At 34.9% G+C, this 61,367-nt stretch overlaps 1 protein-coding gene across 1 annotated transcript; it reads left to right on the forward strand.

The window, feature by feature from the left end:
• The first annotated feature begins 3,344 nt into the window (after positions 1–3,344).
• Positions 3,345–32,859, forward strand: LOC149845728 (polygalacturonase At1g48100-like). Its single transcript, XM_089989159.1, has 7 exons — positions 3,345–3,601; positions 30,605–31,100; positions 31,187–31,354; positions 31,530–31,574; positions 31,666–31,873; positions 31,944–32,025; positions 32,358–32,859. The coding sequence occupies exons 1-7, from the start codon at positions 3,345–3,347 to the stop codon at positions 32,857–32,859; spliced, it is 1,758 nt and encodes a 585-aa protein (XP_089845285.1).
• Positions 32,860–61,367: the final 28,508 nt, after the last annotated feature.

Below are 61,367 nucleotides of genomic sequence, written 5' to 3' on the forward strand. Positions count from 1 at the left end.
CACATTTGCATTTCAGCTTTGATTTTGCGAATACACCAACAAGAACTGGATATAATTAAGCTACAGTTTCTTGCCACTCTACCAAAAAAACTAGTAGAAAACCTTTTGATGGTTCCTCGTACTTTTGAAGGATATCTTCACTCTACAATGGTTCGCCCATTTTACACACTGGAGATGTTTTCTTTTCTTTTCTTTTTTAAAGGAAAGTTGGGGTTAAGCATACCCCCACCAGTTATTATTCAATCCTATAGTTATTATTCAATCGTACCACTGGGGTTTTGAACCTTCAACATCCCACCACATGGAGATGTGCACTGACAGCTCCTACCGACCACCTAGAGCCCCCATTAATGGTACACAATGGAGATGTTTCTTTTCGCTGCAGTACCACATTCCATTTCTTTAACTTTTTTGTTTTTAGCGGTTCGGCTATGCCAAGTTTAAAATCCCTCAATTAGTTATTGGCAATCCTCTGTTTGATAAAATCCTTGAGGCCTACCCCAGTCCATGTTGGATCCAGCCCTATCTCTCATTAATGGTGTGGGGAAGTGGAATAGCCACCCACTTCTCATTAATGCAGAAGAAGTTGAAGGGTCAGCCCTATCCCCTCATTAATGATGTGGGGAAGTGGAATAGCCACCTAACTCCCATTAATGCAGGAAGTTGAAGAGTTAAAACCCCTTCGGTTTCTGAAATGAGTCTAGAAGGCTCACTTCTAGAAGGTTCATATCTAGAAGACTCTATGTCATCTATAAATAGGGGTGCAAAGGCTGTGTGCTGGAGAGAGAAGGGTAGAGTGGTTGTGTGCAGTGTGCAGAGAGAGAGAGAGTAGAAAGAAGAAAAGGAAAGAAGAAGGTTCGTCACCACGCATTGATCCTCAGAGAGAGGTGTTGGTTGTGGTATGGGCTTTGACTCTGGTTGTGCAGCCGAGAGGTAATCTTGTATTCATTTCTTCCTGTGATTTCTTTGTTGTTAGTATCTTTAGCTTTGGGCAAGCTATTGGACGTTGTACTCTCTACATTGTACTCTCTACTCTCATTATAGTGAATTATTCTCTTCGTGCCCCGTGGATGTAGGTCGTGTTGACCGAACCACGTAAACCCTTGTGTTGTGATTTGATTGTGCCTTTGTTAGATCCTATATTGCTTCCGCATATTTTTTGTTATCTTAATTTCTCTACAAGTGGTATCAAAGCAGGTTCGTGGAAAATCATGTCTTTTAAGTCAGTTAGCTCTAAGTTTGAGGTGGAGAGGTTTGATGGCAAAAGAAACTTTTCCTTATGGCAAAGAAGGGTGAAAGCTCTACTTGCACAGCAAGGGTTGCACAAGTCTCTTGTCGGGAAGGTGAATAAGCCAGAAAGCATGACCGATGATTTATGGGATGATTTTGACTTGAGGGTTGCTGGTGTGATTGAGTTGTGTCTATCCGATGAAGTCATGTGTAACATGATGGAAGAGAGGACAACAGCGGTATTGTGGTTGCGGCTAGAGAGCCTTTATATGACCAAGAATTTGTCCAACAAGTTACACCTCAAGAAACAACTTTATAGTCTTTGTATGAAGGAAAATACTCCCATTCTTGACCATCTTAGTGTGTTAAATAAGATTATTACTGGTTTGTTTAGTCTGGATGTTAAACTTGAAGATGAGGATAAAACTTTGTTGTTACTAACCTCATTGTCACCATCTTATGAGCATCTTGTGACAACCATAATTTATGGAAAAGAAACATTGGATATGGAAGAGGTCACAAGTACGCTCATTTTCAATGAAATTAGGAGAAGACCATCACCGAATGAGGATTCTGGTGAAGGATTGATGGTGAGTTCATCCAAAGGCAGGGGTCGATCAAAGGACAGGAAAAATGACCGCAGATATAGGAGCAAGTCCAGGTCAAGGAAAGACATCACTTGCTACAATTGTGGAAAGAAAGGGCACTTCTAGAATCAATGCAAAGAGCCAAAGAAAAATCAGAAAAAATGGAAAGAGACAGAATCATCAGAAACCAAAGAAGATACCACAACCACAGTTGAAGGTGAGTTTGTGATTTTGTCTACTACTAATGATCCATGTATCTGTGTATGTCAGGATACAGATTGGGTCATAGACACAGGAGCCTCGTACCATGCCACACCACGAAGAGAATATTTTAGTACATACAGGACCGGTAATTTTGGTGTTGTCCGAATGAGAAACAGTGGAACATCAGAAATTATAGGTATTGGAGATATTCATCTTCAGACCAGTCTTGGGTACATGTTGGTGCTCAAGGATGTCAGACATGTTCCAGACTTGAGGTTGAATTTGCTTTCAGTAGGAAAGCTTGATAAAGAGGGCAAAAGCAGTGTTTTTAGCCAAGGACAATGGAAACTCAACAACGGGTCATTGGTTCAGGCTAGAGGAAAGAGATGTTGTACTCTTTACAAGATACAAAGCAAGGTATGCAAGAGACAATTGAATACAACTGAGGACTTTTCTATTGATTTGTGGCACAGTCGATTAGGCCACATGAGTGAGAAGGGCTTGCAGATTCTTGCTAAGAGGGAGCAACTCCCAGAGTTAAAAGGTACACGTCTAAACCCGTGTGTTCATTGCTTAGCTGGTAAGCAACATAGAGTATCCTTTGTTAGAAATGGCTTTCATAGAAAATCTCACATTCTGGAGCGAGTTTATACTGATGTTTGTGGTCCTCTGAGAACAAAAACTATTAATGGTTTTACTGATGTAAAAACTTTCAGTGGTGCACTTTATTTTGTTATTTTTATAGATGACTTCTCCAGGAAGGTTTGGGCATACCCTCTGAAAACCAAGGATCGGGTTCTTGATGTATTCAAGCAATTCCATGCTATGGTTGAGAGAGAAACATGAAAACAACTGAAATGTATCAGGTCAGATAGTGGTGGCGAGTACACAGGTCCATTTCATGAATATTGTAAAATTCATGGAATTCGCCATGAGTTGACAGTTCCAGGTACCCCACAACACAATGCAATTGTAGAAAGGATGAATCGTACAATTGCAGAAAGAATCAGGTGTATGCTTACACAGTCCAAGCTGCCAAAGAAATTCTAGGGCGAGGCCTTAAGGACAACAGTTGATGTGATCAACTTGTCTCCTACTCATGCCTTAGCAAATGATGTTGCATATAGGGTATGATCAGGAAATGATGTGTCTTACAAGCACCTGAGGGTATTTGGATGCAGGGCATTTGCACATATCTCCAAGGAGGAGAGGTCCAAGCTTGATGATAAGACGAGACAATGCATTTTTCTGGGATATGGTGATGCAAAATTCGACTACAGGCTATGAGATCCAGAGAAGCGGAAGGTATTCAGATCTAAAGACATGGTATTCTTTGAAGACCAGACACTTGAAGATATCAAGAAAGATGTGTCAATTCAGACTTCTGCAGGTGGATCTATCCACTTAGATCCAGTTACTCCTCTAGTGGTACAAGTTGAAGGAAAAACAATGCAGGAAGATGATGCGGAGGCGGATGTTGATTTACCTGCAGACCATGTTGAGCAGGAAGAAGTTAGAGAACAACCTCTTCCAGAACCCCAACTGAGAAGATCTTCCAGAGAGTCACAACCTTCCAGAAGGTATTCTCCACATTAGTATGCGATGCTTACTGATGCAAGTGAACGAGAGAGTTACCAGAAAGCACACGAGTGTGAGCAGAAAGAGCAATGGCTAATAGTTATGCACGATGAGATGGATGCATTGCAGAAAAACCACACTTATGATTTGGTGGAACTACCAGAAGGCAGAAAGGCCTTGAAGAACAAGTGGGTTTTCAAGTTGAAGACTCAAGAACAATGTTCTCAACCAAAGTACAAAGCTAGATTGGTTGTGAAAGGCTTTGGTCAAAAGCAAGGTATTGACTTTGAAGAGATTTTCTCTCATGTTGTTAAAATGTCTTCTATTCGTGTTGCTCTAGGTATTGCTGCTATCCTGGACTTAAAGATTGAGCAGCTAGATGTGAAGACTGCTTTCCTCCATGGTGATTTGGAGGAGAAGATATACATGGAGCAACCAGAAGGCTTTAAAGTCAAAGGTAAAGAAAATCTTGTATGCAGGTTGAAAAAGAGCTTGTATGGGTTGAAGCAAGCTCCAAGACAGTGGTACAAGAAACTTGATTCATTTATGACTGAAAATAGATGCAATAGATCGGCTGCAGATCATTGTGTCTACATAAAATGGTTCGGTGAGAATTTTATTATTATTTTGTTATATGCTGATGATATGCTTATCCTTGGAAAATATATGTCTATAATTGACAGGCTTAAGAAGGAATTGAGTAAGACCTTTGCAATGAAGGACATGGGGCCAACAAAGGAAATATTGGGCATGCAGATCTCTCGTGATAGAAAAACCAAGAAGATATGGTTATCACATGAGAAATACATTGAAAAGGTGTTGGACAGGTTCAGTATGAACAATGCAAAACCAGTTGGTTCTTCTTTTGCAGGTCACTTTAAGCTGAACTCAGAGCAGAGTCCATCAAGTGACGAGGAGAAGGAGAAAATGAAGAAAGTTCCTTATGCTTCAGCAGTCGGAAGCTTGATGTACGCGATGGTATATACGAGACCAGACATCGCATATGTAGTAGGTGTTGCTAGTAGATTCCTTGCAAATCCAGGAAAAGAGCATTGGGCAGCAGTAAAGTGGATCTTTAGATATCTCAGAGGGAGCTCCAAAGTTTGTTTAAGCTTTGGTGGTGGATCACCTGTCTTGACAGATTACACAGATGCAGATATGACTGGAGATATTGATACGAGGAAGTCCACATATGGTTTTATACTCACTTTTGCAGGGGGAGCTGTGTCATGGCAGTCAAAATTGCAAAGGTGTATTGCTTTGTCTACTACTGAGGCAGAGTACATTGCTCTTACAGAAGCTTGCAAAGAGATGTTGTGGATGAAAAGATTCTTGATAGAGTTGGGTTTTGAGCAAGACAAGTACTTGGTGTACTGCGACAGTCACAGTGCCATTCATCTCGCCAAGAATCTGAGTTTTCACTCAAAGTCAAAGCATATAGATATCAGGTACCATTGGATCCGAGATGTGTTTGAGAAAAAATTGCTTCATCTTGCAAAGATCTCCACAAATGATAATGGTGCAGATATGCTGACAAAGGCCTTACCGATGAAGAAACAAAATACATGTCGGCAACTGGCCGGCATGAACTTCAGTTGATTAGTTGAATTGAAGTATCCCCTTGGGCTGGAGGGGGAGATTGTTGGGTCCAGCCCTATCCCTCATTAATGGTGTGGGGAAGTGGAATAGCCACCCACTTCTCATTAATACAGAAGAAGTTGAAGGGTCAGCCCTATCCCCTTATTAATGATGTAGGAAAGTGTAATAGCCACCTAACTCTCATTAATACAGGAAGTTGAAGGGTTAAAACTCTTTCGGTTTCTGGAATGAGTCTAGAAGGCTCACTTCTAGAAGGTTCATATCTAGAAGACTCTATGCCATCTATAAATAGGGGTGCAGAGGTTGTGTGCTGGAGAGAGAAGGGTAGAGTGGTTGTGTGCAGTGTGCAGAGAGAGAAGAAGTAAGAGAGAAAGAGTAGAAAGAAGAAAAGGAAGAAAGAAGGTTTGTCACCACGCATTGATCCTCAGAGAGAGGTGTTGGTTGTGGTGTGAGCTTTGACTCGGGTTGTGCACCCGAGAGGTAATCTTGTATTCATTTCTTTCTGTGATTTCTTTGTTGTTATTATCTTTAGCTTTGGGCAAGCTATAGGACGTTGTACTCTCTACATTGTACTCTCTACTTTCATTATAGTGGATTATTCTCTCCGTGCCTCGTGGATGTAGGTCGTGTTGACCGAACCACGTAAACCCTTGTGTTGTGATTTGATTGTGCCTTTGTTAGATCCTATATTGCTTCCGCATATTTTTTGTTATCTTAATTTCTCTACAGTCCACTCCATTGGGGAGTGTGGAGTCTGATTTCTACCTTAATATAATTTTTAATTTTTACAAAAATATTTTAAATAGTTTTGTAATTTTACCTTAAATAGGTTGCCCTAAACTCCTTGTATTTAAAGAAAGACAATTCTTCTTTTGTGAGTATGTATATTTTCTCAATCTCAGTGCTACCGTGGACGTAAGCAACCCGGTAAAATCTTTGTTCTTTGTGTGATTGATTTTTCTCTTTTTTTTGTGTTTTGTTTGGCATCCACTGTGGGTCTTGAACCATGATCATCCCATCCCATGATGTCACCAGTCACCCCCAAGCCAAGAAATTGCCAATCCAAAACTCTAATCACAAGGTTTGTAATTCAATCATGCGGTGAGTGTCTCAACCAAGAGATCTTGTGCGTGAAGGAAAATATGACGCTTTATGGGAGAATCTTCTTTCGTAGGGCTGAAGCGATATCTTTGAAAATATCAAACCAAAAGGCAAGATCTGATGTGAGAGATTGGTGCTTCTTGTCCCTTTGGAAGCACTCTTCAATAGCCACCCTCCACCAGCAACGATAACAACTCTTGGTTCTTCACTTTGCCTTGAAGCTCTGAAGTTGAGTAGTGCTCTTCTAAAAATGTCTTTTAAGCAATGGGGGAAACGGTCTCACTATTTGCAATGTGTTATAGGATGCAATTTCAAAGACTAACCCGTCATAATTATTTTGATGTGGGAGCTTTCAGGTCCCACGTTTGGTTGGCACTGTGAGGAAAGAAGTGCAAGATCAAGCAATTGTAATGACTCAATGACAACTAAATAGACTCAATAACTAGGGATGGCTTACAGTGTCAAGATCTCAAATTAAGGAATTTATTTGTGATTTAGGCCCGTTTAAACTTGGATACGGTGGACACTAGGTTAAGAAGCATATGTTTGGATGAAAAGGAATTTGCTCTTTTCACAATTCCTCTCTTTTCTACTTTCCCATTTGGGTGGATTCAACTCTAAAGGAACTTAAGGCACTTACAGGGTTAAGGCAGAGAGTGAGCCTCAAGTTATAATTAATAAAGATAAAAGGAAAAGTAAGACATCTCACTTGGTCTTCTGCTCCGCTCCTGCATCACTCCTTGTTATAAAAAATATGAGCTCTCACAAAAGGCACTATGGCCTTAGTCTTGAGACAAAAGAGACTCCAAGGCGACCCTTGTATCATTTCTTGGTGCTAGACCTATTCGCAAAAGAGGACACATTCATTAGAATGTGGTCTAACAACAGTTCCTTTTTTTTAAAGGACAGCACTGAACACAAAGGCTAACTAGTATTGGACCCACCTCACTTTTGTGGTATAGAAAAGATGTTGGGGATCCTTCGCTTCATGTTTTTCCTACTAAGAATTCCAATTCTCTTCGAGTGGCTCCCTACCATAACCTAGTTTTAGAAGGGACTAGCTTATAAGCCAATACTAATATTGCATGACTGTGTAGTGGCCCATCCATCTTGGACGCATGCAGTCTGTCTTATCGGTGGAGATCCTGCTACCTTTTAAACTGTGACCCATGATATACAATGTTCTTTTTTCAAAATAACAGAAAGATTGGTCATGGTTTTGGGCCCCACCCTCAAGTAAGATAAGATGGGACAATGTTTGATGAGGTTGGCCATGATGGTGATGATGAATTTGTTTTTTCCTACTTCCTTCGGTGCACGGGTATACATACAAATATCCATGTATGATTAGTGATTAGCCCCCACCACTATTCTTATATTCAACCACCAAACTCTGCACTTTGCGGCGCATTGGAGAAGAAATGACCTTCTCTCTTATCCATTAAGCTTCTAGATCTTCAGCATCACTACTAGTCACAGTGACAGTGCTCTCTTTTAACATACCCTTGTCATTTCTGTTTCTTGTGGCTTATCATGAGATTTCACAAATCACATGGAACACAATAAACATGCCGGGAGTTCAAGTTATTCATATTAGGTCAAATTTAAAAGTTTAGTGCAGTAGTAATCTTCTAAATACTTGTGCACATTGCAAAGCCAGTGGTTGGACTGAGTACTTTACAAAGTACTTAGGGCAGGTTTGTTTGTCATGAAAATGGTTGTTTTCTGCGAAAATGCGTTGACTGGTGCGCGTTTCTGCAGGGTTCACCTTGACAACACAAACAGCAGAAATGACCATTTCGGCGGAAAACCCTCAACGTGCATGCCAAAATTAGGGATGGCAGCGGGGAGGGGCAGGGGACAAGGTCTCCACCCCTGCCCCGCCTCAAGATTAGAACCTCCATTCCTGCCTCCATCCCTGCACAGGGATGGATTTTAACCTCCACCCCGCCTTCATCCCCGTTTCATGTCCTCCATCCCCGGTTCAAACGGGGATGAGGCGGGGCAGGGCAGGGCGGGGCTATTGCAGGGAAAAGTAGCGGGGACGGGGCGGGGATGAGGTGGGGATCATGGCGGGGCGGGGAAAAGTGTACGTCCATCCCCGAATGGGGATGGATTTTAACTTTCATCCCCGCCTCCATCCCTGTTTCATACCCTTCATCCCCGGTCCAAACGGGGCGAGGATGAAGGGTCGGGCCCCGCTTTCCCCCGGTCCACTACTATCCCTAGCCAAAATACAAGCTCGAGGTGGGTTTTCTGCGGAAACGGTTCCCTGGGGGGGGGGGGGGGCGATTCTGTTTCTGCGGCAAGGGTTTCCACAGAAGCCCCCTTCCGTGACATGCAAACGCCTCCTTAGGCCACACAAAACACAAAAAATCACTGTGCATGCAGCGATTTCCCATGCCTCGATTTTCTCTATGGCACACAGCGATTTTCTGTGTTTTGTGTGGCCGAATATTTTGTAAAGCACTCGGCCCCGATCACTGGATCATGCCTCTTGCAACAATGGGACCCTAGTCTGCGATGAAGTACTTGCCCTTCTTAGAGAAGTTATGCATCCATGGAGTATAAATGTTGCTATATATTTCCTGTGACTTCAAATCATATCGAGTCCCAGTACCGTAGTCCTTGTGACAGCAATTATGCTAAAACAGTTCCGTGTATATGATGCCCAGCCCATATCGATCGGTTGACTTAGCTGACAACATGATGAAGGGTGAGGGATTTCAAAAGCTTCTCGTTAAGCGATCCTCCAAAGATGGATATCAAGCATGTTGATGGATAGTGTTTTTCTTTTTGGCTTTTCGTTTTATGATGAGGAACCTACCTAGGATTAATAATAAAGCTCTTTGTGGCAGAGGCAAGTCAAGGGTATAATCCCAACTGGAATAACAGGACATTGGAATGAGTGACATAATATTCAACACCTCCTAATTAAGGAAGTTGCATAAAATGATCATTAATAATACATGACTAACTGACCCATTTGGTACATTTCCTATTATCATAAACCTAAGGGTACATTCGGGAAGCAAGAAAACATCTCGTAAGAGAAGAAAATTTTGCCAATGAAAAGTTTTGATATGAAAACTTTCTCAAATAAAAAACTTTTGTTTGTTTGTGTGGCATGAAAAAAAATCTGAAATGGAAAAATATGAGAAGCCACTCGGCTGCTGTGTGGTTGAACATGTGAGCCTCTTCTGAGTGGAAGATAAGGAGAAGGGGGGTTAGATCAAACGCCTTGAGAGAGAGAGAGAGAGCTGTTTTGGCCAATTCTTTTTTTTTAGAAGAAAAATACTCTCATTTTTATATATACTTTTCGATTTATACTTTCAGTGTTTATAATGTATTGTTTGAGACAGCTAAATCCAAATGACGAGTTGTCATTGAAAGTCATTAAAACTGTCAAAACATGAGCAAGCTAAACAAACACATCCGAAATCATAACCCTGCCTCTGTTGATTCTCCACTTCAGCATCTTCCATCCTCGCCACCATCGAGTGATTCTGACTTGTAATAGTGTCTTGCTTGAAGCTACGTCATAAAAAGCAATTTCATTCCTGTGTAACCATATAGGTCTCCATGAGATCAAAACTCAGGACTTTCACTCGTAGTCCCCTTTTGTAAAACCCACAAATTTTTGATATTTTATGAGAAATAACATTGAATTAAGGCTAAAAATATTATTTGAAATTAAGATGAGAATTTATTTATAATTTAAACATTTATTAGGATTTAGAATAAAATTTTAGTGGAGAATTTATTCTGAATCAGGGTTTCAATTTTTTAATCGGGTTTGGATTTGAATTTGGATTTAATAAATATGTCTCAAATATTATAATTAAATTTAAGTTTAATTCAAATCTAAATTAAGACTTAATCGAATGTTAATTCAAGTTTAAAAATACAATAAATTATATTTTTTTTGAAATTGAATCTATGATTTTAAATTTAGTTCAAAAGTAATACATGTGATTCTTTAGAGTATTTCTAATAAATAAATAATAATTTTTTTGAGAAAGAAGTGTAAAAATATAAATTAGCCTAAGAGGAATTATAAGAAATATCATATTAAAACTTAAAATTGATTCGAGTTTATTTTTATGAAATTCTCATTCAGAATCAAATTTATGAAAAAGATCATAACTAGTAAATTTAACTGAAATAAAGTTGAATATGATTTCAGACAAATTTTAGATAACTTGATATGTATGTAATGTAAATTCAATAAATTTGAAATTAGTTTCATGAGTTTAAAATCTAATCTATAAAAAATAAAATAAAACACTCAAAAGGACACTGGGTCCTGTCGACCCTAGTAGAGATAACTTTTGAGGTTCGTTTATAAGAAAACATCATTTTTAGAAAATAAATTAAACAATCTAGATAATTTGCATTGAGTATAGAGTATGTAGGACTTAGACAAAATTTTCTAAGTGTAAGAAACACCTTACACACCCAAGGGTCTCATCGACCTTATTGATTTTCAATTTTTCAGAAATAATTTTTGAAAATTTTTAATTAACCTCTTAAGGAATATTTAAAATAAATAATTTAAATAGATGAAAAATCAAAATTTTATAGATGAAATCTATTTACATTTAATCCTAATTCAAAGTTATTTATTGTTATTTCATCTAATTTCGTATTTGAATTTATAAAGAATTGAATTTTAATTTAATTAGGCATAAAATTAGAATTTAATCATAAATAAAAAAAATTATATGGATTTGGACCTTAAATTAGGTAGTGGATTTAACCAATGATATTTAGATCAAACCTAATTAAGTTTGATATAATCCATAGTATTTAGATCAATTTAAGGATATATTAAATTGAATATAAATCAAGATATTTTGAATCATATATCATTGGATTGGACCCATAGGGTCAGGCGCTCTTAAAAAATTTTATTATTGTTTTGACAAAAATTTTGACTGATAAGTGGCTTATCTATTAAATGTGAGTTGACTTTGATGTTTTTCATTTTGAGGGCATCAAAATAAACTATTTGTACACCCAAATTGGTGTTGATTTGAGCATTTTATCATCGATTGAAGTTCATGCCTAATTGTAGGTCAAAAATTAACGTTCTTCAATGTCGACTAAATTTTTTTACTGATCCGTGTGCGTATGATTAAATCTAAGATCACCACGACAATCTACATTTTAAGGGCTATCGAATCGACTATTTAAACATCAAATTTTGATAAGTCTTTGGGTTTATAAGTCTCCCGAAAGGTTACCATGTTACTAGAGCCTAACCAGGGTAAGAAGTCCCTACTTTTATTCTCTAGCTTAGTTAATTTTAAAATTTAATGATTTAAGACTTATAATTTATTTAGTTATTTTATTAATAAAATATATTAATATATATTAACTTCTTATATTGGAGATGAGACTCTTGTCTAAGTCCATCTATAAATAGAGGCTTTTATAAGAAGGATTAACAATGTTAGTTCTCTCTTTCTCTCCTATTCTCATTAGAATTCTCTTTCTCCTTCCTCTTTCTCTTCTTTCTTGAAACTTTTTTAGACAAGAGACGAAGGTCGGTCTATGTTTGAGAACCTGATTAAGGTAAGGGGTTCTATACTCTACACATAAAATGAAATTTGTGGGTATGAATTTCTTTGATTTTTCATAAGTACAAACCCTAAATCATGCCTCTCACATGTGGGTTTGGCTTAGGGTTGTCTATGCATGTGATAGAAAAGGGGTTTTCGAAAGAAAACCCCTATAAAAATCATTTTCTCTCAAAATCGATTTCTTAGAAAATAAAAATGTAAAAACTGTAAAATATGCATGTTACTCAGTTATTTTTCTGTATATTTTGATTTGGATTAGTAGATTGTACTGTAAAAATTGGAATGATTTTTATGATCATTTTCATAGGAAATACATGTTTTATATTACTGGGTTTTAAAAAAAAAAACAATAATTATATAATTTTGTCTTGGCACTGAACCTGTAAATCTCTTGTATCTCCCTCGTTCAGAGGATTTTTAATGAGCGATTTATTGTGTTGGAAAGCTAACAAAAATTTGCATCTAATGTAATAATTTTGAGCTATGTTCATGGACTGAGCACATATCTGTGATAGTCGATACAAAAAAGTATAGGTCTACACCAAAACATTCGTAACTCTCTCATACAAATAATTTTTTATGAACGGCTAAAAAAAATTCTACAAACTATGAAAAATTAAGCTCTGACCACCAATTGAAAAAAATTCTACAACTTCTGTAACAATTGGATAGAGTTAGATTTTTTGCAAATTTGGGGAAAGGTTTTTTCTTGTTATTTGTTAGATTTTATTTATTCCAGCATGTTTAATAGGTTACTATTAGGTTTTATTGATGAAATATAGGTTTTATAACTTCTAAAAATTCATTATATATATGAATCCATATTCTTGTATGCAAAAAATCATTTTAAAGAAGGTTTTGGTAAAAATGTTTTTAGGGTTTTGATGTTTTTTATAAAGAAAGTTGATCTGAGCATGTAGGATAGATTATTTCATATTGAGAATGATTAAACAATGTGTTATTGTATAAAGAATATATATTTTCATGATTGTTTAGGGTTTTGTGTGATTCTTGCATAGATGTAATTTGAAATATTTCTTAAAAGTTTTGTGATTCTTGGATGATATACATTATTTAGCAAGATTAGCATAAATCTGATAAAATATGCATTATGTGATGATGTAATAATGTTTAGAGTATAAAAAATCATGATTATATGAATTTTTACCTTGAATCTTGTTCTTGCTTAATGGATCTTGCACGAGTTTGAATCTTGGTTTTTCTGTCCTCATTTTTTATCTTGACCTATTTTAGAAACAAATCGATATCTTCATAAAAATGAAGCCAATAAATTAAAATAAAAGTATTAAAGTGTTTTACACATCTAGGGCTTGAATTTATGATCTTTCTTTGCTTCGTTTGGATCAGTATTGATGTTGAAACATCTATTGCAACACAGCACATGTTTTTTGCCCTGTCTGCAGGACTGTTCCAACCCATATTTTTTTATGGTAGACCCAACCAAGACTGATCAAAATAAATTGGAAAAAATATGGGTGAAAGCTAACATGTATACGATGATACTTTTATGAAAAGATTTCTTTGTAGGCCTATAAAAAATTCTCAAACTGGGATAAATTTCTGCAGATGACAGAATATGTCTTATATTTTTTCTTAATAAGGTTTAGTCCTATAATTTTTTTGATTTTATTATAATGATTTTTTGAGTTCTGTTTCTTGGATTGTTTTACTGAGACATAGGGTAATTTAAAGTAAACTTGAGCGAGTGCAATTTGGTTTTTGTAATTTTTGATGTCTTTTTAAAAAATGGGTTAATAGAGATCCGAGTTTGCACAACATGACATGTGTGGATGCTTAATTGGATTTGGTACTATGCATGCAAAATTATGAAAGTTTATCATATTGTTTTTGTGTATGCACACATGTTTGCAAAGACAGAAATATGAGTATGTTATTGAATGCAATTTCTTACATGTGACTGCTATGTACATGATTTGAATGATGTAAATGAATGGATGCATCTATTGTTTAAAGAAATTTCAATTTCTTATTTATATACTCATGCACAATTTTGAAAAGAATGAAGCATATGCTATGATCTTGAACTGAAAGTGTCGAAAATACATCCTTACACCCTAAAGTGGTTGAATTCATTGACTGAGACTATTAAATGAGTGTTGCATATAAAACAAGTAATCAAAAGCTAAACATGTAATACTAAATGATTGATACTCACTGAGAGAAGGTGAGTGGTATTAATCTGGCTTCGTGGGAATATTCTTTGAGCATGAAAGTTTGTTCTTCCCCAACCACAAAGATAGAAAAACCCTCCACATTAGACTACAACGTAGAGAATGTATAATCTCATGAGCAAAGTTTGATGCATCGATATGGTAGTGTAGAAACTTCTCTCGCTCTTTACGTCCTTCACCCAGCACTGGCGAATGGTGCCCGGCCAGGATAAAGCAACATTTTGATTCAAAATACCTCCTGCTTCATGTCCCTGACCCATGACTTCTGCCTGTGGTTGTATCCACAGGGTTCTGAAAACTGTAACTTAAATTATTATGCATTAGAAAGGCATGACATGCATCATATAAGAAAGAAAAGATAATTAAAGATAAGAATCAGTCATGCATTGGTAAGTACATGTATTTTTAACTGTTCATGCATTTATACTTGTTCAAGTTTAAATGAATGATGGATAAATGTTAACTTTTATAATTGCTTACTTACTTGAGATATTTATAATACTTGTTGAACTTTGTCGTAATTGATTTGTCAAATGCATGAAAATCTGAAGCAATTCCTGCTTATGAATTTTAGATTACATGTTTAGTATAGCTCTACCCTACTAAGATAAGTTTTGTTTGACCCTATAAATTTTTAATGTTTTTCAGAAAGTGAGTGAACTCGCGTTCGATAGCGAGATGTTGCGACGAGAACCGAGTCATACCTTTCTTAAACCTTCAAAGTTCTGGAGTAAGAGCATTTTAGTTGCTTAAAAACTCTAATACATGATTTGATTTATTTATTAGATTTTTATTATTAATGGTGGAAATGTATGAACATTTATTTCATACATGAATGTCTAATTCTTAAGTTCAAATACATGTATGAATATGAATGTAAATGAAAAGTAACATGCCAAGTTTTAGTCTCATTTGATTATTCTGTTGTAATTTTATAAAAGTATTTAAAAGTATAAAAAAAATCTATGATTTTTGAGACATAAAAATTGGGGTGTTACAAACTTGGTATCAAAGCAGAGGAAAAGTGTAACTCAAAGCTTGTCCAACTAACCGACATCGATGTCAGTATGCTCCACTTTTTATATTTTTTATGAAAATCATGTTCTTAATTACTTACATTTTATTAATTGTTGTAATTTTAGATCATAGATGCCTACTAGAAATATCAGTAGATAAATAAGGTTATAAAAACATAGAAATACTCATGTATGTTTATGAGCTTTAGATGTTTCATATTACAAAATATATGTGTTTTAAATTTTGTGACATAATTGATTTAATGAATCTAATATGTATAATGACTTCTATTATGAATTTATCACATTCGATAATTTGATATCAAATTTTGAGGATGAAATTCTCTTTTTTGGGGGGTATAATATAATATCCATAAATTTTTTATAGTTATTAAATAAATAAATGATAACCCAAGGCATTCAGAACTGTGGCGGTATATAACCTTAGTTAAATTTTGAGGACAAAATTTCATTAAGGAAAGAAGGATGTAAAACGCAAAAAAAAAATTTAATATTTTATGAGAAATAACATTGAATTAAGGCTAAAATATTATTTGAGATTAAGATGAAAACTAATTTATAATTCAAATATTTATTAGGATTTCAAATAAATTTTTAGTGGAGAATTTATTCTGAATTAGGGTTTTATTTTTTAACAGGGTTTGGATTTGAATTCAGATTTAATAAATATGTCTCAAATATTATAATTAGATTTGAGTTTGATTCAAATCTAAATTAAGACTTAATTGGATGTTAATTCAAGTTTGAAAAATATAATAAATTGTATTTTTATAGAAATTGAATCTACGATTTTAAATTTTGTTCAGAAGTCATACATGTGATTCTTTAGGGTATTTCTAATAAATAAATAATAATTTTTATAAGAAAGAAGTATAAAAATATAAATTAGCCTAAGAAAAATTATAAGAAATATCGTATGAAAACTTAAAGTTGATTCGAGTTGATTTTTATGAAATTTGCATTCAGAATTGAATTTATGAAAAAGATCAAAATTTAATAAAATAACTGGTAAATTTCACCAGAATAAAATTGAATATGATTTTAAATGAATTTAGGATAACTCGATATGTATATAATGTAAATTTAATAAATTTGAATTTAGTTTCATGAGTTTGAAATCTAATCTACAAAAAATAAAAAATAAAATAAAACACTAAAAATGACATTGGGTCCTGCCAACCCTAGTAGAGATCACTTTCAAAGTTCATTTCTAAGAAAACATCATTTTTAGAAAATAAATTAAATAGCCTAGATAATGATAATTTGCATTGAGTATAGAGTATGTAGGACTTGAACAAAATTTTTTAAGTGTAAGAAACACCCCTACACACCCAAGGGTCGCATTGACCCTATTAAGTTTTAATTTTTTAGAAATTATTTCTGAAAAAATTGAACTAGCATCTTAAGGATTATTTAAAATAAATAATTTAAATACATGAAAATTCAAAATTTTATAGATGAAATCTATTTACATTTAAGCTTAATCCAGAGTTATTTAATGTCATTTCATCTAATTTCATATTTGAATTTATAAAGAATTGAATTTTAATTTAATTAGGCATAAAATTAGAATTTAGTCATAAATGAGAAATTTTAAATGGATTTAGACCTTAAATTAGGTAGTGGATTTAACTAATGATATTTGGATCAAACTTAATTAAGTTGGATATAATTCATAGTATTTAGATCAATTTAGGGATAGATTAGATTGGATATAACTGCGGATATTTTGAATCATATATCATTGGATTAGACCTATAGGGTTGGATGCTCTGAAAAAATGTTATTATTGTTTCAACAAAAAATTTGGCTAATAAGTGGGCTATCTATTAAATTGAAGTCAACCAAGATGTTTCCCATTTTGAGGGCATCAAAATTGACTATTTACATGCCCAAATTGTTATTGATTTGAGCATTTTATCATCGATTGAAGTTCTTTCCTAATTATAGGTCAAAAATTAACGTTCTTCAACATTGACTAAATTTTGACTAAATTTTCTTACCAATTTGTGCACGTATGATTAAATCTAAAACCACCACGATAATATACATTTTGAGGGCTATCGAATCGACTGTTTAAACATCGAATTCAGATAAGTTTTTGGGTCTTTGGGACTATTTAAACATATGAATGACTTTTGCATTGGTAAGTACATATATTTTTAAATGTTCATGCATTTTTACTTGTTTAAGTTTGAATGAATGATGGATAAATGTTAACTTTTGCAATTGCTTGCTTACTTGAGATATTTGCAATACTTGTTAAACTTTGTTGTAATTGATTGGTTAAAATGCATGCAAATTTGAAGCAATTCCTGGTTATTGATTGTAGATTACATGTTTAGTATATTTTTACCCTACTGAGACAAGTTTTGTCTGACCCTATGAATTTTTAATGTTTTTCAGGAAGTGAGTGAACTCACGTGCGATGGCGGAAGGTTGTGACGGAGACCGAGTCATACCTTTCCTAAACCTCCAAAGTTTTGAAATAAGAGCATTTTAGTTGCTCAAAAACTCTGATATTTGATTTGATTTGTTTATTGGATTTTTATTATTAATGGTGGATATGTATGAACATTTCTTTCATATATGAATGTCTAATTCTGAAGTTCAAATGCATGTGTGAATGTAAACAAAAAGTAATGCCCCAAGTTTAGTCCCATTTGATTATTCTGTTGCAATTTTATAAAAGTATTTAAAATTATAAAAAAAAAAATCATGATTTTTGAAACTTAAAAATTGTGGTGTTACACCTTTACTCAGCCCTCTTTGTTGTCGATGAAAAAGGATTACATCTCACGGGCTGCATAAGCTTGCAGTCGGAACATGGTTCCTAAAAAAATTCCTGCAGCTCTTTAAACCATATGCACCTAACAAAGAGGTGCTTTATGGATTCTGCACCACACTTACAAAATTGACACCGACTAGCCAGCAAAATCCCCATCCTTTGAAGGTTGTCATCTGTTATTTTCTTGTCATGGAGCATGAGCCATCCAAACAACCTCACTCTTAGAGGTAGGTCGGCTCCTCAAAGGTAGCGATCAGGCAACCAAGGGACAGAAAGGGTGCCCTTCACTCTATAACAGGAGGTCACATTGTAGTCTCCATCCTCATGTTCCCACCTTATTATGTCTTTATTGTTCCTAAGCCTCACCCTTGCCATTGATCCCAATAAGTCTTCCAGTTGTTGTGTGGTAACAAAACTATGTTGATAAGCTACCTTGATCTCTCATTAGCTCTTATTCGATCTGTTATCCTTGACCCTCCCTCCTGTTTCTCCATTGATACTAAAAAGGTCTAGATATCTAAGTCATAACGATTCTTCAACTACTCATACATCTCTTCAAAATGACATATTTTTCCTTTTACCTACCGCCACCTTAACACTCGATACAAAAATGTCAAACACCTTCAAGATCCACTTCGAAAAGTTGAAACCATTCTTCCACTTTGTGTTCTCAACCTAACTCTATGGCCATTCTTCAAGCGCATACTTTTATCTGAGTACTCCCTACCCTCTTTGTTGACTATCAACTACCATCACTTGACCAATAGTGCATTATTGAAATGTTATAGGTCCTTAATCCTCAAGCCCCCTTATGAGAGAGTCCTGGTAACAACCTCCCAACTAATAGGTGCAATAACCTCCTTATCCTCTTCACCACCACAAAAAAAGTTGCTTAAAATCCTGTTTATTTTCTTTAAGATTGACTTCGGAATAGAGAAGAGCCCCATAAAATGTTGTGTAACCATGATGAGGGAATATTTGACCAAAGTGTATTGTCTTACTTTTGAAAGCACTTTGGCCTTCATGAATCTACCTTGCTTTGAATTCTAATCTCTACTGATGCCCAAAGATTGACTCTTGTGACCCCTTTGTGCAACGAGATCTGTTACGACAATGAAGCCATACACGATACTTCAAGTACAACGTTTTGATGATGAGCAAGTGAATCAACTGCATTTCAGTTAAGGCAATGAAGAAAGATGACAATAATTGAAGAATTCGATGAAAAATCTATGAAGACTAGTGTGCAAATGTAAAATTCATTAAAAGTCTTAGATTCTTGTAAGAGCCTTACTTAGAGTGCATATTTCGATTGCATTTCACCTAAAAAGTCTTTAAAAAAACTTTTCTAAAAGAATCCTTCATGAAAATCATTTTAAAAAACTATTTACTTATTTTTTCATGTTTGTTAGTCGACCAATAGACTCACCAGTCGACCAACACTTTTGCGCTAATTTTCCAAAGCAAAAAGGTCAAATTTCTAAATTAGTCGACTGAAGGTTTTATCAGTCGACCGAACAGAATGTCTGTTTTTCTAGAAAATTTAGCAGCAGTCGACTGAAGGTTTTATCAGTCGACCGGACAAAACATGTATTTTCTGGAAAATTTAGCAGCAGTCAACTGAAAGATTTTTCAGTCTATTGATGATATTATCAGTCGACTAACCTTTTCTTTAGTCGACTAAGTTTCAAAACTTCAGACTTTCAAACGGCTATGATAAACAGATTAGTCGACCGACGATAACTGTCAGTCTGCTAATATTTGATTCCAGTCGACTAAATACTGTTCCAGTAGACTAATTTTGTCGTTTTTCTGAAACTTCTAAAAGGCGTGTCTTTTCATTTTTCAAACGTTTTGATCGTTCAAAATGGACTGTTTTGACACCCTTTTATACCCTCAATGTATGAAATCTTTCAACTATAAATATGAGTGCATTCCACATTCAAAAATATCAAATCCAATCGAATTACATTGAATTATTCTTTGCTTTTCACTCATATTTGTTTTCTCACTCACTTGATTTTTTCACTTCAGTTTTCCACTCAAATTCCTTTGAGAGACTGTGAATTCGTGAGTTGAGTATTTCAACAACCTCAAAAGCCAATTGCATTCATGAGAAAAGCTCGTAGGTTGGTTGTAAGTTGATTACTTATATTTTTCTGTAAAAGGAAAGGACTCCTTAGTTTAAAGGAGTTGTTTGCTTTCAGTAGGATTGTTACTGAAAGTGGGACCGGATTTGGTCTGTATGTTCTTGTGTTTACATAAGGTTGATAGTGGAAATCTCAAGCGGGTTTTGCTTGGGGACTGGATGTAGGTCTAGAAGACCGAACCAGGATAAATTCTTGTGTTCTTTGTATGTTTGCTTTGTGAATTTCAAAATCCGTTATAATTCCAAAGACGATATTTAAAAGCACTATTCACCCCCCCTCTAGTGCTCGTTGCCTCGATCCTATAGCACTTTCAAGATCTTTAAGTATTTCATGGGCATATCCTTTTTGCATTGAAAAAACCTTCTAGTTGTAGGCTCTAAGTTCCCATTGTCATCATTAAACAATACAAAACTACTTTTGGCATGATTCACTTACAAGCTAGAGATTTAAAAAAATATCTTGAGAATGAGCTTTAAGTATTTCATATTATCCTTACAAGCTTCACCAAAAATTAGGACAACATTTGCAAAGAGAATATGAGAAAAATGAGTCATACTTGGTAGGTTCACCCCCTTGTACATTTCCCTCATGTTGGCTTGCTTCAAGAGATAACTAAGTATTTTCATTGCCAATATAAAAATGAGGGAATACATTGGATCACCCCGTCTAAGCCCATTCTTTGGTTTGAAAATGACCCTTGTTGGTCATTAATGCAAACAAAGATAGAGAAAGAATCCAATATCCCTCTAATTCATCTCATCTACTTCTCCTCCACCCCACCCCTAACAAGACTTTTAATAGAAAATCTCAACTTAAAGAGTCCAAAGACTTATAAAGGTTTAGCTTATGCAAAAAATATATCTTCTTTGAGTTATGCATTGTATGGACTGCTTCATGTGCAAGAAGACACCCTTCATGAATTCTTATCTTTTGTACGAATGCACACTACAAGGGACACACCACTTGGTGTACCACCTATTTAAGGTGCATTGCCAAACATGAGTAATTATTTTTAGTGGGGTTCCCAATAAGAAGACATGCTCTTTAGATACTAACACCAACCAAGATTCCCCATACCTTTCAGGCAAATGTGTATTTGTGTGAAACTCATTAAAAAATAACCATAAATTTGTCCTAGCATACCGAACATGTAGCTTTAAAGAATTCAATCTGAAAGCCATTCACCCTTGGGGCCTTATTGTTGGAGAGCTTCTATATTGATTGCTTCACCTCATCCACCAAGAATAGTCTAGTCAAAGAAGCCCTAGCCCAATCATCGAAAGAACTCATGCATATGGTGCTTATTTTAAAGGATCCTTTGACCAAATCTGATATAAAAAAAATCCAAAAGAAGTTTGTGGATGCTCGTGTAATATCCTCTTTTTCAAACACACACACCCAATAGATAAAGTATGATAAAAATTTTCTACGATAAGAGGATGCATACGTGCGAAAGAATTTTATATTCTTGTCATTATGTTTCATCCAATGAACTTTTGACATTTGCTTCCATCATATTTCTCCATATCCCCAAGCGTTGTCCCTACTAATGGCTATGTTTTCTTATAGCAATTTAAAAATTTTCTTCCATGCCTTAATCTACTAAAACCCGATTGTCCCTCCCCCTTTGACCATTGAATTAACTATTTTCTCACATAATCCAACCACTTGACCATCCTAAGAGATTCCCATAAAGATTCTTGTAGTTGAATCCACCACTGTCTCATTTTTTCTACAAGGACCTGTTCACGAAACCACCATACCTCTAACCTGAATTTTTGCCTATTTTTCTAGTGAACCCCCTCATTCAAGGGTAATGGGCACATGATTCGATATTGTAATAGACCCTATAATATTCCTGTCATCATATATCCTCTCCCAATGCCCTCTCTTGATAATGAATTTGTCTAACTTTTGCTAGCATGAGTTGGTCCTTTTGTTGGACCATGTTAATAGTTCACCTAAAATATACATGTCTACCAGGTCTCAGTCTTATAGGAAGTCTACAAATCGCCTCAAATTGTTTGTATAATGTCGTTCCCTATTATATTCATAAGTATGAAACAAACAATTGAAATCTTCTGCAATACACCAATTGGCCATGTTCATGCACTCGAACTCCTCTAGTTCCTCCCAATAAAACTCTCTTAAGGGATGAGGTATTTGGGTTATAAATCGTAGTTGGCGTGAAAGTTTATTGGGACATTAGGTTATTAAAGCATAAAGATAATGAAAACCTTTCACGATGAACAACACTTCCATTTAAGCCAAACTTTTAAGCCACCAAAATTCATCCTATCCTCTCACGATAAGGGATGAAGTTGAAAGAGCACCCCTAACATAAATGGTTTATAAACCCATCACCATTGACTTCCATCTTTGTCTGTGAGACATAAATTATATTTGATTTTTACTGTCTAATCAAGTTTGCCAAAAATAATTGCATGTTGTGTCAACCAAGTCTCCTAATGTTCCATGCCAATGTATGCATTTTTAAAAGAAAGTATTGAGGTCATACCTTCTAATGACCATGCACATCAATTGGTTGGCCCCATACCCTCTTTCCATTTGGACAAACCCTACATCCACCTTAGCTTTGTCAAAATCGTCTGCTTGGGTGCTTCCCGCAAGCAAATTTCAGCTTTCCCAGCACTTTTGCGAGTATGGCTTTGTCATCAAAATGGGACCTGCATGACTCTGTATACTCGATGTGATCCATGGTAGGGGTTTCATTGCATTCGACCTAGATTAGACCCAAATTAACCCAGAGGTCCAATATAATCACAAGATATGGCCTTTCAGATTAGGTTTTGGACTGCATATTAGGGTCCTCTTGTGGTCCAAAGCCCAATCTAATTCTTGTGTGGGGGCTACACATGGCATCTTCTTCCCCCTGCCAATGTGGAGACCGTAACAAATTTTTTTATATGGCTTTCACAAAAGTGTTTCAGACTGGCATATACGGACAAGAATTCAAATTTATGGGTCCCACTATCCAAAGAAATCCTAGGCCCCTTAACTTGGATGCATCTTTTCAAGGACAAAAATCATAGTGCCACACCAACAGATTGGGACATGCACATGAAACTTACAGAGTTTTCATACAACAACAGTTATAATGCCAGTATTGGTATGACTTTGTATAAAACTCTATATGGTAGACCATGTAAATCTTTAGTGTGCTAGGATGAGGTTAGAGTGAGAGTAGTGGAATCTCTAGAGGCGATCTAGCACTACTCAGATTAAGTGCGGATGATTCTCAGTGATTAGTTGCAGCGTAGAGCAGACAAAAGAGCTACACCGACCAGTGGCGTAAGGAGCTTAGCTTTGCAGTGGGTGATCACATTTTTATTTGGATATCGCCAACGAAGAGTGTTTTCAGGTTTGAAAAGAAGGTGAAGCTTAGTCCTCGGTACGTTGGACCATTTGAGATCCTCGAGCGAGTTGGCGAGTCACCTTACTGAGTGGCACTTCCGCCTTAGTTTTCTAAAATCTATAATATTTTATATGTCTTGATGTTGAGGAAGTATATACCTGACCTCTCACATGTTATTCAATATGAGGCGGTCGAAGTATAGCCAAATATGATGATGGAGGAGAGACCGATATAGATTGTGGATCATCAAGAGAGGATACGTCAGAGTAAGATGATTATGTTCATGAAAGTGTGTTGGCAACATCACAGACTGGACGAGTATACCTAGGAGCCTGAGATTGATATGCATGAACACTATCCATATTTATTCGGTACGTTATAATTTTGTAGACCAAATTCTTTTAAGGGAGTAGGGATATAATATCTTATAATTTTTTCATAATTTTTAAGCCCAAAAATATAATTTTTAAATTAAATATTTATATTTAATATGTCAAAATTATGGAAAATATTAAATATGGGGAAGATGTCAACCTGGGTCTAGACTTGGTTTAGAGCCCACTGACAAGATCCAAAAATGTAAATAAAAATCTGTGAATTTATTTTTTTTTAACCTTTAAATTCGAGCAAAATTCAGGTTAAATTGAGGTTAAAATCAAGCAAAATTTGAAAGAAAAATTGATCTGAGACTATAGTTAGATCCGTTTACGCGATCTTTTTTATCGAAATCAGATATCGATGGGTTCAAAAAATACATTTTTCCAAATTGACCAACCTCTAGTTTTGGGTATTTTTTGGTTTGGATCAGACTTGACCTGCTCTATTGGACCAATGTTAATATGGATCTGGACCTAGTCCAGGATCCCTATTGACTAGGACCCAGTCTGAGTTGAGATCCAATTTAGATTGAATATGGATTTTGATCATGAATCCAACCTGGACCCATAATCCATCCATGCTATTTTAAAACTAAAATGAATTTACAACTTTAAAAATAAATATTTGAATTTAAAGACTAAAAATGAGGTAGGGTCCTATCTGAGGTAGAACTCTACCCCCATTTGGTTGTCTAGAAGGTGGCATCCCCCGTTAGAATATTCTATGGGATAAAATATATATAGAACTCTACCCCTAAGGGCTTGGAAGAGGGCTTCACCCCCTATTAGAGACTTTATTAAGATTATAAAAAAGGTTAGGAACCCCTCTCTCTTTAGAAATCATTTTCTAGAGAGAGAGAGATGAGAAAGAAAGAAAGAAAGAAAGAGAAAAAAATCATGAGAGAGAAGAAAAGAGAGAAAATGAGAGAAGAGGGAAGAAAAAGAGCTTCATCATCATATTTTCTCCTTCCTCTAGTTTTTTTTTTTATTTTTAAATCATGGTACATGTTTTTCTCTAAATCTAAATGAAAAGAAAGTTAGTGTAAGTTGGTTCAAGCATGGGTTTAGAGAAAAAAAAAGAAATCTAGTCATAAACATATACATATTTTTACTATTTGCTAATTTTGTGCATGAATCAAATCATATATATATATTTTTAGTTTGTCAATTTTGTGCATGAATCTGATCATATATCATTGCTGATTCATGTGCATGAATATGATCATATATTGATTGCCAATTTGTGTTCATGAGTCTGATTAGATATATGTTTATTTTTCAGTTTGCCAATTTCATGAGCATGAATCATATATATGTATTTTTTTTTATTCTACCGATTTCATATGCAAGAGTCTGACACACACACACACACACACACACAGAGAGAGAGAGAGAGACATATATATATATATATATATATATATATATATATATATATATGTTGATCAAGTGTTTGAACCTAATTTCATATATGTATTTTTGCATCTAGTCACTTATGCACATGAATCTGATTCATAAAATATGTATTTTGTTGTTTATTGATCATGTACATGAACCTAATGCACATATATAGGTAATTTTCAGTAGTTGATCATGTACATGAACCTGGTCTTAAATAGATTTTTACTATCAGCAAGCCAGGTACATGAATCATATCGTAGAAGCTTATTTTCTGTCAGTTGATCAGATACATGAATATGATCTTAAGAGGCTGATTTTCTGTCAGTCGATCATGTACATGAAGTTGATCATATGTTTGTTTGTGGTCAATTGATAATGTATGAATCTGATCATAATCTCTCTCTCTCTCTCTCTCTCTCTCTCTCTCTCTATATATATATATATATATATATATATATATATATTTGTCATCAAATCATGTACATGAATCTGATGAGAATATATAGATATTGTTGTCAGCTGATGGCGTGCATAAGTATTGTATATCATGTCAACCAATCAGATCTAGTCATAAACATATGTGTTTACAATCTGCCGATCAGATCTGATTATAAGTAGATAATTTGCAGTCTACTGATCATATACATAAATTTGATCATGAATAGATAGGTCTGCAAGCTTTCTATATGCATGTGTATGTGTTTAGTCAAATACACATTCTTTTTGTATTGTGAATGTACATTGTGAACATAAATTGTGAAACTGTATGTGTTTTATGTTCACTGAATTTTCAATAACATGAATCATGCTGGAAATTATGTTAGTAGTTACGCGTGAATCACTATGGGTCTTATATAGGCTAGGAGCATGTGTTGCTCATATGCTATTAAAAATGTTTATGCATTACAAAATAATTTTTGAAAATTATTGGGTTTTCAAATTTAATTACACTGTTGAATTTTTAGGGAAAGGGTATGAAATTGTTATTGCATGTGGATTTTCATAATTGTTCTTGTGTAAAAAATTTAAAATTGATTTAAATGGTAAAAGAGACGAAAATAGTGTAATAATATCATTCCTTGATATCCTTCTATAGTGTGACAATCTTGGATGACGGTCGTGGGGGGACCATGAGAATACTAAAACTCTGTGTGCAATTTTGTCCCCAAGAACCTAATGCAAGGTTCATGTTCTCGGCCACTGTTTTGGGGAGCTTTCAGCTACTATGCTTGAGGATGGTGTTGTTGATTTAACTATAGTTATTAGTATACCAAGAAAGTGACGTTAATGGTTGAGAATTTTTATTGATGTCCCAATATTAGGTAAGGATTCCTAATGTTTTGATGAAAGGTGGAGATTTCTGATATCGATCAAGGAACAAGTATGTAACCAAGTAATTAAAATACAAATTTGTGTGTTAAGCTATAACTGAGAACTACTTTGAACCTTGAAAATTCTATCCGTTTTGAGTATTCACGGGTTTTTAAAAAAAATAAAATTAAAATTAAAATTTTATGCATTTAATAGGGACATGCATGCAAAAGCAAGTCTGATAAATAACTTAATAAGTTATTCATGAATGTGCATTGAATCATGCACCCTTTACTGTTCAGTATTAGTTCCATGCATTTTTTAATATTTGACTTATCATGATTTTGTTGAATACTTGAATGGTAAGTTAGATCTAGTAAATGATTGCTTGTGACTTTCTCTTAAATTTATGCATAATTTAATTTATGATATTCTATTTACTATTGAATTTTTAGAGGAATTCGTATGAGGACTTCGGGTCTTACCCGTTTCAAAAAAACCTATTTTTCAGGCACAGAGACTTAGTGTTGTGTAGGCCTGACTGGCTGAAGGACTCGAGGCTTTATAACTTGGTAGCTCGAGTTCTGACCTATGTGCAAGATTTAGATTGAGTCATTTTTTATATTTTAAACTTTTGACTTATTGGTTAATTAAATGAAGTTCAATTATTATTTTTAATTGACCCTATACATGGAATGGTTTATGGGGTGAATATATTAAATCTGTGATATATCTCAAGTCCTTGAGAGGTTTTCTGCAATTGTTAAAAAAAAATTACTATTTTTCGAGAATCAATTTGGGTCGTTACAATTAGATTTTACAAGGGTTAAAAAATCAATAGCATATAATGTACTAAATTTTCAAAAACTATGATCCAAGCATTGTTTCCTACTATTTTGACCATGTTGAACACATCCATGTAGTCAAATTTGGTCAAAACAACATCCTCCTATGATAGGGGTTCCTTACTCATGAGCGTATCAAATGATATCCTATATATATATATATATATAGATAGATAGATAGATTGATAGATAGATATGGGTACATAACTAACGAGTAGAAATCACTTTTTTCTTCAAAAAAATTTATTTTTGTTTAGATCATGTGATCTACATGGTTTGTTTAGTGATAAACTTATTTTCAATCATGTGATTAAGACAAGTAATTAGGTTTTTAAAGGAGTCCAAAAATCAACGGTTCATATTGTGCCAAAATTTAATAACTCAAAAGATTACATTTTTACATTAGAAAAGCATGATCCTGAACAAACAAACCATGCTAAACTCATCTATGTGGTTAGATTGAGTCAATACCTCTTGCGCCTATTTTTTTAGCTCATTAGTATTGTACCTTCATTAGTAGCCAATATTAACCATAAATAATATATATATATATATAGAGAGAGAGAGAGAGAGAGAGTTGCCTTCATCCTACTGGGCAAACGGCCTATGGACGTGTGCGAGTTCTTGTGGTAAAAAAGTGCTTCAAGTGGTGGGTGAAGTCATTGCTAAAGACTAGTCTTTAATGGCAATTTCACCTGCCACTAATTTTGTTTTCCACAACAAAAAAGATGGCATGCACAGAAACCACATGGTGCAGTCGTGTGCATCCACTGGACATTCGCACAACTAGGGGCAGGTATCTACCTAAGGTGATATATATATATATATATATATATATATATATATATATATATATATATATATATATATATATAGGGAAATTGGTTCCTCCCAACCATCCATATGTTATGGATAGTGTTAGATTTCCTATGTTTCAAGCAATGTTTAGTAAATTTGACCCCACAGATATGTTCAGCATGTTTCATTTGCTAAGGATTGACTATTGGATCATGTTTTTTCAATGGAAAATAAAATTTTATGAGTCTTTAAATATATAAAAATCTGATCCATTGATTTTTGGAAAACTTATAAAAACCTACTCACATGTTATAATCAAATGTTTCAAAAGCATATTTCTACTAAAACAGACCATGTAGATCACGTCTATAAGGTTAGATTCCAAAAATGAATTAAAATCTTGAAAATTTTGGTTGTCTGCACCCTCCTACAATTAGGAAGAACCAATCTACAATTAGGAAGAACCAAAATTTAAACATTTTTTTCTTACTTAGATCCAGTTTGAGACCCATATTTGAGGTTAAAATCCATAATTTTTTGATAAACTTTCATAATTAGATCCAATATGACACCGAGGAGAAGCCATCAAACATACCTTGAAGGAACCTGTATACACGTAGGATTAACATATCCAAGGGCCGTTCCCTATTGGCCCATGTAGGTCACATCTGCAGGTTCTGATTTATGGAAAAATAAAAAAGTTGGAATTTTTAATTCATGGGTTTGAAGCCGTGAGTGTAGCCAACATTTGCAATATTTTCAATGGTTTCGTGTTTTCTAATAGAAGGCCATGGTTAGTTTTTGAATCTCTTTAATTTTTTTTTGACTCAGAAGACCATGGTTAGTTAACTAGACCATCTGGTCATTTCTGCCATGATTCCTTTGCTAAGAATCATTCTTTAAATCTAATTATTTTGATTGAAAATTAATTCTGTTTTGTGGTAAGTTTTCACACGTTGGAAGCCATTGGATTTAAATTCCTTTAGGGGCTGTTTGTTTCCCTCTGAATGGCAAGAAAGAGGCTTCGCTCTTGGAGTGAAACGAATGTCAAGTGGGAAAGAAGCAGTGGGGCCCGCAATTTAAACGGTGGAAACTTTCATGGCAAAAGGCGTTCCTAGCTCCTTAGGGAGGTTTGTTACATGCCCACCCCTGGGAATCCACTCTCCCTCAACGGACACCGAGGGAAACATGTTTTTTTGGGTGAACCCAATTTGATATGAAAGAAGCTTTTTTGCATTTATTTACGTGGGTCTCATTACATATTTCTCATAGACATGTTTATTTCACCCTCCATGAAAAAAGATGCCTTCTTTCATAGCAAAGAAGGCTTTTTTTCATAGGAAAGGGCATGAAAAAAACGCTTTCTTTAACATAGTATATACATCAAAACCAGTTAATCTAATGTGTTCTTTACTTGAGAGACTGTGGAGATCACATTTGTATGTTCAGATCTATAAAACATTAAATGGAAACGTTCCCAAAACAATAGAACTACTGGAACTCCAAAATACCAAAGATGTGTGAGAGAGAGTCAATTTTAACACATGCCAATTTCTGCTTTATCTATACGAAGAAAATTTTAATGGTTTTTTTTGGATAATAACAAATTTAATATGTTAATATGGGGGGCTGTGGAGTTACAAGTGATCTCATCCACATGATAAGATAATTGACAACTAAAGGTTACCCCTTCATATTAATAATAGCTACTGCCGAAAGCACACAGGTGCATGCTTTCTAAAGCCCGTTCATTGTAGTGTCGATTTAGCACGGCCTTCAGTTTTATCCTGAACCGCCCATGTCCATTACCATTTAGTCTACCTGACCATGATCAACATCATCAATTGTTTGTAGCTGTATTATTAAGTAACTAAGAGAGAGAGAGAGAGAGAGAGAGAGAGAGAGAGAGAGAGAGAGAGAGAGAGAGTTACTGCCATGAACCTTTCTTTTTTTCCTTAAAATTCAGAATTGTACACACACCAAAAGTCATACTTGAATGGAATTGGTCGGTTTCTTCACTTAAAAAAGTGGGGATTGCAGATACTGTAGCAAAAAGCAACTGGCACAAAGATGGATGTACTATAAATGGCCTTCTGCCACCCATGCATTCAACTCACCTGACCTCGAGCAACTCCTGGAAACAAAACAATCACAAACAACAATCCCTGCCTTTGAAGGTGTCAGTTTGTCCTGGTATACATGATACCCCTGAACCTTCTCATTATGTAGTCCAGAAGACTCAAAAACTATACCTCCCTGAAGTTGGTCCTTTCATTTTCAAGTATTTCACCCTTTAGGCTCATTGCAGCAACTATATTACTGTATTAGTACTGCATTCTACAAATTTGCAACCATAAAAACTACTCCAATGGTCTCACTTGTTTTTTTCATTTCCTTCCTTCTCTTTCCATGTCCTGAAGGTAGAACTCATCATCGAAGCAAGCACTGGCATTTTCATGGTGGACCCCATTCTTATTCTCCATCCCAACCCCCTAGTTCTGAACCTCCATACTCTCCATATCAGCCCCCTAGCGGTGCACCTTACTACCCTCCACCCCAGCACCGTAGAGGTGCATCTTATTACCGTCCAACCCAGCCCCCTAGAGGTGCACCTTATTACCGTCTACCCCAGCCCCCTAAAGGTGCACCTTATTACCCACCACCGCAGCCCCCTAGTGTTGCACCAGAGCCTACTGTCGCGCCCTGCAGCGGCAACTACTCTTACTCTCCCTGCATTTTTGATGTAAGATCCTTTGGTGCCGTTGGAGACTCTGTTACCAATGACACTGAGTCGTTCAAGTTAGCCTGGGAAGCAGCTTGCCAAGCAAACTCAGCCATTTTACTTGTTCCTGCTGGTCACACTTACCAGGTTCAGCCCACCATATTTTCTGGTCCTTGCCAAGAAGGACTTGTATTTCAGGTGGGTGTGAGTTCAACAAAGTGGCTAATTATATAGCCCTCTCGAGTATTTCTACTAAAAATTCTGTTGTTTAATCATCTTTGAAGGTAGACGGTGTTATGACTCCACCAGATGGGCCAGATTCTTGGCCTGAAAAAAGTAGCAAAAGGCAATGGCTTGTGTTCTACAGAATACATGGAATGACACTCAAGGGACAGGGGATAATAGATGGAAGAGGTGAAAAATGGTGGAATCTTCCTTGCAAACCACACAGAGTATGGTACTTCTTCACTATAGCCATCTCTCTCTCTCTCTCTCTCTCTCTCTCTCTCTCTCTCTCTCTCTCTCTCTCTCTCTCTATATATATATATATATATATATATATATATATATATATATATATATTCTGAAAATTCAGTGGGTTAATCCATTTGGTTATGATCCCTGCAGGGTGTCAATGGAACCACATTACCTGGGCCTTGTGATAGTCCTATTGTAAGAATCCCATGGCTTAATCATGTTCCTCCAGTAGTCAATACAGAGAACTGATTGAATGTGTAATGCTGTACTTTTTCTTATGGTACAGGCCATTCGGTTCTTCGAAAGCTCAAATTTGACAGTGAAAGGAGTGAAGATAATCAACAGCCCTCAGTTTCATTTCCGATTCGATAGTTGCACTTCTGTTATTATTGACAGCATTTCGATAAGCTCGCCGGCTATAAGTCCAAACACAGATGGGATTCATGTTGAGAACACACAGTCTGTAGGAATTTACAACTCACTGATATCCAGTGGTAAGCTCTTTCCTCAAAAGTTCCCCAGCTTCATCCTTGGTTCTCGACTTACATTGTCAAATTCTCCCAGGTGACGATTGCGTGTCCATTGGAGCAGGATGTTTAAATGTTGATATTCGAAATATCACATGTGGGCCTAGCCATGGAATCAGGTAGACCCTCTGCTTAGAAATAATAATTATTCTTTCAAAATTATGCAGCAACAGGCAGAGATCTAAAAGAATTTTAGAACATTATGGAAGTTTTCCAAGAGAATGAAAACATAAAACTTGTGGTTCAAATTCTTTTCTGCCATTGTTATCTTTGTTTCTTTAAAATATGTTTTCAGTTGTTTAAGGCTCTCCTAAAGTGAATTTTGAAAACTCAAACTCTCATTGTTAAATGGGCAATGGCCAATTAAAATGGCAATTAATCCTGCTTAGCTTCTTTTCCACTGCTCTTCTCATGTACACTAACAAAATTCAATTCATATTGAACTCTTCAGCATTGGAAGCCTTGGCAATCACAATTCACGTGCCTGCGTGTCAAACATAACCGTAACCGATGCCATCATCAAACACTCAGATAATGGTCTAAGGATCAAGACATGGCAAGGAGGGAGTGGCGCAGTTTCATCTGTATCTTTCAGAAATGTGGTTATGGACAAAGTGAGGAACCCAATTTTAATAGATCAGTACTACTGTCTTAGCAAGAGTTGCACAAACCAGACTTCTGCTGTGCTTGTATCAGATATCACTTACCAAAGTATACTAGGCACTTACGATATCCGGAGCCCACCAATGCGATTTGCTTGCAGTGACTCAGCTCCATGTACCAACATAACATTAGCAGATATTGAGCTCCTGCCTTCCCAGGGTGAAGTACTACAGGATCCCTTCTGTTGGAATGTTTATGGCGAGTCGCGAACTCTCACTATCCCCCCAATTTCATGCTTCCAAGAAGGACTTCCTATAAGAACCATCGAGAGTTCAATGGAAATATGCTGAACAAATTTATGGACTGCTAATACATAGTTATACTGCAAGAAATATGGAAGTTATGAGTTTCTTTTCTGGTGTAAAATGTTGGTGCTAATTAGTAAAAAGAAACAAACATAGATCTTAAGTAGAGTAACTCTTAATATTGTCTGTAGTGTACCAACCAATGGAGTTGATTATTGCCAAATATTTCACTACTATGTATATGGGTGATGGAAAAAAGTTAAATGAACTAATGTTGAGATCATTAATGTCAAACATTTCACTACTATGCTTGTGGGTGATGATAAAAAGTTAAATGCACTGATGTCAGAAGAACCAAAACTTTTCAGAAACTTTAAATTGATTTCTTTTAATTTTCCAAAGAATCTTGGAGTAAATATGTTAAGTATCATTTAATAAGAGGAAAGGTGAAGCCACCATTAGTACTTCGGGAAAAAGCGGAAAAAAGTTCAGCTTTTGGTCACCATGATGATGCTAAAGTAGGTATGAGATGGGGGGACCCAAGGAGAGTGGAATCTTGGTTGACAACCAATGACTAACTCAGTTCAACCTCAACTCGTTACTGGGTGTAAAGCAAGTCACCAGTTAGCTGAATGTGCATTGGATGTCATGTGAAAGGTGACCAAGTTCATGAACTCCAATGATTGCCGTGCATCCTGAATATTACAGTGGTGCTTTTTTTTGTTGGAAACATATAGGACTTTCTCCTAGAGCCCAAATTGTCTTTTCTAATCTCTGTTAATGATAGAGACATCTTGTGTGTAATATCCAAAAGTAACTAAATTATGTGCATGAAACAATAATTGCTATTAAGTTTTTATCATTGCACTATAAGGCGTGCTAAATTGACAATTTGGGAGTAGGGCGGGATCTCATGGTCATGCATGAACGTCAACCAATACAGATTTATGCAATAGCAACATGCGAACAAACAACACGTATGAGATGAGACCCTTCATACCCAATACTAATATATGCAAAATCCATGTAAATAGGACATGACCTGACCCATCTGAATCAAATCCGTATTGGATTTACAGAAAACTAACAAAAACTATGATTAACTACAAACAGAAAATGATTGTATCGATGAAAAAAAAAGACACATTTCCCAAAATGCCTTATTCAATATGAATCTTGTATAGAGCGATTAATCTCTCACTCATACAAAGAATAGAACAATCATTATGAAGGTTTTTTATGAGAAATGAGAGCACTTAAAAAGATGTCTATGAGAAGTGGGAGTGTTCAAATAATCTTAGTTTGTTGCGTTTGTAATTATGAGTGGCTAAAAATATTCGAGGTGCCATCTTTCACTGCAAGACAGTGAAGGAATTTCTTAAAGTTATTGGGGCAGAAATTATTGTTCTATATGAGACTTTATCTCAAGTCATTTGAATAAGAAACTTCATTATGAGTCTTGGGATTGTGGAATCTATTAAGAGCTCGATGTCCAAATTCGCAAATATTTAGCTTTAAAATAACCATTTTACCCTTCGCATGAGCAAACCTCGTGAAGTTCGCATAATATATCGGTACGCTATGGATGTTGCAAACTTTCACTAAAATGTAGATTCACACAATATTTTTTTTGACCTCAATAAATTCGCATAACTATATTTGCAAACTTCCTGTAATTGAAACCTATCAAAACTTTACAAATGTTTTACTAAATTTGCATATATAGTACAAAGTTTACATAAATATATCTGCAAACTTTATGTAACTGAAACCTTTTGAAACTTTGCAAACTACTTCACATATATAATACGAAGTTTGCATAACCAAATCTGCAAACTTTCTGTAACTGAAACATGTCGTAACTTTGTGAATATTTTACTAAATTAGCATATATAGTACGAAGTTCGTATAACTATATTTACGAGCTTTCTGTAACTGAAACCCGTTGAAACTTTACATATATAGTACAAAGTTTGTATAACCAAATATGCAAATTTTCTATAACTGAAATCTGTCAAAACATCTCAAACCAACTTCGCATATATAGTATAAAGTTCGCATGACCAAATCTGTGAACTTTCTATAACTAAAACTTATCAAAACATCTCAAATATTATACTAAATTTGCATATGCAATACGAAGTTTGCATAGATCCGTGCAAATCTCCTTTAAGTAATAGATCTGCAAATATGAGGCATGATCTGCGCATATAATACATTACGAAGTTCTATGACATTTGCACTATGAAACACCTATCGCAAATACTAACTTCGCAAAAAATGTTATTGCGAATATGCTTTGTATATGCAGATTTTTTGATCAATTTATGGATTTTCAAACATATCACAAATATTGGAGATGAATAAAATGTGAATTCTCTTCATTTTGCAGAGTTTCATTTGATTATTAAATGCAACCTTTCAATTGTTTAAAAATTGATTGTCCGCAACTCAGCGCTATTTTCACATAAACTATGCTTTTTTTGTGGTCTCCAACCAATGGTCCCCAATGTGCTTCTTCCTGACAACAAATTTTGGTCACTATTACCAACAACTTTTTTTGATGAGTCATCGACAATAGTTCATTGTCGAGCTTTTTAGAATCATCGATGGTGATTTTTTCAGTAAACACATGTTTAACGACTGAAACAACTATTTGTTTGAAGCAGTGACTTAAATCAGTTATTTTTTTATGCATCAGCATGAGTTAGTTATTTTGTGGAAGAGTTGCATGGTTTTCAAGTTATCTATCCATGTTTAATAGCTTATTATGTTTTTTCATTGATGAAATCATTTGCGCGAGTGTTCGTTTGTCTAATTAGTTTCTTAACAATTCATATGTCTCTTTCCTCTAGTTTGGTTGTTTATATGTTGTGTATCTTGTATTATAAACATGAGTAGGGAATATTTTCTTAGCAATTCAAGTTTCTGCATCGTCAATAGGTTATTTTATTTGTTTTTTATAATTTTTTTCAATACCATATGTCATATTTATGTTGCCCACCTGTTTACCTATATTCAACATTTTGTTATTGTAAGAAATTCTAAATTTGTTTGTTACAATATGTTGATTGAAAAGAGTGTCTTAGAGGAGTCTGCACCCACATCATCTGCTAGTATTAGGACACAGTAGAAAATGCCAAAGAAGAAAAATATGACCTGGGTGATGCATCCTACTATGAAGTATGAAATAGGGTTGACACGTGGGTAGAGATGGAGTCTGCATCAAGGTCAAAAGATTGGGTGTTAGATATTTTTTACAGATAATGCAATCACTAGTCAAAAACCAAAACATGTGTGCTCAAACAAGAAGTAGTTGCTAAAACCTACACAAAAGGTGAAGGAGTTCGTGACCACAATCATGTCTCTCATCCCATAGGCATTTAAGGAGGGGGGACTCAATGGTAAAAAAAATTGACCCATTGGCTCACTTTGAGGTTGTTACTAACCTCAAAGACCGAATAAAGGAAGCTGAAGACACGACCACCTACAATGACAGTGGCGAGATAAAGATAGAGAGTGTGGAGAATAGATGGGAAAGATCCAGTACAAGGTCAAAAGAAGCACCTCAACAAGGAAATGATGTAAACCCTAAGGTTGAGGTTAGTGTAGAGGGTCCTTAGAAAGTGAAGGCGAGTGAGGGTTCTTTGGTTGGATCAGATACTTGGCCAAAGGTTGAGGCTGCAGTGAAGAATGCATAGGAGGATGCTTTTAAGGGGTGTGGAGGGATCAAAGAAACATTGTCAGGAGTCTAAGGTTGATGTTCAGGTAGATGAGCTCTTGGACACGAGAAGTGTGAGGAAGAAGTCATAGTAGGGAACAAAGTCTAGTGCTCTTGGACATGTACTTTGCACATGATTGGTATTTTTTATATATACATTTGTAAGATGTTTGCAATCATTGTCAATTTGACATTCAAACATTGATTAAATTATTATATATATGTGTATATGAAATATGTTTTTAAAATAACTAGTTTGATTTTTGTCAGTATTAATTTAAGGTATATGTTTATAACATATTTATAGGATAATTAGTTTTAATATATATATTCATTAATTTGTCATATATGTGTATTGTCAAACATGTTTGGAAGATAATTACACTGAGTATTGCAATTCATTGATTAATTTGAGGCATATGTTTACAACATGTTTATAAGATAACTAGTTTCAATATATATATTAATTAATTTAAGTAATTTAAGTAAAATGAATTATGATTACAAGATCCAAGAAAAGAAGATTCAAAGGATCTAATAAGCCACATACACCAGTCTCACTTGCACACTTATATGCAAATTTGAGTACGATAAAGCATGAAAGAAAAAATATTGTTGGCATGTTGGAGGTATTTATTCTTTTATTGTACCTAACTATTTGAGTTATTTAATATTGTTGATGTATTATATTGTGTATTAATCCATGTAAATCCTTTTATTGATCCTTGTATATTTGAATATGGGATCACATATCCATTGGAAGGCCCTTGAGCATAATTGTCTCTCTAAATTTTTAGGTACTGCAATATGGAATTCGTCACACAATGAAGATGAGGAGAATGATCAAAGAGCATTGGCTCTTCACATGGGAAGGACCTATTACGTTGTATTGTTATGCGCACTAATCAAGGCATATGTAAGTATTCTTGAAATAATTTCTTATGTTTTTATGAATAATATAATATAGGACTAACCAAGAATAACACTTCGTTCTGTAGGTAAAGTGGTGCCCCTACAAAGATGCAAAGGAGGAGGAGGAGAATCAGGACGTGATTGTACAAGCGAAAGACATCATTAGGAAGAATATTTGGTTGCAAAACCTGAATGAAGTTGAGCAACAAATGACCTGCTAACTGGTATGATAGTTTCAGTTTTTTCAACAACCACCCTGTCACCCTCACACAGTGAGCAGAATTGTGTTGATAACAATGAAGGATCAGATGAAGAATTACCCCACAAATTTTCTCTTTGAACTTGAAGATTGCCATGATGAGAAAGACATTTGTTTATGATCCATGGTACGTTCCTATGATAACAAGAATGTAGCTGCTAACAACCTACAGTTTGCAAGTAGACCCTCCGTAAATAAGGGCATTAAGGAAGAGCAACTATGGGTGAGGAGTCTGAAGTACAGAAGGACTACAAGTAGAGCGAAAAGTGAATTGGCTCTTGCATTAACTGAAAATCGCCTGTTAAGAAGTTACTTCCTTTGTCCATTATATGGACTCAAGCTGACCTTATCACTAATAATAATAAGGTCATCGAGGAGCTATGAGTGTGCTTGATGCAACCACATCAATGACATCGATTTTAGATTATTTTATAAATTATTATAATTAAGTAAACAATGTTTTGTAAATAATTGTAAGTGCAATTGTAATTGAATCTCTATTTAATATAGTTTAACTAGTTTAAATTGTATATACATAGTTTGAATGTAAGAGATTAACTTTGCAACTTCGCAATTGTATATACTTGTTACTAAAACCTCCCAAAACTTTATAAATATTTCACTAAATTCATATATATGGTACAAAGTTCACATAAACAAATCTACAAACTTCCAATTACTGAAACCTAACTTTGTAAATAGTTGACTAAATTCACATATACAGTACGGAAGTCGCATAACTAAATATGTGAACTTCTTGTTAATGAAACCTCTCTAAACTTAGTAAATATTCTACTAAATTCACATAAATGATACGAAGTTCACATAAACAAATCTGCAAACTTCCTATTACTGAAACCTAACTTTGCAAATAGTCTACTAAATTTGCATATATGGTAGGAAGTTCATATAACTAAATCTATGAACTTCCTGTTAATGAAACCTCTTGAAACTTTGCAAATATTCTACTAAATCTACATATATAGTACAAAATTCACATAAACAAAATCTGCAAACTTCCTGTTATTGTAACCTCTCAAAACTTCACAAATATTTTACTAAATTTGTATATATAGTATGAAGTTCACATAAATAAATCTGCAAACTTCCTTTTACTGAAACCCAACTTCTTAAATATTTGACTAAATTCGTATATATCATATAAAGTTTCATGAAGTTTGCACTTCAAAGGCCATTGTGAGTATGCTCTTTATATAAATTTTCCTCTTTTAGTAGAGTTTCACCTTATCTTGAATATATGTGAAGTTACTTCAAAATATGTTGATTTCCTATGTTTTGTGCATGTCCTTGTTACATAACATTAAACTTGGAATGCAATTAAACATAAAAAATATGCACATCTTCTGCAAAATAAAATTAAACATACAAAATATATAGAACATTAAACCTAGAATGAATATTTAAAGTACATTTACAAAACAATTTCATCAAAATTTACATATAATCTTTGATAATTTTGAAAAATTTGTATCCAATGTTTTATAATAGTAATTAACTTATACTCTCAAGAATTATCCATGGGTCAGACCATCCAATGAGTGTAACAGTCGAAGCCAAACCACCCTGTAAAAAAATGAACCTACAATACAACATTCAACCTACAAAGTACAAGAGAGCAATAAGTACATTATTAAATAAGTAATGTTGTTGTACTAGTGCTCTAATGTTCTTATATTAGTTGTAAACCCAATCAAATTGTACATCCTGAACTCCCTCTCATTCATATTCAATTTTCAAAGAACCCAGTGTTGGTTGCCCCAATTAACAGGAATTAAGATATTTAACATAAATCGAGTTTAAGGTCATGCACATGAAAACTTATGTTTTGTAAGTATGAAAAATTGTCAAACATATACCTTGTTAGATTCAAAGAAAGAATATAACAATTGGCTAATCTTCAAGCATCCACAAGCCCTATCTACCATTCTTTTAGTTTTGACCATTTATTGTAAATATTTAGTGTTTATTAGTTAGATTTTATTAGTTAGTAACAAAGAAATATGGGGTAAGGTAAATGGTCATGAAAAGTTTCACTCTTGTTACCATGTCCTCCTTGTAGAACATTTTGAAGTTTTTCTATGAAACTCTAGGAGCTAGATAAGACATTAGATACATGATATATTCATGTTAGATTCAAATGAGTCTACATATAAACATAACAAAGGAATAAACAAACTAACGTGCAAATCTAATACTTACAGAATTTGTTAACATAGTTTCTTCAAAAAAATCATGTTATTTCAACTCTTTTGGCTATTGTACATCTTTTTCTTCCTCATTATCATGTTCTTATCACCAATTAAAATTCAATATAAACACATACATGTCGGTACAACTGGTTGTCTACACACATAAATCGGGGCATTCATTATATATATACCTTAGGCACCATAATTGAGTCCTCGCTTGGCAGTGGGATGGGGGTTTGGTTCTCTTTCTACTACCATATTTTTTTTAGGTATATAAGTATTCATCGCAAAATACCTAAGATATAAATAGAAGACATAAAACATTAGAGCATGATCATTCAAAACAATAGATAAATACAAAGAAGTAATTCATTAAACAACTTTTAATAAATAGATTATATAAGACTATTATTGGTACTCATATATACTATTATTTGTGCTTTCCCTTGTTGTGACCAACTTCACCACATACACTACACTTGTTTGGCATAACATCTTTGTGTTTTGTTCTTTGTCTCTTCATATTTGATCATCTTGTATTACGAACCATTTTTGGTGGATAGACATAAATAAAATTTGACAAAGCAATGTGTGGGATATTATCTGCCATCGAAAGGAATGTATGTGCATTATATGTAGCTCAATATGATTCAATTATAAAAAAATTATCGCAATAATTCGCTAGTAGCTTGCATTCATACAAAATGTATATGATCACATGTTCGCATAGAATCCCGCTAACTTATCACTCTTTATAAAAGAATTCTTACTTATCAAGATCAACACTGTAATTGTAAAATCTATCGTGAACTTCATTCTGATGTCGGTGACAATGAACTACTTGCACATGTACTTGTTATGCTTTTATCTTCAGTTACTTTATCTTTTTTTTTATCTTAGGGACCGCAATGTCTGTCATTTGCTCCCTGATTTTGTTTTTTTCTCAAAAAAGTTTCATCAACATGAGATAAAGCCTCTCAATAAGAAGAATTAAGAGCTTATCACGTATGACGAGAATTAAATGCATTGAAGCTCTCTGCTATATTAGACATTTAACACCCATATCTTCTTACTGGAAAGGGGTTGCTAGTTCAATGTTTTGGATCCATATCAGTAGCAATATGATGGTTTGTGTCTTCATATTACTCCTAAACTTTTTCAAGAAACATTCTTGTCTTGTGGCTGCTCAGGCAGTGATTTACCAAAGTGCACTTAGTGGTGAACCAAATTTCTTAAAAAAGTTCTTCATCAAGTGCTTCATGCAATATCCAACATGATATGCAGGTCATATAAATGAGACAACATACTTTAGACCTCATGCCCATCTGAAATAACTATAAATTATAATCTCTTTATATTCGTCAAAGACAGTGAACTCTTCCTTCATATGCTTCAAAAACTATGTTGATGAATCCTTCGAGTCCTTATCCATAATTGCAAATGTTATCGAAAACATTTCACCACAAGGATCAATACTATGGGCCAACAACAATGTACTTGTGTATCTTTCTTTTAAGAATGTGTCATCTACCATAAGAACTGGAGGGCATCCTTCAAAAAACTCAATGATGCATGGATAAAAGGATAATAACATGTATTTAAATTGATCTTTCTGATTGGTCTGAATATATCCTAGATATTTTTTTTAGCCTTCATCAAATGATTCAAATAGGCAAAAAGCATCTTGAAGGACTCTTTGAATGAACCATATAGCACCTCCCTCGTATGTTCTCATTTATGTTATGCTTGTTTGTACGTAACCTTCATGCCTTCTCTTGGAATCATTTTTGAGTTATCATACATGCATTTGTGAATAACACCTAAAATCCATTTGGAAGTTACTTTTTCCACTACAAGGTTGTCCAATGATCAACAACATGTATACTCTCTTTTATACTTCACTTGAAAGAATGTTGCTCCATGCATTTTTATACAATGGATCTTCTAGAGGCAATCAACCATAATCTTTGGGTTCTTTCTGATGTATATATGATAATGATTGTTATTACAACTCTTCATATATTTTGCTTTATAGTTATTCTTGATCAAATAATCTTTTTAAAACTTATGACAGTGTTGATGTTCATTAAATTTTTTTCTAAAAGCAATTTCTTGATTGTTTGAATATGTTGTTAGCCACTGAAAATGTTCACAATTATTAAGTTTTTCATTATGCAACTCGTCATACAACTAAGATGCCCCTGCTTTAATGATTTTCAATTACTCTTCATTGTATGAGAATTCATTGAATGAGAACATGTTCAACAACGTCTTATTAGTGTAAAAACATAAAAAAAAAATAGCTTATACAACATACCATGGGTTTGACTTCTCAATTGTCATTTGTGTAATATTTTCAACCACCATTATTTGTCCAATATCATCAATGTCTTGGTCATCTCCTATCGTTTCTGAGTACGGCTCAAGAGACATAGTATAGTCATCATCATCAATATCATTTGATTCTCTATTGTTTACGTCATCGCTGCTACCACTAATTGACTATTTTGTTGCATAAACTAAATCAAAATTTATTATATCTATTGTTTTCTTTCCTTCGATGTATGCAATATTTTTGCATTTTTAATTTTCAAAATTAACCATAAAAATATAGCATTCATCATCACACTTATATATCAAGCATAAATTACAAGGTCTAATAACTTGTATCTAGCTTTGTCATCTACCTTGAAAGTTTGGATGTCATTCATATTTCTGTGATCAATATCATTGACATTGATTTACCCACATGGTTCAACAATCTCTGTTATGATCCTTTGATCATGTACAACATCAATTATTCATAAAAGTTCTTTACTGCCCGCATGTTAAAAATCTATATCCCTAATCGATTCAGGGAACTACATGCTCTCCATGAGCCTAAGGTTAATATTTGGGACATCAATATCGTTTACTATTTGAGACAGTTGGATGTTTGCCAAAGGATTGAGCTCAATAGATGGTGTCAGAGATAGATGCACATTTTTCACAAGATTCTCATCATTTCATTCATCAATCATTTCTTATATATCACTTTCCACTACTTCTTATTTAACTTTGCAAGCAACAACTTTTTCTTTAGCTTTGCAAGCAACTAAGTAAAGTTACGTCTAAACAACATCGATTTTACATCATCGTTCAATGCATTTATCCATATATATTGGCTAGCTGCGTTCAAAGAACAATTATACCGAAGGATCATTGACTCTTTCGTATATTCGATTTTAAGCAATATCAAAGATATAAATTCCTTATAACTACTATTTTTTGGAGACCACTATAGATCTCCAAATAGGGTGATCAATGATACAATAATATATTTTAACCCTTCCAGAGGTTATCATTAAATGCCTATACCAACTACACAACATATCATTCATCTAATGAAATAACATGTGAGAAAAAACTATTCATATACACATCATACATTCAATTAACATAACTACCTACAACAACCACTTTAAAAACCAATTACCCACAATAACCCCCTAACCCTTATTCAATGCGTGTACACAGTAAACCTTAGTTGTATTACACCAATACAAAAATACTGAATATTAAATAAAGGATAAGCAAACATACATAAATCATCTATAACATATATATATACAACCTTAAACAATAAATCCAATGATAAATATTAAATAAAACACAAAAAAATATATAAAAAACATTCACAACAACAACCAAACACAAATACTTATGGGACTATTAACTGCTTGTATCTACAACAAAAAAAATTCAAAATAAAATAACACAAATATGCATGGGGCTATAAAACTCACCTTATGAGCTAATCTGGGAAGCCAATGTGAAGGATATCACAATCTCATCAGAATGTAGCTAAAAATTTTTACGAGAATCACCTTTAAGGGGAGAAAAAAATGTTGATGGTTTTAGAAGAAAAAGGGTTAAGTTTCTTTTAAAAACAAATAAGAAAAAGAAACAAAATAAACAAAAACAACTTTATATATTATTCAGCAAGCATGCAAATGTAAAAAAAATTGCACACCAAAAAATTGCACACCAAAAAATTGCACAGATCACCTCATATTTACAAATCTCTTTGAGGATCGGTTATTTATAGAAGATTCACTTTGTTCTATGCAAATTTCATTCTATATGGGGATTTAATTAAATATTTTTGAAGTTTAAATGGTTTCAGTTACAGTAAGTTCACAGATTTGGTTATGCAATCTTCATACTATATATGCAACCACTACAAGAAAAATGCTAATTAGCAACGGAAATTTGCGACGGATTTTTTCTGTCGTAAATTTGCGACGGATCAGTGAGAGAAAACTATCTGTCGCTAACATCCAAAATATTTGCAAAATTAGCGACAAAAATATCTCCCTCGCTAAATTTGTCGCTAATTAGCGACGGATTAGCGATAAAATTTTCCTGTCGCCAAAACACTACAAAAATGCTAATTAGCGACAAAACTAACGAGGGAATTTTTCCGTCGCTAATTAGCGACAGATTAATGATGGAAAAATTTCCTCGCTAATGTCGTCGCTAATTTTCGATTTAAACTGTCCCACCTGGGGTGCAAAATTTTCCCTCTCCCCCCCTTCGAAATTTAAACCGATTGAGATTTAAACCGTTCCACTTACCGAACCGGAGCGCATCCTTGACTTCTCGAACGAGGGCGACTTCGTGGCTGAGGAACGCGAGGAAGAAGAGGAGTCAGAGTCGCTCGTTGGTGCTGGAGGACGAGGCTGACCTGACCTCTCCGGTCTGGTAAGTGGTTTTTGTTTTTCGAGCATGGTTTTCCATTTTCGGCCTAACAATTTTGTGGGGGTTATGGTTTCAGGTCGACGGATAAGCATTGCGGGCGTCGCAGAGGATGCGGAGATGGGAGAGGTTGCCTAACTGGGAGGGAATGGGACCGGAGAGGCGGTTGGAGTTGAGGAGGAGGATCTGGAGGGAGCCCAAGCAGCCGAGTTGAGAAGGGATGGGGCCGAGGAGGGCGTTGGAGCTGAGGTCGAGGAGGCGGAGGGAGGGGAGGTCACCGAGTTCGAGGGAGATGGTGCCAGAGAGGTTGAGGAGCTGGAAGGAGGTGAGGGAGGAGAGCAGTGGGGGGAGGGTGGAGTTGAGGAAGGTGGATGGGATGTTGAGGGAGGTGACGGGGCCGTCGGGGGAGCAAGGGGTTGGCTGGGAAGGGTTCCAGGAAGTGAGGATGGGGTCAGAGAGTTGGGCCGTTGGGAGGAGGGAGAGGAGGGTGCGACCATCAAAAGAGAGGGAGGTGGTGGTGGTGGGCCGACGGTTCTGTGCAAAAAAATTGCTCTTTGTCAGAGAATGCGTCGGCAGGGAGTAAATTTTTTTTTTTTAAATTTAGCGATAGATTAGCGATGGATAGTATCCATCGCTAATTTAAAATAGCAGACTCGCGACGGATCATGTCTGTCGCTAATCCATCATAAATTAACGACGGATAAGTTTTGTCGCTACTTAGCATAAAAAATTATGTGATGAAATCTATCCATCTCTAATCCAACGCTAATCCGTCGCTAAGCTGTTTAGCGACGAATTAACGTCGGATTAGAGACAGATTTAGTTCATCGCTAATCCACAGGTTTCTTGTAGTGGACATCAGTTTACAAAATTTTGACAGGTTTCAGTTACAAAAAGTTTGCATATATGGTTATATAAACTTCGTACTATATATGTAAAGTTAGTTTGCCAAATTTCAACAGGTTTCGGTTATAAAAAGTTTGCAAATATGGTATGTGAACTTCATACTATATATATAAACTTAGTGTTATATTTTTGAAGTTACGACTAGTTTCAGTTACAAGAAGTTCACAGATTTAGTTATGCGAACTTCATACTATGTATGCAAAGTTTCGAGAGATTTCAATTACAAAAAGTTTGTAGATATGGTTATGCGAACTTCATACAATATATGCAAATTTAATAAAACATTTGTAAAGTTTCAACAGGTTTCAATTACACGAAATTCTCACATATAGTTATGTGAACTTCTTGAAGCACGAAAAAAATCATGTGAATCTACATTTTAGTGAGAGTTTGCATTACTCAGAGCATACCGATATATCACATGAACTTCAGGAGGATCGCTCATGTGAATGGTAAAATGATCTTTCTAAAATCAAACATTTACAAATTTGGACATCAATTTCGAAAATTGTAGGACATTTTAGGAACATGTCCTTTTTTTCAACATAGTACAGTCATTTTCCAGTCTAAAAATATCTAGAGCAGCAAAATAATAAGAAATTCAATTAAACTAGGTAACTCGACTATCTAATTTGGACTCTTATGCCTCCCATCTGTATATAGATGAGACGTTACAATATGATTCAGGTTTTCTATTTGGATAAATAAGAACCTAACTAGGAAATCCACTCCTAATCCTACTAAATTGTTAAAATGAGTTACAAATAAATTACTTGGATTTAATATCTATTACAAACTACCCGATACAAGAAAATGTTCAAACTAAAAATATGAATATCAAATGATCCCATGAACACAGTTCACTCGGCTTCACAGCTGCATCATCATCTCAACTACATGAATATCCGGTCATTGATATCTTGAATATGGATATCCCATATTCATTGTTCAAGCTCAATCAGTTGGAGAAACAAAAAAGGTGGACCCATTTTCTGATGACTGAGGAGATCTTTAAATTTGCAATTTTGCAGTATGTAACTTTCGTGGACATGGGCATTGTTTACCTTGTTATAGCCAGACATATGACACATGTAACCATCATGCATAGATGTTCAGCATCCCACTTTTAGAGCAATAGCAGCGGATATTGTTGACCCACTACCGTGTCATTCATGTCAGTTTTCAAATTCGATGGCATGAGGATGCTGTTGAGAGAGATAAACCACAGGTACCCAAATCACAATCCACTAATTCTGTATTTAAATGTCAATGCAGGGAACCCTTTGCAGCACCATGGTGCTGAATAGCGTCAGCCCCAAATAGAGGCAGTGTAAAGAAGGGGGTAGTTGGCCCCTCGCTCTCTCTCCAATTATCACTAGGATTAATTAAATTGGTCTATGTTTGGCAAACTTTTGTGCAGATTTATATTTTTGTAAGAATGATTATAACATGAGTTTTCCCATTTCTAATTTGGGGGTGCTGTAAGTATTATAATAGTGTCTTTCCCAAGGACGTAATTAAATTGAACCAACTAAAATTGTGCACATATATATATATATATACTAGCTATAGCCTATAGAATGCCGACCTAGAACCAGGCCAGCAATACTTCTGGTGCAATATAGCAATGCTATTTTCAACACATGTTAAAATCAAAGCTAGTGACCACTAACTTTCCATATCTCATTCATCAATTTGGATTCACAGATCTGAAAAAGACGGTTCCACACCATAGTGAAAGTAGAAATCACTGTTTCGAAGTCATTTTTTTTTCTCATGATTTTATTCTGAGATGACTGGTAAATTGTTTGGTCCGTAGAGTGGGTTGAATGTGATCACTGGACAAAGAGTTGTGCTACCTTGATTGAGATGTGTTGCATTTGGGGAAAAAAATAAAGTTATGTTGTCAAATTAAACCTTATAGAGATTATCTAGATACATTGTTAGTAGAAAACAAGATTTTCGATAATGTGACAATGATGCACATAATGGTTTTTAAAGAGCTTTAAAAATCAACAGCCTACAATTTACGGAAACTTTATACATTGAAATACCATACTTATCGGATGAAAAAAAAAACACGATCCAAATTGCAATCCTTAGAAAACAATGTTGAAGACATTTGTGGGGTCAGATTGAGCAAATGCAACTTACACCTATGATTTCAAGAGAGAGAGAGACTATTTTAAAAAATTAGGATTTTTATCCTTGTATATTATCTTTTTACTTTTTGCAATTTTTAACAACAAAAACAACTTTGTTAGGTTCACTATATATTCCCGATCGGTCAATATTGCTCCACTCTCTCTAAGTTGAAAGGTAGTGGGAGTAAGTTTGTCTAAGTGGGATAGACTGCTGTCCAATAGAATCTCACAGAATGTATATGGAATATATAGGTGCACTGAAGAGAGAGAGAGAGAGAGAGCCGAAAAGCGATCAACATTACTTAAAAGTGAAACTCAACAAAGCGTTGAGTCCCACAAGCACAAGCACAAACACAACAGCAAAATATGAAAACACCATTTACACAAAAAACAAAAAAAACATGAACACAAAACAGAAAACTCATCAAGGACCACAAACATTTAAATGGGGATCGGTTGGTGGCAGAGGCAGGTCTTTGAGATATATGCGAAAGATAGCATACACATCAGCCAAGGCCCTATGAGTCAAACAGTTAAGGTTGAACGGGACATCCCGAAAAGTAGCATCATTTCTAGCCATCCATATGAACCACCGCACTGTAAATAACCAAACTCTCCAAATAGTCCACTTCTTTTCGCGTCTAATTATAGTAGGACCGAGGATGAGAGAGAGAGAGAGAGAGTGATTGGTTTGGTTGCTTTGAAGGGAAGTGTATATGCTTCCAGTGGGGTTGGCGAAAAAACATCTCTCTCTCTCTCTCTCTCTCTCTGGGTGCAAGTGGTTCTATTAGGCACGCGCAAGGGGTAGCCAGAAATCATGCGCTGACGGGCATTTAGAAATGCAAAAAAGAAGACAGTGCACGAGCCTCCTTTCCTTTTATTCCCCTAATTTTCTTTTTCTTTCCAGTCACTCATCATCTTAGCAAAATGGCTTACGCCAACTGACATACTTTATAGACTCCCAAAAGCCAAGTCCTTCCACTAGGGGGCTATGATCTCATCTTGTCTTGGGTAACCAAATCTTTTTTGAAAAAACAAAAACAAATAGTTTATCCAAAGACTACTGGCGGGCCTACATCTTACATGGAAACATGGCCCCACCATGAGAGGATTGGTGCTTCATGGTGGCCGTCAGATTTTTTAGATCGATGGTCTACATCTTGGGACTCTCTATCTTAGTAATTAATTTCTAAATGACACCATAATATATTTGTATGTATATACATGTTGCTGGTGTCCTACGTAGTATAAGATTGACAAATAAATATGGTTTGAGTGCTAAAATGATTAGGGTTTTAGCATCATAGCCAAGGGACCTGGGCTATACTTCAGGGTTAAAAGACACGTATGCTGTGGGCTTTATTTTGTGCTTGTTTGCCAGGTTCAGCTAGTGTAAGACGGATTGCAAAGATAAATAATTTCATAATGGAAATTTTGAAACTTGAACAATTTTTGGATTGGATTAAAGTGTGCTTTTTTTTAATATTTACATGGAGAAACCACCCTCAAGATCAGAGACCTAGCCGCACTGGTTCTGTCTGTCATACTTACGGTCGCTGCCTGACAGGGTAAAACTCTGTAGGTTTACCCCTTGCCTCCAGGGAGTCGCCACACTTTGGCTTAAATGCTCTATGATTGCATGGTTATTGAGGAAATACCAATCTACGCTGTTGAAAACCAGGTGCATGCCCCCAATCTACAGAGGAGCCCACAATCCAGGTAAAAGAAATGCCTTCAGAGAAATCAGATCCTAACTACTATATTTATATAGATCAACAGTCCACGTTTCCGGCTTATCCAACATATAAACCACCACTTTGGCTACCTACAAGATTCGCTCAAAAGTTACCACATTGATACAAGTACTTTTTCAAGTGTTATAAAAGCCCCAAAACGGGGAAGCTGAACATATTTTAGTGATCCAAACAACTAACCAGCCATAATCTTCATCCTCTTTTGGCCATGGATGATCTTTTGTTCCGAAGCAGGTTATATGTTCCTCCCCGAAACAGGCAGGTGCATGTTCTTGGGTCTGAATGAGTGCCACGTATGTAAGCACGTGGGGCTTGTTTCCCCGTATGTGTATGCATCACTTAGCATTGAAGTCTGGTGTGTTTGCAAAGATTAAAGTATCCTTTACCGCCATGAAATGACGTTTCGAGTAATGTCCCAAAATCTCCTCTAGCCAGAAAATGGAGGATAACCTTTTGTTTTCTCCCTAAGCAACACATCTGCTTGAAGAGTCTTAACCTTGAAATATGTCACCCTCTCCGTTCCAGATCACCCTTACACCTCCGAAGGAGCACCCTTTGCGTCGTCTGCTGCCGTGGGAGCACCCTTTGTCGGCGTCGGTTGCCGAAGCACCTTTTACCGTCATTTGTTGTCGGACCACCTTTTATCGTGCAGTTGAGGATCTATCAGATATTAAATCAACAAGAGCAAATTCAAAAGTATACTCTGCAGTTGGTAGCTCCATGTTCTTCTGTAGAAGTTCTGACAACAACTCTGTATCAGGGGTCAGATCCCACATATCCTTTGCAAGCAAACGAGCTCATTCATACTGGCAGCCCACTGCACCATTCAAATCGATATAGTTTCTCAGATATTTGTTATATTCAATATTGTTTCAATTGGTGGTTGTACATACTCATCGAAGAGAAATAATTGAAGATCTTGACAAAGAATGGGTTGACCCTGCCAAAGAAAAGGTGATTCAGTTATTTGTAATGATCTTCGAGTTATTATTTACCATGCCAATAAAAGTAACAATTTATAGTATTAGCATATTTTGACGTGATTCATACGACAAATATCGTAATAATTGGCACTAGCAAACACATAATATCTATATACAACAATTCATACTTCAAATAATGTGCAGCGAGTTTAATAGAAATCGCTAACTGAGCAACGATTTGAACACACACATCGATGTACATATCGCATAATATATTACAAATCGATATGATAATTCAGCATAATCACTTATTCATATTACAAATTGATACGATAAACGTAAGTACTATTATGCCCCATAAACTCTGGACAACAACAATTGTGGTAACTTCATAAATCATAAATACAAATCGCGAAGCCTGATCCATCAAATATTGAATGACACATATTTTGGTAACAAAGCCAAATCGGCACGATTTATGATTTATGAGTTATGATTTATACGTTTAAAGCAGCAATGATTTATACATTTAACGCAGTAGCGATTTATGATATATAAAGTTACCAAGATTTGTAATCAAGTTTGCTAAATCGTACAATGAGGTTTACTGTTGAAGCCCAAACGTTACAACGATATGTACTTATGAAGGATGCAATTTATACATCGATTTATAAGTTTGAAGCAACTATTTGTATGTTTAAATTAGAAACGATTTACGCATTTGATGCAATAGCGATTTATAATTATTGATGATAGCGATCCACGTCGCTTTAAAGCGATTTTCATAGAAATCGCTAAAGGAGCAACGATTTGAATATGCAAATGGCCACCTCATGTTCCTACAATTATTATTCCTCATGCACAGGTTTCAATTACATACTACAAGTATCTAAACCATAAACCATAAACCATAAACTATAACCCTAAACCCTAAACCCTAAATATCTTACTAAACCCTAACGGCAAACACTAAACCCTTAATGTATTACTAAACCCTAAACCCTAACCCTAAACACTAACCTTAAACCATAACCCCTAAACCCTAAACACTAACCCTAAACCATAACCCCTAAACCTGAAACCCTGAACCATAAACCCTAAACCCTTTTCTCGAAACCCTAAACCCTTTACCCTAAACCCTAAATCATAAACCCTAAACCTTAAATCATAAACCTTAAACCCTAACCCTAAACCCTGAACCCCGAACCCCAAACCCTAAACCCTAAATATATTACTAAACCCTAATGGAAAACACTAAACCCTTAATATATTACTAAACTCTAACCCTAAACCTTAACACTAAACCCTAAACACTAACACTAAACCATAACCCCTAAAGCTGAAACCCTAAACCTTAAACCATAAACCATAAACCCTTTTCTTGAAACCCTAAACCCTTTACCCTATACCCTATACCCTAAACCCTAAATCATAAACCCTAACCCTAAACCTTAAATCATAAACCCTAAACCCTAACCCTAAACCCTAACCCTAAACCCTGACCCTAAACCATAAACCCTAAACCCTAAATATCTTACTAAACCCTAACGACAAACACTAAACCCTTAATATATTACTAAACCCTAAACCTTAAACCTTAAACCTTAAACCCTAAACCCTAACCCTAAACCATAACCCCTAAACCCTAAACCCTAAACCCTAACCCTAAACCCTGACCCTAAACCATAACCCCTAAACCCTAAACCCTGAACCCTAAACCTCTAAACCTCTAAACCTCTAAACCCTAAAACCTAAAGCCTAAACCTAAACCCTAAACCCTTAATATCTTACTAAACCCTAACGCTAAACCCCAAACCCTTAATAAATTTCTAAACCCTTAACCTTAAACCCTAAACCCTTAATAAATTACTAAACCTTTAACCTTAAACCCTAAAACCTAGACCATAACTCCGAACCCCGAAACCCTAAACCCTAAATCCTAAACCCTAAAGATTGTGTCGATTTGTTTTTTAGTAAGTTTAAACATTGTGTTGATTTGTTTAAAGCTATTTTCTTTCCACCTTTTATGAATCAGTCATTAGATAAATCATGATACGATATATCGTGCAAGTAGAAAATGCTCGTAAAAGCAAATCGTGATAGGATATCGTTCACATAGACAAAGCTCGTAAACAAAAATCGCTATAGGATAAATCGTTAACGATTTAGGTCCATTGCTGTACAGATCTTGATAGAATACTTTTTCTATAAAACAGTGATAGCGATTTGCAACTTTAACTTAATATTTGTTGTTGTACAGATCGTGATAGAACACTTCTTCTATATAACAGTGATAGTGATTTACAACTTTTTAATATTTATGAAGTTGTAAATCGATTTGTACTTTACTAAGTTTAAACGTTGTATAGATTTGTGTACATGTGCGTAAAACCCTATTCTATGTAAAACCCTAATATAGATCTGTGTAAAACCCTATTCTATGTAAAACTCTACCCGACTCGACCCTATCTGACCCTAAAACCCTAATCTATTTAACCTCTTTTCTGAGACAACGCAACTTCTTCTTCTTCTTCTTTTTTCTCCTCCGCCTCTTCTTCTTCTCCTTCTTATTTTTCTTTTTTCTTTGTTCTTTTGTGTTCCTTCTACCTGTGCTTGATAGATAGGTTTTGATGTTGATAACGTAGTTGTTTCATGCCGTGAGGAAAGATCTGTATAATCTTCGATGATGATTATGGTTGTTATCTTTTGTGTATACATTGATATATTCATGACACATACAACTATGGTGTATTTGTCATGAAGTATATCGAAGCTTACGCAGAATATAATGACCATAATCATCTTCAATCGTTGTTGTCATACCGGAGCAAGCACAAATATTTTGCATGATAGACAAGGGGTGATGTTGATGTTCATCTATTTGATTTATTCCTACTGTCGGACCCTCTATTGTTCGCAAACCATAATTCATAGTTGAAAAAATATCTGCCTACCTTTGATATACTTCATGACAAATATGCACATAGTATTGGTTCCTTCTAGCGGTGAGTGTCTGAGCATTGGTTTGTGAAGCATATTCTTAAGAGTGTGCTCATTTCCTACTATAAAGCGATGCTATGTGTCGATCGCATATATATCTCTCTAGAGCTTTTGCTAACTGTAATATGAACTCCGTGCCAGGAGTGATAACATTGGAGGATCTCTGAAAATAGAGAATGTGCAACACTCTGAAAGCAAAGAATGTTCAACTGAGGATATTTGCATGAGAAGCAAAGAATGTGCAACACTCATATATTTTATAAGTGAATGTGGTTGTAATTTATCGTTGAAGTTAACTCGATTTATAGTTTACTATGCCTAAACATCGTGTCGATTTATTTATTGTATTTTTCTTTCTGCCTTTTATGAATCAGTCATTGTATAAATCACGGTAGGACATGTTCACTTATACAAAGCTCATAAAATTAATTCGCGAAAGGACAATCGGTATCAAGCAAATTTCTTGGACAAAGCTAGTAAAGGCAAATCGCAATAGGATATTCAATGTATAAATCGCAATAGACAAAGCATAATATATTAATCATCGATACGGCAATTCAGCATAATATCGATTTCTATCGTGATTCTGTATATCGATTTAAGATATTGTTCTGATTATTAATATTGATTTAAGATATTGTTTTGATTCTAAATATCAATTTTTAAGATATCAATACGATTTTTCAAATCAATTTATGATATTGTTCTGAATCTTAATATTGATTTCTAAGCTGATTCTTAATAAGGATTTAAGATATTGTTTCATTCTTAATATCGATTTAAGATATTGTTTTGATTATAAATATCGATTGTTAAGATATCAATAGGAATTTTCATATCGATTAAGATGTTGTTTTGATTCTTAATATTGATTTAAGATATTATTCTGATTCTAAATATCAATTTTAAAGATATCAACATGAATTTCCAAATTGATTTAAGATATTGTTTTGAATCTTAATATCGATATAAGATATTGTTTTGATTCCTAATATCGTTTTAAGATATTTTTTTATTCTAAATATCAATTTTTAAGATATCAATAGAAATTTTCATATCGATTTAAGATGTTGTTTTGATTTTTAATATCGATTTAAGATATTGACTTGATTCTAAATATCGATTTCTATCCTGATTTTGTATATCGATTTATAAGCTATCAACAGTAATTTCCATATCAATTTGTATGATATTTGATAATCCGATTGTGTTATACTATGACAATATTTTTGCAACAAAGGCAAATCTTTATGGCCGACAACGATGTCATTTTAAAATCTTTTATTATAAAACGTGAACTGCCAAAAATGTGAACTGACAAAAAATCTTTGGTAGGTCTCATAAGCATTAAACTTCGCGGCTATAAAAGGAGTTCTTCACAATATTTCCCCCTAAACATTTCCCAAAAATTCTAATGCTTCATCATCTTTCGTCGAAGCACCCTTTGTTGTCTTGGTAAGTTTTTGTGTTGTGCAGGTTTTCAATGGCTTACATTCCTAAGAGAAGAAATGATTCATCGTCAGTGAGGAAAACTCTTGACATAATCATCCAAAAGTATGCTTTGTATGAGCAAGTAGAAGCGTACTATAAAATAATGAAGATTGAGAATGATAAAGAAAGGGAGCAATTGCTGGTAAAGTATAGATCAGAGCCTAATCTGTCAGATATTGAAGTTGATAATCCAACGATGAAAAAGAAGAAGAAGGATGATGAAGACAAGCAAAATAAAAGGAAGGAGGAGGATAATGAAAAAAATCAAAGGAAACCAAGGCAAAGGAAGGAGGAGGTGTAGGATAAGGAAAAACAAAGGAATAATAAGAAGAAGGAGGAAGAGAAGCGAAGGCAAAAGGAGGAGGAGGAAGAGAGGGAGAAGTAAAGGAAGAATAAGGAGGAAGAGGAGAAGCGAAGGCAAAAAGAAGGAGGAGGAGGAGAGGGAAAAGCAAATGAATAATAAGGAGAAGAAGGAAGAGAAGCGAAAGCAATTGAAGAAGAAGGAGGAGATGGAAGAGAAGCAAAGACAGCTGAAAAAGAAGGAGGATGAGGAAGAGAAGCAAAGACAATTAAAGAAGAAGGAAGAGGAAAGGCAAATGAAGCAGATTCAAGATGAGGAAGAGAAGGAAAGGCAAAAGAAGGAGAAAGAGGACGAGGAAGAGAAAAAAAGACAAAGGAAGGAGAAGGAGGATGAGGAAGAGAAGGAAAGAGAAAGGAAGAAGCAGGACGAGGAAGAGAAGGAAAAAGAAAGGAAGAAGCAGGAGGAAGAGAAGGAAAGGGAAAGGAAAAAGCAGAGGATGGACGGAAGGAAGGAAGAAGTACAAAAGCAAAGAAAGGGAGGAGATGAAGAGGAAAAAAGTGTGACCAAGGTACGTTAATCGCTATTGTATGTCGTGATGCACTATTGTAGGTATTATTATGTATAGCGATTACTATGAATAGTGATTACTATGTATAGTGATTGCTATGTATAGTGATTACTATGTACAATGATTATTACGTATAGTGATTTCTCTTTAAAGCGACTACTACGATAGCGATTAATGCAATAGTGATTACTCTGTATAGCAATTACTGCGATAGCGATTATTATGTATAGCGATTAATGCGATAGCGATTACTTCATATAGCGATTACTGCAATAGCAATTACTTCATATAGCGATTACTTTGATAGCGATTAATATGAATAGCAATTAACTGTGATTTGATATTTTGTGTTATAGGCAGGTTAGAAGAGAAGCAAAGCAGTCGATGAAAAGCTGAAAAGGTGGTGTCAGTGGCTAATAGTTTTGTCATGGTTCAGAAAGCTGAGTGAATATCAGAAGGACCGATTACGAAATATGCACTTCGACGGCCTTCTGGACCAACATTATTTTGAAAATTGCTGGAACAACATGACCCACCTGGTCAATAAGTGGAACCATAAGACGAACATGTTCCAGTTTGGGGGTTTTGAGATGACTATGACCCTAGAAGATGTGGCACGGATTACGGGTCTTAAGTGCCATGGCAGTGTTGTCCTAACATGGGATTAAAACTATAACCCAAAGGACAATTGCACAGTCCTTCTAGGAATGTCGATGGAGGAATGGCGTGAGTGTATTTCTAGTGGAGGTAATTCCTCATCAATGAAAGCTCATTTTTTTGTAATAAATGGGAAGGTCGGTCCGCTGCATGTGCATCTGAAGCAGCTGACCAAGAGTTGTGTGGCTTTCTTCTTTATTTTTTTGGACTTACTTTATTTTCCGATTGTTTTGAATCGAGAATAAGTTACTTGTGGTTGTAGTTTCTGGAAGACTTAGACGAAGTCGACAACTAGACATGGGGTGCTACTATGCTCGCACACTTGTACGGTCAACTTTACCGTGCGAGTAGGGGTACGAAAATCGTTGGGGGGTTTTGGCCATTTGTTCAGGTATTTATTTATTACATATTTAGTGCTTGTGAACTAAGCTCGTTGAGGGTTGTAGTCTTACTAATATATTGTTTTTGTAGGCCTAGACTTGGGAGCATATTGTCGTCTTGCATCCTCAATGTGGCCCTGCGGTTTGTGGTTTTCCCATTATCGGTGCATGGGCTTCAATTAATGTCAAGTGCGAAAATGCTCAATTCATTTTAGATGGGCTGCAATTAAATGAGGTAAATGGTTTAAAATCATTGTAATGTTTAGCATTCTTAAGTAATCATTACTTTATGATTTTATCTTCCTTAGTACACATCGCTATCTCCTATGCATCTAACTTTCATTACGTAAATCGTTATATGGTTTAGCATTCTTAAGTAATCACCGCTTTAGGATTTTGTCTTATTAAAAATTGTCATCGCATTTGCATAACTTTCATTGGCGTAAATCGTTGTAATGTTTAACATTCTTAAGTAATCATCGCTTTAGGATTTTGTCTTCCTTAGTATAAATTGTCATCACCTTTGCATCTAATTTTCATTATCGTAAATCGCTGTAATGTTTAGTATTCTCAAGTAATCATCGCATTCAACATTTCATTTTCCTTAGTACAAATCATTATCGCATTTGTATCTAACTTTCATTACAATAAATTGTTGTAATGTTTAGCATCGTCAAGTAATCATCGCATTCGGCATTTCGTTTTCCTTAGTACAATTCGTTATCGCATTTGCATCTAACTTTCATTACTGTAAATCGTTGTAATGTTTAGCATTCTCAAGTAATCATCGCATTTGACATTTCATTTTTCTTAGTACAAATTGTTATCGCATTTGCATCTAATTTTTATTATCATAAATCATTGTAATGTTTAGCATTCTTAACTAATAATCACATTCAACATTTTGCATGAATAATTATGTCTATATCTAAACCATAATCTCGATTGTATAGGTTGTGTGGAGACCTTATGGGGATGGGGAGGATGAGAACAACGAGGTTGTTGTTGAGGCTGCGAGACTGTTTGTACGTGATATTTAACTCTTTAGCAAATGTGAAGCCGAGATGCAGCATAGTAGTCGAGTACTCCTACAAGCTAGCTTGGGGCAGTCGATACCAAAATTGCCTCTAGCATTGAAAAGGAAGATGAATAGTGGTGGGGCCACAAACGTGAATTGGCACGAACGCTTTAAGGAACAATTGGATAACTGAAACAAAGGAGGTGTTCGTGTCATACCATATGATTATAAAGAATGATAATATGACCCCAACTATTTCAAACAATATTGGCAACCCATGTATGAAAATCGACAGATTGAGGAGAAGCAACCTAAAAGTGAGGTCACTCTTGTCCCCAAGCATGTCGTCCTCCAGCATAGACGTAACGTCCATCATGTTCATTTGGCGGATACTATGATTCCATTTATTACAGTACACGATAAAAAGCAAACACAGCTCCCAAAGAAGAAGGTATCATCTGACCAAAGGTTTGTAATGCTGGAGAGTGAGAATAAGGAGTTATGGAAGGATGTGCAGAATTTGAGTAAACAAATTGAGTCACTGGTTGAGTTGATTACCAGTGGGTTATATAAGATCAAGGGAATGAAGAGGCCACTGAATAAAGAGACTCCACCAAGTGCAAGCAAGAGATGAGTTATAGGTCTATCTAACTCGTCAAGCGTAAGTGAATAAACATATGTGATTTGTATATCCCGATAATTCTATTTTGTAATTCTGACATTCTTTGTTGTAATTATATAATTCTTTCCTTAATAAGTGTAACACAGAAGTGCCACTAACTCTTTCATAATTTGTACTTACGTATAGCGATTATTGGCTTCGAGTTTATTATGTATCGTGATTCTTGTGATAGTGATTACTCTGTATAGCGATTAATATGTATAGTGTTTAGGAAGTTATAACAATTTGTACTTACGTTTGCTAAATCGTATAGCGATTACTAGCTTAAAGTTTATTACTTTTAGTGTTTCTTGTGATAGCGATTACTTAATATGTCGATTACTCAGTATAGCGATTATGAAGATACCATTATTTGTACTTACGTTTGCTAAATTGTATAGCGATTATTGGTTTGAGGTTTATTATTTATAGTGTTTTGTGTGATAGCGATTACTTAGTTTAACGATTAATAGGTATAGCGATTATGCAGTTACCACAATTTGTACTTCTTGTGATAGCAATTATAGTGATTACTAGTTTTGAGTTTATTATGTATAGTTATTCCTTTAGTTGCAAGAAACGTCATATAACATTAGTGTAGGGTTTAGGATCTGACACGCTAGTGATGTTATGCTACGTGTCATTCATTTACATGTACTAACATCGTGTCGATGATACTAGCAAATGAAATGACGTCTTTTAATTAATGCGCAATGTAAATTATTTATTTGTTAATAAACTTTCATTGCGTGATTTTTGAAAACTGGCAGATTGTGAAACGATGTGAACAATAAATGAATGAATCATTGTGTTCGGCAAGGCACACAAGACGTTTCCTTTAATAGCATGGAACAAGTGACGTTTCATTTAAAGAAGAAAATGAGCCTTTCCTAAAACCTGCTTTGTCAGCAACGAACAAAAAAACTGATGTTTCCTCTAACCTCCTTCTAAGCGCAAGTTGTATCGATGTCGAAGAAGGATGCTACGATTCAGTCGAACGTCCGCAAAAAAGGGTACCTTCAATTTCTATAACTTGCTTTGGCCTTTTTACGTCGTTTATAGTTCATTTACTGAATATAATGCTATAGTTATTTTACTGAATATTTAGCTAATTTTAGTGCACTATCTACAAAACAAGGTGCCAGAAAACTCAACAAAGTGCTCGAAGAGAATATCGATCGGATGCGAGATGAATTTGCAGAAGAACACACTATCAGCAATTTTGTATGTATGAAATCACTCTCAGTTATACATTAATGTATGCCATGGGTATGTATATTAACAAATGCACATTTGTTCTAAACAGACTATACACGACTTCGTCATGTATATTCAAAGCAAGGGAAGAACTATGTCGGTACGCGTCGTTACCCCTTATTTTATGGTATATCGGTTATCTGATATGTTTATTTTGTCATTTTATTTACTAATGTACCTTTGTGTTTTAAACTTACTATTATTACTGTTTCGTTCAACAGAGTATTGTCCGCTGAATGTCATACATGGTTGGATTTCTAGACGAAATACAATACTGGAATGATGATGACCAAATAGCAGACTTTTTTTCAAGTGAAAAGGTTTGTGACCATATCGATTTGTAAGATGTTAAATCTATTTAAGATCCTGTTTTGATTCTTAATATTGATTCTAAGCTATCAATAGGAATTTGCATATTGATTTAAGATATTGTTTTGATTCTTAATATCAATTTCTATGCTGATTCTAAATATCAATTTTTAAGACATTATTTAGATTCTTAATATTGATTTCTATGTTGATTCTTAATATCGATTTAAGATATTGATCCAAATCTTAATATCGATTTCTATGTTGATTCTTAATATCGATTTAAGATATTGTTTTGATTCTTAATATCGATTTCTCCACTGATTTTTAATATCTATTTTTAAGCTATCAATAGGATTTTTCATAGTGATTTAAGATGTTTTGTTTCAATGTTGATTCCTAATATCGATTTAAGATATTGATTTTGATTTTTAATATTGATTTATATGTTGATTCTTAACATCGATTTTTATGGTATCAGTACACATTTCCATATCCATTTTTTAAGATATTTCATAATCAATTTGCAAATATTGATTCATACATTATGACAATTAGAAAAGCATTGGGTCTTATACGTGTTGGATATACGAGAACAAAAATTATGGCTATACAACCCTTTGGACTATGACATTGGTGTAGACTGTGACATTGTGCATTTGGTAAGTTTCTATCTTTAAGATTACCATATTTTGTATCGTAGCTCAGAATTTACTTGTTTTTGCATAAACCACAGGTTTGATTTTTCAAAGACATGTTGGGTGTCGACATTGTCCCATGGAGGCTTCACGTCGCATAAGATGCGCCTTTATAAAATAATGGCATCGATTGTAGCGTCATTGTAATGAAGTATATTGAAGCAATATACTATAGACGAGCACCAGAATTCACCATTGTATGATGTATACTTAAACATTATTTATTAACCTATATTATTGAGTACTATATTTTTATATTGTTCTCATTTTCGGGTTTTTTTTCAGGATGATATACCTGGATTCCGCAAAGAACTATGTGAGGAATTGAAGGATTTTCTAGTTGAGAATGATACAAAAACTCAGACTGCAGGATTACCTAGAAAGCTACGAAGGACGCAAGGCCCCCAAAAGTAAGAGGAAGTCATTTTAAATGTCTACATGTTCTAAGGATAACGTGAAGATGGTTACGTTCTACTGCTGAGAGAGCAATTTTTTGTTCAACTTTCAATTTCCAATTTTTTTGTGTACAGACATTTGTAACAAATGTTGTAAGACTGTGTACAAAATTTACATTGATCCATAAACCAAAATCATGAACCTGGCATGCGTGTGTTGAACATGCAAATCGCCACCTTAAACGCCCAAAT

Source organism: Nuphar pumila, chromosome 2 (assembly GCF_984573655.1).
Source record: "Nuphar pumila chromosome 2, dmNupPumi1.hap1.1, whole genome shotgun sequence".
NCBI lineage: Eukaryota > Viridiplantae > Streptophyta > Magnoliopsida > Nymphaeales > Nymphaeaceae > Nuphar > Nuphar pumila.

Bases quoted from the DNA above. Each gene is read 5' to 3' on its own strand.
- LOC149845728 (XM_089989159.1), top strand. From the start codon at position 3,345: ATGGTATTCTTTGAAGACCAGACACTTGAAGATATCAAGAAAGATGTG. The intron at 3,602-30,604 runs GTATTCTCCACA...TCCTGAAGGTAG, and splicing joins GAGTCACAACCTTCCAGAAG to AACTCATCATCGAAGCAAGC. The intron at 31,101-31,186 runs GTGGGTGTGAGT...TCATCTTTGAAG, and splicing joins AAGAAGGACTTGTATTTCAG to GTAGACGGTGTTATGACTCC.